Here is a 71195-nt window from a genome sequence, read left to right as displayed (position 1 = left end):
GTTTGAAGGAACTGCTTGAACTTACCAATGGATGAAGGAATATTGGGTATCCATGCTTCCCCTGCCTCCCTAGAAAAGCTTTAGGAACATGTAAGAACTTTTCTGCCAGAAATGCTTACCAGGAACATTGTCTTTTTTAATTCATGCACCGTACTCTTTCCCACAGACATACTCCTTTCTGTGCAGAGGTTCCTTCAGACCTGAGAATAATCTCAAGGGTTCCTCCAGGGAAAAAGGTTGAGAAAAACTGGGTTCAGGTCTCAGGGCAAAAGCAGAGAATCACTGCTGGCCTGCTGGAAGCAATTATTGGTACCGACCAGCCGGTTTGGGAGCCAATATTCCCCGAGAGTCTTCTTAAAGTGAAGCAGGAAGGCAGCAGTATCCGTAATAACCGGGAGAGCAAGCGAGATGGTTTAGAAGAATCAAACAAGAGAAAGAGTAGGAAGAAAATGACACAGAAGTAGAAGGACTCTTTCACATCCTTCCATCCCACCCAGATCTCATACTTCAGGGAAGAAAACCAGGAAGGCTGAATTGCTATAAAGGCAGATGTGGGCTGCCATCAACCTTTAAGACCTCTCTGGCAACACCGTATTAAATCACCTCGAGAAACAACCCTGATAACCTTCAACAAGCTGTCATGGTAGAGGATGATAGATTGAGGATTCTATCCTTGGGAAAAGAGAGGGATTCAGTGTAGATTTCAGGGAGGTCTAAGCATTCGAAGAGAAAATAGAAGAAGTTGTGGTTCCACAAAGCTTTCAAAAAGATCTAGAGAAGCTCCGCTGGGATAGGTCACGGCAAAGGTACTGCTGAGGAACGGACTGACTGGCTGCTTTAAAAGGTTGGGGATCCCTAAGGAGACTTTCAGTGCTGCGGCACAAAGTTCCAGCCCACCTTGTTGGAAGGTTTTTCACCTACGGGACTATCTGGGGTGAAAATGTCCCAGAATCTGATTTAGTCTTTCACATAACCCCTTTGTTTGTGGATGATATGCCCACAGGCACAGGCATAATGTGAAAGATGAAATCAAACTCTGAACAACATGTTAAAGAAATATGCTCAGGATCAGCTAAAGCATCAGGATGTGCAGCTTCCCTCTATTCTCTTTGCCTAGAGAGAGCTGCTGGAAGCTTCCATAGGAATTGGCCCTTCGGAGTTGCTCTCTGGAAGAAAACCCAGAGGAATCTGTGAAATGGTCTGGAGATTGATGAAATTCCAGGTCCCAAAAACCTAGCTGACCATTTTCTTTCAGAAGGAGAGAATTGACTCTTGAACAAAATTTGACAAGAATGTCCAAGAATAGATGACCTACAATTGCAGTTAAGAGTGGGGCACTCTGCATTTACATGAGGAAAAATGGTGACCTACTCTGGACTTGACGCACTCTTGGTAGATACCTCCTGAGGAAACTTCTAATGTGAAAACTGCTTTTGCCACATTTCAAGGACTGTTCTAATTCACTAATTGCTTTCAGCTATAATGGAGCAGTTGCAAACATTCGGAGATCTACCAAGTGTATTTTTGCAGGCCAGGGAAGATGCTGTGAAATGTATCTGGACCATGCCAGTTTTCGAGCACTCCTTTGGAAGACCATTGAAAGCCCCCTTTTGTCCAGGCGAGCAGAGTGGGTGGGGAAGCTGCTTTTGCCTGAGTCCATGGGAATGTGCATGGGGAAGCAGCCATCAGCCTGGGAGAAATTTGTGACTGCTTGAAGGAGGTGCAGGCACATGCTGCATTCCTGCTCCTGTGCACTCCCGTGGTCCTCTGAAGCTTCTCTTTGAATTCAGTTGCTCAGCCCCAATATCAGTCTGAAACCGGACAGCTGCCCTGTCACACCGAGCCCCAGACCATCGTCCCATATCATTTCTTGTTTCTTGCTTTGAAATAAATTGTGAAAACATAAAAGACTTTGGCAACTCTTTGGCATCCTCTGCCACAGCCTATTTTCCTTCCTGAGCCACTCACCTTCCTGAGTGGAGATGGTCCCCTTCGCACAAGGAACGCAATCGTAGCAGCACACTGGTTGTCCTCGCTGTGCCACCTTGAGGAATCCAGGATGGCATCTTTCCACACATCTGGAAGGAGGCAGGCTCTAAGCAGAAAATCAAGAGAAAAGGGGCTCATTTACCAGCACTAGCAAGAGGGCTGTTGCTGGTGGGTGGTAAAAATGAAATAGAACAATTGCTCCCAGAAATATATTTATTTCTTTAATTCAGATGATGAAAACTGCCTTATTCATGAAATATATGGCATTGGACAGTACCTCAAGTGGCCAACTGGACAGCAAAAGTGGGAAGAGATGACAAGATCTAGAGGACTTCAGAGAGTCTTACAGTAATTCTATTGAAGGAGAAAGGAAAGGAAGTGGCATGAGATGGATTTTCTTCCCCACCTGGTTGAGCCATTTGAGCCACTCCATGGCTTCTTCATCAATGTTGAATTTGGGCTCCAAGGAGCCCCGCCTTGCTATGCTCCCAAACTTCACGCTGATGACAGAATTATTAGGAAACTTCACCCAATTCACAATGTCCAAATCAGCTGCTAGTTCCCCATTCTCCTCCAAATATATTCCATCTATGGAAGTGTTGTAAAAGCGAGAGCCTTGCAAGAAAGGGTGAAGCTGGAACAGCAGGGAAGAGATCTGCATTTAGTAAGGATGGACAGCGAACCTCTGTTGACCAGTCCCACAAACCCAAAACAGGCTGAAGACAGATTTTCCATTTGGGATATGATTTCCCTGTCTAATATTATTTCATGAATATTTGTAGTTGATTATCTGGAAGACTCTAAAATGCCTTGAGTCATCTCTAGATTGCACATGGAGATTTGGAGAAATCAATAAATAAACCTCCTCCCCCTGAGAACTGACACTTTCTGAGTTTCTAAAAATTCTATATATTCCATGGGAATCCATGCAAAGGAAAAGGGAGTACCTGCCATGGCTGCAGAATCTGAAATTCTGGCCTCCCTCCACCCTCTTTCACTCTCCTCTTGGCTTGGGCTGAATGAGCTGCGTCCAAGGCCCGTGCCAGGGCCCAGACAGCGTGGTAGATGTGGGAGCTCTCTAGGGACACAGCTCTGTCTATCTGCTCTTGGGGAAGGGGGTCCCCTGCCTCTTTCTCGGTGCATCTTCTCCAGCCTTTCACGGAGGAGGCTGCCTTGGAGTATGAGCAATGAAATGCTTTGCGTACAAAACGATACAGAGAAGTAAAAAGAGGAACAAAATCATCATATTTTATCTTTTTCCTTTTCTGGATAAGGAAGGAAAAGAAACCATGCATGTTTTTAAGCAATATGTGACCGTACGTCAAGTCGAAAGTGAAGTCCCACAAAGCTGTTGTGACAATGACCTTCCCTGTGGGTGTTGTTGATGCCACAAGATAGGACTCAGAATATGCTCTCAAGGTTTCAATTAATCCTTCTATTACCATTATTCCATCAAAGAAGAAACCAGGTTCAGAAAAATAAACAAATACATTGACTTCTTTCCACCTCTCTATTGAGGCAGAATTGATCATCACATCTTCTGTATTTATCCCTGATAAGGTTTGCGAGAAAACAACACAAATCCCATTCCTGAAAAGCATTGGCACCAATGTTCCTGTGAAACGCTCCCCATTGTCAGTGTCTGGAGCAAAGAGACCTACTGATGTCCATTGGAAACGCAGGAGCAGTTTGAGGATCCCCACGTACTGGATGCCTTCTTTGGGGACCACCGTGTAGAAAAAGGGGAACTGCATTTTATCGTCCAGAACACGGGAAACAAAAGAGTAACTGACCTGGTAAAGAGAAGAAGACATTGGTGATTGGTTTGGTTTTGGAGCAAACTCCAAGATGTGTTACCATTTAATCCTGAAAGACCTGTCAAACCCGCTGCCACTTATCATCTTAAGCAATAACTAAAAAACTCTATAAAACTCTGAACATGACATTAATATTGATATTGCTGCCATTTGTCCTTATTCTAAAAACTCCCCTTCAAAGGGAAGTCCTGATTTTTTGAATAGAGACATGAAATGGAATTGAATAGAGACTTCTTCTGACTTTCTCACCTGGGGGACTTTGTAGTTGCCCACCATGGTGGAAATCTGGACGGAGATGTCTGTTTCGGCCCCTTCAAGGATAGCTAAGAGGTTATTCAGTTTTCCTCCACACTTGTAGTTTGGGACATTTCCCTGCCCAGGAGAGAGCAGATCCAGCAAAGCTTCAGACGTTGTTCTTGCATCGAAATAATTGTCATGAATGTTGTAGCCCAGGGTGAGGTTGGATAAGAGCCGGGGATCCTGGTTGATCTCCTGGACGGCAAAGATGAAGGACAGGAATTTCCAGTACTTTGTGGTTGCCTTCCTGCAAATAGGCACACAGGGATATACACATCTGTCACATAACCTTGCAGATCAGAGACGTTGTGCATTCTGTTCTTATTTCTTTGACTCTCTTAATTTCTCTAGAAAATACAAATTTTCACCGTTTATAGCATGCTAAAATTGATCTAGATTTAGAGCCATGCCAAGACCCCCAGTAAACAGTTGTTATAGTGGTGTAGTTAATTTGCCTTCTATGGCACTGAAAGCATTTTATAGCCCCTTTTTCATTTGCCCTTCTCATTCCTGGTCCTGTATGTCTTTCTGGATGTCCCCACAATCTTTTAGTGTCTCTCAGGAGAACTAAGCGTCTCAAACTGTGCAGAATTTCACTGTAAATTTGGCTGCAGGGACAGAATGAGTTGATGTGATTCCAAGATTAAAGACACACAAACACACACAAATGCACAAACACACACACACACACTGTGGCCAAAATCAGGCTCAAAGTCACAATCAATTCTCATAATGAAGTGTAACTGAGAATTTTCATGCCTGATGAAACCTCTCAGTGGAGGCACATCTGCCTCGTAGCTGTAAACGGAGAGAACGGGCAGAGCTATTAGGACATGGAGCAGGAAGAGGCTCTTAGGCATCCCTGGAGTTATCTGTGTGTGGCGTACACTGGCCGTACTCTGCGTATCAAGGAGGAGGAATTGCAGTAGGAGACACAGCAGGAGCAAGCAGGACCGAAGAGAGTCACTCCTCCAGCCAGCTGGCTGGTCCCGGTCCTCTCCTGGAAGCAAGAGAGAGCAAGCCCAAGTGGGCTTCTGTCACATATGGCATCTTCCCTGAATTCCCAGCTTATTCAACTGCTCCTCCCAGGATTGGAGGGAGATTGGGAGAAAAGGGATGGAGCACATCAAGCTCCCTTCTGATGACTTAAAGGCAAACTTCCAACTCAACCTCCTTAGCAGAATATCTTGCATTATGGAGGCTGAGAAGCTGCAGGCAGAAATGACACGGTGGGCATTGAGGGGTGCCTTCGTATTGACTCAGCCCAAGCCTCTCCCTCCAATGGCCCAGATAGCGGAGCCTGGTCAAAAGGGACAGTTCCTCCTCATCAGGGGACACCTGCAACTTTTGCAACCAGCAGTAGCCAGAGGGGGAGATGCTCTCTTACCAGGAAACTCGGTTAGTTGGTACCTTATTGAAAGCGAAGGGTACAAACACAGCTGTTGTTTCAGAATCAATTCCAGTAATGAGGTAGTCACCAGGCTTGAAATAATTCAATGGAGCTGTCTTATCCCTTTCTAAAGTTAAGGGGCATTTGGCCTTTAGCTTCCCGCAGCCTCTCGGGGGCAACAGGAACATCAGGAGAAAGAGCAGGACCATTTCCGGCATGCCTTGCAGATTCCGGTGGCTCTCAAAGAATTAGAGGAGCGGTTTGAGGAGGCAAAGCGCTCTTCTGATATCGCAAGTGATTTTGTGGCTTTCCTTCCACAGATGGAGGCTGGAGCCCGATGAGGAATTCAGCTGAAGAGGCCCAAGCCTTACAGCTTAGTCTTGGCCCTGCCCTAAGTCCATCGCAACCTCTCAGTGATCCGAAAGGCTTTTGTGTCCCTGAGCTTCGAAGCTCTGATGAAAGATCTCAGCTGTATCGCTCTTGAAAGAGATGCTTAGGTCAGGGAACTCAACAGTGAATTTTCAATTATTCCCTGGAGATGTGATTGCAGGGCAATCAAGAAATCAATGTGATTTTGATAATGATAAGGAAAAGACATTTCACCTCTATTCTGTCCCCACGTTTGTCCTGCCATTTCATGAACAAGGGAACAGGGAAGAAAAACATGTTTGTGAGAACCGTGATAGAGGCCCAGAGCTGGTTGGAAGCTGCTGAGTCCCCAGTGAAACAGCTTTGTCAGAATCTTTGGATAAATCAAGCCAGTATCTTTTTCTCCTCCTGATTGTGAGTCCACATCCAGGCAGCAAAGAGGACTTTTTTTATTGATCTATGGATTTGTTCAATTGATATGGCTGCCTAACTGACATCAACATCTCTGGCAGTGAACCAAATAAAATTATCAACATAATCATAAAAGAGCAATACATAATAAAAATAAAAAAGTGAGTGAAAGCCCTCAACAGTACTGACTATGATTGACAGTCTCAGCTGACCCTGTTCCTGGGGAAATAGCCAGATTTAGGAGACTTCTGAATGATCAGCAGGTTGGGACCAAGCTACTCTGGGGCTCATTGTTATTCCCAAGGGCAGGCCCAGCAGAGAAGGCCAGCTTCCGGGCTTCTCCAGATCACTCTCTATAAGCTATAGAACCTGTAAAATGCCCCCTCAGCCTGTCCTGATGGAGCTGCTAGAGGCAGTTGGAGAAAGGGGGTCCTCAAATATCTGACCAATCTCATGACAAGGTTTACAGGGGACAGCCAGCACCCTGAATTACACCTGGAAGCCTATTGTGCACTAGCGTAGCTCACCAAGGGAAGATATTGGAGGGGTGTACTTTGGCACATCCAGAACTGCTCACGTCACTGCTTTCTGGACCAACTACAGGTTCTAGATCTTCTTGAAGGGCAGCCCCAAATAGAGCACATTGTAGACCCCAAGCTGCACACTGGATCTGTCTGGAGTCTTGCAACCTCATCCAGACATACAGATGGAACTCACTGCATCCAGGGATCCCTAAACTCAAAGCCAATCTGTCTTTCTAGGGTTGAGCTGAAATCGGGATAGGGATCCATGGCATCACTTGGCTGACCCAGGGTGGAGGTGATGAACCGAGTGTCATCCACATACTGATAATACCTCGCTTGACCATCAGATGCCTTCACCAGTGGCTTCATGAGCATGTAAATCAGAGTGGGTAGTGGGCGGAGTACTGAGCTCTGGTGCACCTCACCGGTTCGGAGGGAAGGCTGTTCTGACCCTGAAAGAGCAGGTCTGCCCTTATCCCTTTTTGGTTAAGTATCCCCTAACATTGGGGACTCGTGCCCTGAAGATCATCTGTCTAGCCCAGCCTTCCTCAGTTCTCTGACCCTGGAGGAACCCTTGAAATATTTTTCAGGCCTTGCGGAACCACTACACATTCAGGCTCAAATATAGGCGGAAGTTACAAAATTATTCTTTGTTTCATTTAGAGGCCGGTACACTGTATATGCATTAACAGTTCTCTTCAACTGAAAATAAAAAATGAACTGTCTTTAATGTGAAGTTCCATGAATTTTAAGTAATTTTTAAAATCAGTTGTGATCTCCAAGGGAAACCCTAGTGACCTGTCGTGGAACGCTGGGTACCACAGAATCCTGGATTAGAAACCCTGGTCTAGACCGTGGTAATGCGATGCTCATGTGGGTATCTTTGAGGACAATCTGGAAGCTGCAGCTGGTTCAGACCGTAGCTTTCTTGCCCCTGCCTAGGACAATGCTTTAGCAGCATAATAACAATGCAACACTGTCTGCATCACAGTGTATCGGAAGGGTTCTGGATCACGTTCAGAGCCCTGGTGTTGACATTCAAAGCTCCATCTGGCTTAAACCCCTGCTGCACACATCTGGAGGAGGAAGAAAAAAATGGCAAGATGGCAGAGTCTCTCACCATGCTAGCCCTGCAGGAATGTGCATGTCCCCCTGCATCCACACTCTTTCCCTTTTCCAATCCTCCTGGGGGCACCACAGTCTCCGATCAAATTTCTGGTGTGTATCTTCCAACCAAAACTGGAAGTTGAGACTCCTTTTGGTCTGTTGTCTCATGCCATGGGCGTCTTGGACCACTGCCCATCCCTGCTGCTGTGAGGAGCAGCTGCAGATGGAACCACCTGGCCCCCATAAGATGAACAAAGAAACAGCCAATTTGCGTTTGTTCCCTTTGCTTTTTTAATGGTATTTTTAAAAAGAGAACCAAATAACAATATCCAGAGGTATAAGAGAAGAAAGAAAAGCAAGGCAAAGGAAGAAAACATAGTGTATATATTGACAGATACATATACACATATAAATTCTATGCCTTTTGATGAATGGTACCATATTTCCTTATAAGCATGCATAATCCTATTGAATTGAAACACAGGAGCATAACTGGCTTGAGGGCAGGAGAAAATGGCAATGATTTGTTTTGTAGGTTGAAATGAGATGTAGGTGTATTTTAAGTTTTGATTCCCAAAATACCAATAAACAAAATGAGATCTATAGTTCAATTTTTGTGGTTAGCTGCTCCTTTGTATTCAGCTCAGGCCTGAACAAAATGATGTAGCACTTGGGGACAAAGAGGCAGCTCAGCAGCCCAGCACTGGAGGCCAAGATGGAGAAGACCTGCATGGCCATCATGTATTTGCCCTTGGTGCTCAGGTAGGTGGACACGAAGGAGACCCAAACGCTGCAGAAGACCAGCATGCTGAAGGTGATCAGCTTGGCTTCGTTGAAGGCCCCAGGCAGCCTCCGTGCCAGGAAAGCCACCACCAAGCAGACGGCTGCCAGGAAGCCCATGTAGCCGAGGGCAGCGTAGAACATGGCGACTGAGCCTTCGTTGCACTGCAGGACAATCTCTTCAGGGTGGGAGTGCTTGTCTGAGTCGGGGAAGGGGGGAAAGATTCCCAGCCAGATGGAGCAAATCACTACTTGGACAGCAGAGCAAGCAAGCACAACAGCATTGGCCAGAGCCTTCCCCAGCCATCTCCTCACGCTACTGCCTGGCTTGGTGGCCAAGAAGGCCAGCACCACCATGATGGTTTTGGCCAAGAGACAAGAGACGGCCACTGAGAAAATGATGCTGAAGGCTGCTTGGTGGAGAAGGCAGGTGGCTGTCCTTGGCTGGCCAATGAAGAGGAAGCTGGTGAGAAATGACAGGAGGAGTGAGGTGAGGAGCATGTAGGAGAGATCCTGGTTGTTGGCTTTGACTATTGGAGTTTCGTGGTACCGAATGAAAATGCCTGACACAAAGGCTGTGACTGATGACAAAAATAGAGCAAAGGAAGCCAGGATGCTCCCCAGATACTCCTCAAATGACAAGAAGGTTATATATTATTAATCTCTTTAAACCTTAACTTTCTCCCAAGAATATAGTTAATCAGGGTAATAATATCCCACCAATGAAGAACTAATGAATATGATCCAATCATATATACTAGCATCCCTTCAGATTTATTGCATCTCCAGCATTAGAATGATGATAACCAAAGTTTCTTGAAGATTTGTTGAACAGTCTAATAAACCCATCTATGTATGTGTGTGTGTGTGTGTGTGTATGTGTGTGTATGTATATGTATGTGTGTGTGTGTATGTATATGTGTGTGTGTGTGTGTATGTGTATGTGTGTGTGTGTGTGTATATATATATATATATATATATATAAATAAATAAATTTCCCTTCTCACCCCTATGGGTGGTGTGGGTCTTCCTCCACCTCGGGTCCTCTCCAGAGGCCTGGGAGTTTGAGGGTCCTGCGCAGGATCTCAGCTGTTCCTAGCACTGCACTCTTCTGGACAGAGAGCTCTGATGTTGTTCCTGGGATATGTTGGAGCCCCTCTCCCAGCTTGGGGGTCACAGCCCCAAGTGCCCCTACCACCACTGGGACCACTTTGGCCTTCACTTTCCACATCTTCTCTAGTTCCTCCTTCAAGCCCTGGTACTTCTCCAGCTTCTCATGCTCCTTCTTCTCCAGCTTCTCATGCTCCTTCTGTTTCTCTCACTTGGCACCACTACATCTACCACCACCGCTGTCTTCTGGTCCTTGTCTATTACCATGATGTCCAGTTGATTGGCCAGTACCTGCCTGTCTGTCTGGATCTGGAAGCCCCACAGGATCTTAGCCCTGTCATTCTCACAACCTTCTGTGGAATCTCCCATCTGGACTTGGGAAGGTCTAGCCCATACCTTGTGCAGATGTTCCTGTACACAATGCCAGCTGCTTGGTTGTGCCGTTCAGTGTATGCTGTTCCTGCCTGCATCTTACACCCTGCCGCTATGTGTTGGACTGTCTCTGAGGCCTGTCTGCACAGTCTGCACCTTGGGTCCCATCTAGTGTGGTAGACCCCTGCTTCTATGGATTGGGTGCTTAGTGCCTGTTCTTGTGCTGCTATGATCAATGCCTCAGTGCTGTCTTTTAGTCCAGCCCTTTCCAGCCACTGGTAGGATTTCCCAATGTCAGCCACCTCAGCTATCTGTCGATGGTACATCCCATGCAGGGTCTTGTCTTGCCCTGGCACTTCCTCTGCTTGCTCTTCCTTCCATGTCTTCTGCTGCCTCAGGCATTCTCTCAGCAGCTCATCTTTAGGGGCCATCTGTCATGACCTCGTTGCAAGGCACAAAGAGCCTCACAACGTAGATCATGATCATCAAGGAATAGAGGAAGAAGATAATTAAACAGGGATTAAAACAAGCACCCAAAGCACCCACACCCATGGACCCATATACACCTGAAAAGAAGGACATCGGATGAGCAGAGATAAGCCGCACCTGGTGCCCTGGAGGACACACCAGAATCGAGAGGACAAGAGAAGACACTGGGAAAGCGCCCATGCAGCAATCAAGGATCCCATCAAGAGGGATTGGGACAATAGAGGGTGGAGGAGCCCGGGGCCATACAAGAGGGTATAAAATGGGCACCTCCACACCACACACCCCGTTCCCGTTTTTCGTTCTGTCAGCCACCATTCCAATAAACCAGAAATCCTTAATACCCATTAAGTGAGTCTGTGTCTTATTGCGAAGCGAGACTGACCCTGACACCATCTTACTGATGCACTCCTGGATGCTCTGGGTCTCATCCAGGACAGTGGCTTGAACACTCACCAGATCCCGCCCTCCCTCTTTCTGCCTGGTGTCCAGTCTCTGGGTGTTGGACTTGGGTGTGGAAGCCTCTGTACATAGTGAGTACTGTGTGGTTGCCTTCCTGCAAATAGGCACACATCTACAGTATATACATACGTGTATAATATTTCACATAATGTTGCATCTAAGGAAAATCATGCATTCAGTCCTTGTTTCGTTGACTCTAATTTCTCCAGAAAATACAAATCTTTACTTTCTAGAAGGTGCTAAAACTAATCTAGGTATAAAGCTCTTTCATAGTCAGTGAGGTGGGATAGTTGATTTCTTAACTATAGTTAAAATAGTTGATATCTTAACCACTGTATTCTATTCTGGGGATGTCTAGATCTCTTTCCGTTTGCTTTAGACTCCTCAGTCTTAACCTAAAGCTTCTGTGCCATGCTTTGCATCACTGTTCTGGAGATGTTAGATTGCAACCGAATTCTTAAGAATTTCATTGCACTTTAAAGCACTGAAGGCACATTAAAGCTCACTTTTTGTTATCCCCGCATATTCCTTGTTATTTATGTTTTCTGCTTCTTCAAAGAAAGACCCCAGACATCTGTATGTATTCCACAATGACTTAGCATCTCTCAGGACAACTAAACATTTCAAACAGTGCACAATTTTGCCGTAGATTTGGTTGCTGTGGCTGGGTGAGTTGCCCTGGTAGACTTGGGATGATGCAGTGGTTTTGGGTTAAAGATGCAGGGAGGGGCAAAGCTGGACTCAGTCTTAGATAGACACCAAAACGCTTCCTGCCTGATAAACCCCCTGAATGGAGGCATGTCTTTCTTATAGCTAGGAACGTTAAGGAAAGCAAGAGGAGATTGCTAGCTGTTCCTGGGATTCGTTTTGCATGGTGTGGACTGTGAAATCAAGGAGGAGGAATCTGCAGTTGGAGACACAGCAGGAGAAAGCAGGAGCTGAGAGAACCATCATCTGAGCCAACTGGCCAGTCCTAGTGTCCCAGGAGCAAGAGAGAACAAGTGTGATGGTTGCCCTTATTCCAATAAAACACAGACTCACTACCCAGGCTAAGGATTTCTGGTTTATTAGGAATAGAATGCATACACTGAGAAAGACAGGAATGAGCACATGGCATGCGAGGTAGCTGGTAAATACCCGTGGTGCGGACCTGATCCTTCTCCACCCCCCATTGTCCCAAAGTCCTGATCCAGAGTCTTGATGGGCGATCAGGGTGCGATTCCGGAGTCTTGATGGGCGATCAGGGGGATTAGCGCTGATCACCTCTGTCCTCTTCCTGTGTCTGGCGCAGGTGTGTCCCCCAGTGTAATGCAGAGATGTCAGGGAGATAGGATGAGGGTTTCTCAGGTCAGGGCAAAGGTATGTCTCCTTTGTCCTTTATTTGTATTTGTCTTTCAGTGCTTAAAGGATTAGCACTGATTCTTCCCTCCTTCCTTCCCTTATCCGGAAAGGCATGTTCCCCGTTGTGATGTATGTATACATTGCAATGGGGGACATGACAACAAGCCTGAGTTTCCTTCGCATATGGCATCTTCCCTGAATTCCCGGCTTATTCAACTGCTCCTCCCAGGATTGGAGAGAGATTCAGAGAAAAGGGATGGAGCACATCCAGCCCCTTTCTGATGACTTAAAGACAATTGGAAGTTCCAAGTTCTTTGGAAGTTAAAGGGTTAGCAAAATATCTTCCATTGTGGAGGCTAGAAGCTGTAGGCAGAAATGACACAGTGGGCATTGAGTGGCGCCCAATGGCCCAGATAGTGGAGACTGGTCAAAAGGGACAGTTCCTCCTCATCAGGGGACATCTGCAACTTTTGCAACCAGCAGTAGCCAGAGGGGGAGATGCTCTCTTACCAGGAAACTCTGTCAGTGGGAGCCTCACTGAACGTGAAGGGTACAAACATAGCTGTTGTTTCAGAATCAATTCCAGTAATGAGGTAGTCACCAGGCTTGAAATAATTCAATGGAGCTGTCTTATCCCTTTCTAAAGTTAAGGGGCATTTGGCCTTTAGCTTCCCGCAGCCTCTCGGGGGCAACAGGAACATCAGGAGAAAGAGCAGGACCATTTCTGACATGCCTTGCAGATTCCGGTGGCTCTCAAATAATTAGAGGAGCAGTTCGAGGAGGCAAAGTGCTCTTGCGATATCACAAGTGCTTTTGTGGCTTTCCTTCCACAGATGGAGGCTGGAGCCCGATGAGGAATTCAGCTGCAGAGGCCCAAGCCTTACAGCTTAGTCTTGGCCGTGCCCTAAGTCCATCGCAACCTCTCAGTGATCCTAAAGGCTTTTATGTCCCTGAGCTTCGAAGCTCTGAGAAAAGATCTCACCTGTATCACTCTTGGAAAAGATGCTTAGGTCAGGGAACTCAACAGTGAACTTTGAAGAATTCCCTGGCGGTGTGATTGGAAGGCAATCAAAAAATCAATGTGATTTTGATAATTATAAGGAGCAGAAACATCTGCTCTGTTATGACCTGAGGTTTTTTCTATGTTTTCATGAACAAGGGGCCAGAGAATTAAAAGACATTTGGGAGAAGCCAACCTTGTAATTGCCAACCTGGTTGCAATCCGCTGGCTCTAACTTTCCCCCCTGAAGCTGTTTTCTAAGAGCCATTATCCATCCATCCATCCATCCATCCATCAGATTTATAGCCTGCCTTTCCTCTGGGTTCTCAAGCTAATACCCAGAATGTGGGGGAGATAAACACACACACAATGTTAGTGTGTCATGAAGCAGACTTCAGGTGTAAGAGACCATTGATAAATCAAATATTGATAAATTAAGTCAACATATTTTTTTCTCCTTATCTTGCATCCATGTCAAGGCAACAGGGGATCTTTGGACAGAGCCAAGTTAGAAGGCGGGATACAAATGTAACCAACAAATCAATAGGGAGGCAAACAACTTCCAGTTCTGAGAGAAGGTCAGGTTCTCAAATTGGAGGTCCTCCTGGCTCCTGTTTGAGATGCAAATGGAAACCGTGGCAAGGAGCCCCTTTGCCTAGCTTCAGATGGTGTAAATGCAGGTCTGTTTGCATCACTGGTTACCAAAAGTCTTCTGAGTCCAATTCGAAGTGCCAGTGTTGACCTATAAAGCTGTATCTGGCACAGCTCCTGCCAGACACATCTGCAGGGGGAGGTCAAAAAAGGTAAGATGGGGGGCTTGAGGTCAATGCCCTGCCCCTTCTTTGTGTGACACTATGTCCTCCACCTTGCCTTTTTTGACTCTCGCTGTGGATGCCACTGTCTCCTGCCTACTTGCCAGCAAGTGTCTTTCTGCCCAAATGGTTTCCTGGGACCCCATTTGGTCTGTGCCATCCAAGGAAGTGGACAGGGCATTGTCTGGGTTGACTTCTGCCACCTGCTTCTTGGAGCCCTGCCCATCCTCACTATGGGGAGAAGCAAGTGCAGAAGTAACCAAAGCCCTGGAAACTTAGACAGTTGGTTGCTTTTTGGACCTCCCTTCAATGGCCAGGGAAACCTTTTACCTTACAACAGAAGGAAAGCATTCAAAAAAGAAAGAAAAGAAAAGAAAAAAAGGAATTGTAAATTATAAATGCGTTCAACGATCTCAAAAATGAATCTCTTACTACTAAAACTATAATCTAACTATTTTATAGGCTCTTTATCTCCACTATATTCTTAAAGTCCAGTTTCACTGCATCTTCCTATCTTTGTATTCTCTATCCTTAATCCAGGGTTTCTCAACCAGGGTTCCACAAGAGGTCACTGGGGGTTCCCTGGGAGCTCGTGATTAATTTAAAACATTATTTCAAATTTGGGCAACTTCGCATTAAAGAGGTAAGTTTCATTCTTTATTTTCAGTTTAAGAACACTGTTAATGCCTCTATACAGGCCCACCCATGAAACGAATATAATAATTTTGCAACTTCTGGCCTATATTTGAGCCTGAATGGGGAGGGGTTCCCCAAGGCCTGAAAAATATTTCAAGGGTTCCTCCAGGGTCAAAAGGGTGAGAAAGGCTGCTGATCTATTTGTTTATTGCTGGCTTCAATATTTCTTTGGCGTTAAAAGCTATATATCCCTATGATCACTCTCTATCAGGCTATATTCCTGTTCTTCAGATCTCATTCTGTCTTTTTTTCTTTTCCTAGTTTCTGTTTTCTATTTCTGTTCTGTCAAAGTCTTGACTTTTTCTTTGCCTTTTCTGCTGGTTTGTTCCTGGTGGGGCTTCTTGACTCTTTGCCTCTTCCGAATCTTTGATCCATCTGAGGGAAACTTTTCCCTCACTCCAGCTCTGAGGGAAGGAAATACATTTATTTATTTATTTATTTATTTATTTAATCAAATTTATCACCACCCATCTCCCAAAAGGGACTCTGGGCAGTTTACAATAAAATAATAATAAAATAAATGCCTCCCTTTCCCCAGTTTTCTCAGCTGCTGCCTCCTTTCCTGTTGCCACTTTCTCATCAGGACAGTCTATCTTGTAATTGGCCTCTTTTCTTTGACTCCTGGGCTTTAGGCTCTGTTCATTCAGTTTATTTGGCTCTTTGTTGTGAGTCCTGTGGCTGCAGGGCTCCCAAGGAGAATCATTGTAGTTTCCCTCCTTTCCCCCCCCCACCTGCTCAACTCTGCTTTTTGATTGGCAGCTGCTTTTTGATTGGCAGCTGCTGTTTGATTGGCAACTGGGTCATCCTGACAACTGGGGAGGGCTGAGAAGGGAGGGGAGGAAGGAGCAGAGGGGCTTATCTTTTGCTCAGGTAGGCAGTCCTCCCACAAGGTCATCTGGTGTTTTGGGTGCACTACCATCGGTACCCTGATGGCACCCACTGGGGAGATGCCACTGACATTCTGTCTCAGTGCTTGGAGACAATCAGGCTCTGGATGGGAGAGAACAGGCTAAAGCTGAGCTATTGTTATACAGTGGGGTTCTCTGTCCACATCAGTGTGCTCACTGAATGGTTAGGGACTACTCCTGAAAGGCAATTTGGAGGTCTTCTCTGCCAGGACTCACAGCTCCTGTTAGCACAGCAGGTGGAGGCTATGGCTGGAAGAGGTACTTCACCCAGGTTCAGCTGATGCACCAGTTGCAACCCTCCCTCGGAGGACCTGGCTACAGCGACTCACACCCTCATCACCACCCAGTTGGACTACTGCAACATGCTTCACATGGGGCTGCCCTGAAAGAACGTTTGGAAACTCCAAAGGGTCCAGAATGGTCTGCTCTTCAAGGCAAACAGATACCACAAAAAGTACAAAAATCTTTACTGTATTGATCTAGGCTATGACGACCAAATCTTGAAAGCCTGATAGCGTTTCTCTGACCCTCCCTCTTATACCAAGGAGAGTGAAGTTGGGGCAACTTTGAGTTTCTTTCTCATGTTTTTTTTAATTTCCCCAGACTCAGTTTAAATTTTCTCAAGAGCAGCAGCATATCTCCTCCAAGGCCATTTCCAGAACCCCCTTCTAGAATGCAACGGTCCACATACTTCCTAACTCCTGAGATTGGGAGCATATAATACCAATTTCGCAGGTCTCCACCGGTTACCAGTAAGTTTCCAAGTCCAATTTAAGTTACTGGTATTGACCTATAAAGCTCTTCATGGCTTGACCTCTTGGCCACCTACAAGATCACCTCCTCCCAGTTGTGATGACCTTTATGATCTTGTAGGGAGCGACTTGTGGTGGTCCCACACTTCTGGGAGGGGAGGGGAGGGGAGCCAAGGTAGGAAGTGTTGCTGTTCTGCAATGCCTCCCCTTGGAGATCAAAACTCACCCCTCTCCCTCCAGGTCTTTGGGAAGCTATTAAAGACCAAATTATTCCAGACAGTATTTTTATGATTTTATGCTTATTGAAATGGAAGGAAAGGGTAATGACCATGGTAGAGTATAAGGCTTCCACTCAGAAATGTAGCAATAAGACCAGGAAACTAAAAGTGGAAGATGAGCTAAGGCTAGCAACAGAGGCAAAATCTAGCAGGAAGCATTTCTTCAAATATGTCAACAGTATGAGGAAGACAAAGGAGGTGGTGGGCTTATTGTTTATTCCAAATGGAGAAATCTTAACAGATGACCAAGAGAAAGCAGAAGAATGCAATTCCTATTTTGCCTCTGTTTTAATATCCAGAGGAAATTGTGATATGAGTAGCATAGAGTGGGAATTAATACAACAGAGGAGGTACAGGTGAGTAAGGATGTAGTAAAGGATCTTCTAACTACAGTAGACTCTCAGTTAACCCGAACTCAAGCAACCAGCACACTCAAGCAACTGGCAGAAAAATCAAACCAGAGAAAAAATGGCACTGTCAAGCAACGGGCAAAAAGATCTGTATCTCTCTGCTGCCATCTAGTGGATATTAGGTTTTGATAATAACTCTCAAGCAGCCAGAAACTACATTTATCCTGCATCTACCAATCCCCATATGGGACGCGGTGGCGCTGCGGGTTAAACCGCTGAGCTGCCGATCGGAAGGTCGGCGGTTCGAAACCGCGCGGTGGGGTGAGCTCCCGTTGCTAGTCCCAGCTCCTGCTCACCTAGCAGTTCAAAAACATGCAAATGTGAGTAGATCAATAGGTACCGCTTCGGCGGGAAGGTAACGGCGTTCCGTGTCGTCATGCTGGCCACATGACCCCGAAGTGTCTACGGACAACGCCGGCTCTAAGGCTTAGAAACGGAGATGAGCACCGCCCCCTAGAGTTGGACACGACTGGACTTTACGTCAAGGGAAACCTTTACCTTACCAATCCCCATGGGTGCCAGTTAAATGAGAGTCTACCGTACTTCGCATGCCTTCAAGTCCCTAGGCTCTGACTAAATATACCCTAGAATACTGAAGGAGCTGGCCAAAAAGCTGCTGGAACCTGTATTAATTATCTTTAAGGTGTGCTAGAGAACTGGGGAGTTGGCAGGGGATTGAAGAAGGGCAAATGCGGTACTCCTCTTCAAGAAAGGACAACCAGTAAACCTCACATCAATATTGGGAAAGATTTTAGAGCAGACAGTAGAGCAGGGCATTTACAAGCATCCTGAAAACCATGCCATGATTGCTAAGAGTCAGCATGGCTTTATCAAACATCTGAGACAAATATCGACTACTTCTTTGACAAGAAAGATACTTTAATAGACAAGGGCACTGTTGTGATATGATCTACCCTGATTTCAGAAATGCTTTGGACAAGGTTCCACATGACATTCTCATTGATAAGCTGATAGAGCACTGATGGATGACACTACAGTAAGATGGGCCTGTAACTGTTTAATTGCACCCAGAGAGTCAGCATGAATGGATCTACATTGAATTGGAGAGTAATAATCAGTGGCGTCCAAAAGGGATCAATCTTAGGGCTGGTATTATTCAGGTATATTATTAATTACCTTGGTAAATGGCATTCATAGGCTGCTTATCAGATTTGTAGATGACATAACATTGGGAGAGCTGACCAATGTCCAGGGAGACAGAACAAGACTGTAGTATCATCTGTACAGGTTAGAAGACTTGGCTGAGTGGAACAAAATGTCCTTCAACAGGGAGAAACGTAAGGCGTTACATTTGACAACAAGCTGAAGGTGAGTGTCATGATCACCGGTGCGATGTAGGCGACATCGCAACTGCTCGCACGACAAAGCAAGGAAGCTTGCTAATGACTGGAGAGGGATGGGCGATAAGACAGGACAAAGACAGTTATGGGTCTGGGAGATCTGCAAGCTCTCATCGCCCGGTAATTGGCCATTAACACCTTTATCAAGGAGAGAATCAGGGCGAGGATCGGAAGGGCGTGTCCGGACGCTTTCGAAGAATTCTGAAGCCTAATTGCCCGGTAATGAACCTTTACGCAGCGGAACAGAAGACGGAGCAATGCCCGAGGCAATTGGGGCTGGACGACCCCTCACCTAGCAAGCATGGATGACGGGTCACCCCGTGGAACTCGTGGGGCACACCCGGGGAGTGTGGGGGTGGAGCGCTGTTTGGCGCGAGGCTATTTAACTCAACTTTTGGCACGCTTCCCTCACTCTCAGCTTTCTACTGGTGTGCATTCTACTCTGAATAAAAGTCAGAACCTAACTTTGCTTTAGCGTCTGAGTCTTTTATTTAGTTTAAGGCGCGCCTCACAGTGAGCCAGCAGACGGCTGCCTGAAGGGCGAACACAGTTCTGGACTGCATCCGAAGAAGCTTTTTATCAAAAATACAAGAAGTTATGATTCCCCTGTATACCTGGAGTACTGAGTATAGTTCTGAACACTACAATTCCAGAAGGATATTGACAGGTTAGAAAAGGTGTAGGAGAAAGTACAGGACATACCCTGTGAGTATAGGCTGGAGGAACTTGGAATGTTCAGCCTGGAGAAAAGATTGAGAGGTGACATAATGTCATGATCGTCGTTGTGATGCTTGCGACATCGTAACGGCTCGCATGACAAAGCACGGATGCGTGTCAATGGCTGGAGAGGTGCGGGCGATAAACCAGACAAAGAAGGTAATGGGGTTGGGAGATCTACTGAACAAACAAGGTCCCATCGCCCGGTAATCGGCCATTGACGCCCCTGATAAAGAAAGGATCAGGGCGAGGTTCGGAAGGGCGCGTCCGGGCTTTCGAGGAATATCGAGGTCTAATCGCCCGGTAATGGACCATTACCTCGCAGGAAGATAAACAGGACGATGCCCGGGGCGAATGGGGCTGGACGACCTCTCACCTATCAAGTCTTGATGGCCCGTCACTCAGTGGAACTCGTGGGGCACACCCGGGGAGTGTGGGGGTGGAGCGCTGTTTGGCGCGAGGCTATTTAATTCAACTTTTGGCACGCTTCCCTCACTCTCAGCTTTTTACTGGTGTGCATTCTATTCTAAATAAAAGCCAGAGCTTGAACTTGATTTAGAGTCTGAGTCTTTTATTTGGTCTTAGGCATTCCTTACACATAATAACAGTATTTGGTTTCCAAACTAGGACCAGAAGCAATGGGTACAAGTTGTAGAGAAGTAGATCTCATTTGAATGTAAGGAAAAACTTCCACACAGTAAGATTTATACAACAGAAGGGTGTACCTGTGGAGGCTGTGGATTCTCTGTCTTTGGAGGCTTCTTAGAAGAAGATGGACAGCAGATAGTGTAACAGGTTTTCCTGCACACTGCAGAGGTTGGACTAGATGATCCCTGTGGACTCTGGTGGCTGCCTTCACCCCAAGTTGACTAATAGTTCTGGGACCACCACCATTTCTGCCCATACTTTGCACCAGGGAGCAGTTTAACGTTTGGGTCAGACTAGGGCAGAGGCAACACATAGTTCAATCGAAAATTTTCCATTAAGATTCACCAGTTGCAGACAGTTTGCTGGGGAAGATTTTCTCTGTTGATTTCCAAGATGCAGAGATTTTGCAAAACAAGGTGCAGGGGTCAGCTGGAGCCAGAAGATCAGCAATCATATCTTGCATTGCCTTGCCATTGGTCATCAATTACTGGGACTATAAAAGGTGGGACCTGTCAGGTGTTCATGTCCTCTTGTGATCCCTGTTCTCACAGATGTTATGGAGTACAATGCATGATGTGAAGATTGAGCCTGTTGAGATGGGAACTAATGGTTCCCAGGTTACAGAGCACTGTTATGTAAACATACAACCATCCACCTTCAAGGCACCAAACTCTGTGCCAGGTGTCTATTAATTTCTACACAGTATAGGAAGCCCATACTGTAGCTCCAAAGCTACCCATGATCTGTAAGGACAGATTACTACAGATAGCCTCCACAAATGCACATTGCCTGCTTCTCAGCTATGGAGCCATAAGGTGCCAATCAAGTGCCCTCCCTTGGTAGCTCCCCTGAGGATTAGCACAGTCAGTAAAACAGCAGCATTTCCATATATCTGGCCAACTGTTCTTGTGGGACAACTCCACAGGACTCAGCTTTTTTCACATCCCACTCCAGCTCATAGCCAAGCGCAGCTAACTTTGTGCTCTTCTGAACTGAAATTGGAGTCTGCCTTCTGCTCCCAACATAGTCTTGCTGTTTGTCCGATGTATTGCATGATGGCCATGGTGGAGCTGATGACTTGAAAGGGGCAGAGACTTGCCCAGATCCTGTTTCAGCCAGTTTAATGTTTTAAACTCTGTTAGCCACCCAGAACCCCATTGGTGAGATGGGTGGCCCTATCAACCAGAATAAATAATAAGTAACATCAATTATTCTCCTGTTAAGGGAGCAATTAGTGAATGTTTTGCCACCAACAGGGAACAGGGAACTCCACCAATTGCCGCACCTTAGCAGTTTACTTAAATCACAGTAAACTGCTGGGATAGGACCCTTCATTCAGGAGCAAACACGGACTGACAATTTGTGACATCAACAGCACACTGAACTAGTTATCTGAATGTGCCCAAGGAAAAGCAAAGGGAACTTGAATAGAAGGCATGAGAGAGGAGACAGCAGCTTTTGATTATAATATTTATTGTGTAAATGAGTAAAAAAATACGTGTCTAAAACAGCACAAAAGGATCAACCCAACCACAAAAATTAATACACCTAGCAATAAAAAAAAGAAAAAAAGGAAACATGGGGGCAGGGTAGGGGGCAGGGGGAAAGTGACCCTGGAAATTATGTTATAAACAGATCTCTGAACGTCTAACCACATTGTTGGAAAGTTATCATCTTTGCCCCTTTGCAAAAAAAAAAGGCTAATTCATTTATTGGCAAACAATCCATTGCTTCAAAATAGGGATAGATTTCTCCTTCCAGGATTGTATCATTTTCTCCAGCTGTCCATACCCCCCACCACCACCAACAACAAAGTAACATTAGAAAGGGAAGAGCAGAAAACTGCTTCAGATGATAGCAGAAAAAAAGGAGAAAGTTATCAGCCTTACGACAATAATTCTATAAATAAGCATGGTAGATTTGTCCTAATAGACCTCAAAACAAAAAGGTTGTATTTATCACCACCTGAATCTTTGAATACATTGAAGAAACGATTCCCCTTGAAGATGTCAGGAAATGGGTTAAAAGAGGACGTCCACCTGAATCCCCTTCAGTGAATGGCATCAGGAATGGAAACAGCTGGATTGTTAAGTGAGACACAGCCCCTAACAGTTGTGGGGAGGGAGAATTGCGGAGGGGACAGTAGCATGGTTTATGGGTTTGTGTGGGAATAAATTGCAGAAATAGCTTCAGGTGAGCAGGTCTGTCAACCATCTCCTTGAAGCAGGCCTGCCCTACACCATCAACCCTGTATAAGTGTCAGATCAGCTGAAAGTATAGCTACAAAGACACAACTTAGCATCTACACTCCCTGGGATTAACACCCACCCAATCCTGAAGACAGTCAACAGTTTGCCACCTCCCTAGTGTGGAGTGTGAAGGTGGCCACACTATTAAAGTACAGGTAGTTCTTGTTTAGCGACCAAAATTGGGACCAGCAACTTCGTCATCAAGCAAAGCAGTTGCTAAGTGAAACCACAACTGTGCTTGGGATCTTCTTTCAGCTTTGCTTTGCTTTGCAGGCCTGCGAAGGTTGTAAATGTGAGGATTTTTCATTACTGTCCTAACTGCCAACAGTCGCTAATGGAGGCAGTCGCTAAATGAGGACTACCTGTATAAACAACATAGCAACTGTTGCAGCACCCAAGCCTTTGGAATATTGGTGCTGGTTTGCAGAAGAAGATGCTCCAGCTTTCTTTGGTGCTATCTGTATTTCTTATCCGTAGTTATGAACTAATTATGCAGTTACCCTGTAATTGAATAAGACTTGAGCATTCTGGCATCAGGGCTCTTGGATTTTGCTTGCGGGCAGGCCCAGTGATCACTGTATTTCTGTTAACTAATAAAAGGGAAACCGGTTGTGCGTCTCCAATCATTGGTTCCACTCCTTAAGGTGAGATTTCCATCATAATTGCAACAAGGCATACCCAGCCAACGTGGGGGAATAAGTTGGAAAGAGTATGGACATGCTCCTTCTTCGTGCCTGTTCCTACAGTCTGAGTCTTCACCATTTCACCCACGTATGATTGCATTTTAACGGTGTACTGAGCAAGGCGTTCAGCCAAGTGTCAGAATGTTTCAGGGGCATGCAATTCAAGGCACATGAAGAACAAATAATTAGGATACGTGTGGGTCATTGACAGAAGGACTGAAACAAAAGGCAGAGATTGTGACATTTATTATGTTACAAGCTGTGAATTCTTACACGAATCAGAAATGTAATGCTGGTGGTATGAAAACTGGTATTGCAACCTCTGTAATAGCAAGCTGCACGGATGGGTACTTACAGGCCAAAATCTAGGAAGGCCGAAGTACGTGAATTGTCACTCGAGTGGAGCTAAAGAAGACCAGAGGGTGGGGGGAACATATTATGCTTCAGGAAATCCTGACATGATTTCCCTGAGTGGACACAAGAGGCCCACACAAGACCAAAATTCCCAATGGCCACTACAGATCATACCTACATCCTGCTTTGTGTCATCCTCTGGATTGTCAGATGAGTCCGAGGTATTTGGCAACGCAGGACCAGGGAAACATTCTGGCTGTGTGTGCATTTTGATCAGGACATTGCCGCAATCACTGTCAGGAGCTGGAACTTCTTCCTACAGCATGGTTCATACATGAGGACCCAGTCGTCCTTGGTCTGTCCCATTATTTGTGAGAGATACCTTCATGCATGGGATTATGGTGCTTTGGATGGAGGTGGGCTGGTGCTGAGACAGCAGCAGTTTGTGGTGGGTTGCTATAGAAAAGATGATAAGGAAGCATCACAGCACCTCCATATATCCACTACTGAAGCACCAGACAGCCGCTGTGTTGTTTGGTGGTGGTACCATGTTGCCTACTGCATATAAAAACACAACTTGCCATGACCTCACTGCAGGAACTGTCAGTTTTCCCTTCCAATGTTTGACACTGCTGGTCCCTGTCCAGTGGACCTCCTTCAGGAGGGTTGGTTGGTGGCCCATCAGGCAGTTCCCTTGGGTCAATTGGTAGAGTTTTTATGCTTCTTTTGAAGTGCTATTTCAACCAGAGACTGACAAAAAAAAAGACTGAGCCTTTTAGTTGCATGCACCCAGACTATGCGTAAGCGGTAATAATGAACACTCCCTTGAATAATTGAACTAGAGTTGGAGAGCATGGGTGACAGGTGCTGCATCATGTGCTCATGTATATTGGGTGATGAGTATTTACTACTGTCAGCATGACATCCTCATGGAGAGGCATAAGCTTACATGCCATCGAAGGGGGAGTATTATTGGGATGATGCAGACTACCTAAGTTCATGGTCCTTGGCCAGCAGATGACAGAACAAGGCACCTTGTTCCCTTTGAGCCAGCTCACTTTGAGCTATGCTGCTTCCCTGACTTAGAGGAGGAAGCTGGAGCCAATGATTGAGTCAAGTCCTAGACAGTGACCTTCTGTGCCTTGGTGGGACCGATTACAAAATTATTTCTGCTGGATGTTCCCAAATGGTCAGGTATGACCAGCCTGCTCAAGCGGTATCTTGCCAGATAGGCCCCTAGCAGACCTAAAGTGGTTGCAAAGAGTCTGGTTTGCTCTTTGCTGGTGATTACGATCTTCATGTGGCATGTCTACCACAGATGACGGCAAGCGGTCTGCATGAAGGAGATTCCTCAGTCTTTCATTAAGCAGTTGAAGCGACTGGAGAACAGTCCTGGTTAGCTGGGCAAGCTTCTGGCGTTCAAGTGAACGTTCTCTTGCATTGTTCTCCATCGTTTGGAAGAAGGCATCGTTGTGCTCCCGGTCTGCTTCCAGCTCCTGAGCAAAGACTTCCTGCTCCTTCCTTGAGTCTTGAAGTATGCTATCAATCATGATCAGCACCCGATCAATTCTTCTCTTCCTTGTTCGCCTTGACGGTCTACTGGCTGATGACAAGGCATCCTCTTCCCGCATTACACGTGCATCTAAGGAAGAAGAACGGAAGAAGTGCTCAGCAATGCATGCCGTCTGATAAGACAAAGGTAAAGGGATCGCTGTAATGCCTACTCAAGCAGCAGCATGTCCAAAACCAGTGTTTACTCACAGAGTAACAATTAGGAATAGAACTCCAGGGGATTCATACCTCGATCCTTGGAAACCGAAGGTCCTACGGTGTAAGGCTGTCCTCCTAATACTGGTTCACGTGACCCTGGGGATTGGGAACAAGACGTTACACAGTGATCTCAGAAACTCTCCTGCAGAGGAGCTATGAACATTCAGGAGATTTGGTCAGCCTGGGTGGGTAGATGGTTAGCAGAGAGGGCCTGAGAGAGGACAACTGTTGCTTGGTGAATACCATACGTACTTGCACCTGAATTAGGCAGCATCTTCCATCCATGCTTCGCTTTCACTTCTTCTGCCCCTGGAGATAGCAGTAAGTGGTCCCCTTGAGTCGTACGTCTGGGAGCTGGAATCACAGAATAAAGAAAGGCGGGTCTTGTTAACTCCAATGCCTTCCCCAAGAGCTGTCCCCTTGGGACCCTCACTCACAAAAAATGGGAAGACACACTTGCTTTAATTTGAAAGAGTGTATGTGGGTTTTTTTTCCTTTCCCTTGGCACATCTGTATGTCCCTTTACCTGTGAAACTCCTCCTATCTGGAGTATTGGCTCCACTGGTTTGGCTGCGTGATTAAACATAGTCCTTGTGCTTCAGCATTAGGGCAATTTTTATAACAGCTTTTATTTTTCACCTTCTAAGAATGAGTTCTCAACCCTGACACATTCACAAACGTTTATATAGACCCTGCCCCCTCCCAATCTAGCTGGCCAGGCTTTGAGTTTCAGAAGATCTGAGGTTCGGAAACTGCCATGCACGGAACCTCTTTCTAATCGAGCAGTCAAGCGACTCCTGTTCACCTTTATTTCTGACTTGCTTGACCAGTCACTGTACTTTTCCATTTCAGTATCTTGTGACCGGCATGGCCCAGTGGAAAGGAGGGCGGAGCCAAGCAGGGGTTCTGTTAGGTGGTTGCCAGGCAACAGAGTAAACGTTCCGATGAGTGGCAGTTGGCTGCGGCCTATATAAGGGGCTGGGCTGCCTCTGCCCTCTTTGCTGGAACAGCGTCTAGCCCAGGTGGGATCTCTGCGTGGGAAGTTCGCTCTTGAACCTTAGACCCTTGGACTGGCTGCCAACCTCGAGCCGGCTCTTGAATCCTGGGCCCGCTCTAGGCTTCCCAGGCAAGCCTTTGCTTTGTTTGATGTTCCTGAACACGTTGCTAACTCTGCTACCTGAAAATAAAACTGGTGATCTTCTAAGAAACCGTGTTTGTGTGTGAGGCTGAAACCTGAAGTAGGACAGTGACTACTGAGAACCATTTTGGTATCTCATCTACTTGACATTTCCCCATCTATCTTCCCATGTAGCACTTCAATCAATCAATATTTTATTACAGTCACAGACCAGAATTCCATGTAGCACTTCTTTATTCTGTCCTCCATCTTTGTTGTGAACATGTCCGATGAAACAGAACAAAGTCTTCAGCTGTGTACTCGCCATTCATTCTTTGCCTACAAATATATGGTAACGTATTTTCCCCCTTGATACCTTTATACAATTGGTATCACATCTATTACCTACTACCTTTCCATCTGAAGAAATACCTATAGCTCTAAAGTACATCCATTTCTGCCTAGCAGTACAAGCCAAAACTACAACGAATAATATTATACAGCTAGTCCTCACTTAACAACCATTCATTTAGTGATGGTTCAGACTTACAATGGGGCTGGAAAAACAGATTTACAACTGGTCCTCACACTTACGACTGTTGCAGTGTCCCCCACAGTCATGTGATCACGATTGGGGCTCATGGCAACCTGTTTGCATTTATGACTGTTGCAGCATCCCATGGTCACATGATAGCCATTTTTAACCTTTCCAGCTGGTTTCTGGCAAGCAAAATCAATGGGGAACTGTGTGATTCACTTAATGACCACATGGCTTGGTTATCACCCACGGTGATTCGCTTAATGACCACTGCAAAAAAGGTCATAAAATAGGGTCAGATTCATTTAATGACCACTTTGCTTAGCAACTGAAATTCCAGTCTCAATTGTGGTTTTTCAGTAAGGACTACCTGTAGTTAACGTAAGCAATACAATGACAGGCCTTAAAATGGAGGGTAAAATTCATTCATTCTGTGGACTGCATCATCCAAAAAATCATTCCAATGAGGTGTCAAAGTATCCTGTTATCCTCTGATCATTAGCAGAACAGGCAAAAGGGACTTTCCTCACTACTGAATCAATGTGCTGCCAAAGCATCCTGAGACAGCAGCAAACAATAACAGCAGGAAAAAAATGCTATTTCCAGCCAGTGGTGAAAACACCAGCCAGTCCCAACCTCGCAGCAGGAATGGGATGGAGATTTGAGGCCATTCTGCTCACTCCTCTGAAAACTGCTTTATGTGCACCTCCTCCTACACCACCCTGGCCAAAGACTCAAAACCAGAAACAAAAGAGGAATCCAGTTCAGTCACTAGAGCCATTCTTGGGGAAAGCCTTTTCTTTACTTCCTTTCCTCCTGGACCTGTTGTCTGGACCCCTTCTGTTACACCTTGGGGATACCCTACTTCTCCACCTGAATGGCTGTCTCTCTCTGAGAAGAAGCACGCAGCGAACACATGTTGATTTCCAGCTCCTGTGCTATGTTCAAAAACCAATGGGTAGTGGACAGAGATGGGCCCAATCATTTCACCGCTGCATTATTTCAGCCTTGCACCAAAGGGGCATTGGACAAAAATTGCTCCTATTCTTGACTGTGGTAGAACCTCTGGAAAGAACTTCTTTTCCCAAAGAGGATGATGGAGTGTTATTTGATGGCTACAGCTAAAGTCGGTATCTTTTCTATCAGCAGGATAGGGCGACTGATTCCCTCTGCTGCACCGTGGTACAAAGAAACCATCTAGGAGAATTGGTAAAATATTCATCTCCCCAGAGATCCTGCTGGATGTGTCCTTCAGTGCTTTCTATAGCCACTCCAATATGGCTTCTGCACTTCTGGCCTGCAGTCTCCTTGCACATCTGCCCAAGTCCACCATAGCCAGCATGAAGGCTGAAGATGGCAAGGCTAGAGGCAAAGAGCCTGACCAGGGATCAAAGCCTGGTGCAGGTGCCCTCCACATCAAAAGCTGAGAAATGAGCAGGAAGAGGTCTACTACCATAGAAGAGCAGAGAAAGCAATGCAAGACTTAAACCCAGGGCTGTCATAAATCGAAGGCTGGCTTGCTTGATTCTGCAATAGCTGATTGCTGTTATTGGAGCTTCTTGCATGCAGGTTGACTATCTGCCAGGAGAGGTTTCCTGCCATGTCCTGGGTGAAGCTCAGCCACTGAAGATCCATCCGCTGCTGCTGCTAGTTATTCTGATGGTGCTTGCCCTGCTAATGCCCACATTCCTAAATCCAGAAGTGTGGCTCTTCAACCTTGTTCAAGGGGAAAGGCATTTGGTTTATGGTCTCTCCACAACTAGAGTTGGCAAGGTGAATTCTGTTTTGACTGAACGAAGAAATGATAACTGTGTTCCTCCTTCTGTCAAGTCCTTAGCAGCCACTTGCAACCAAATTTATTGAAAGGGAAAAGGGAATGAGTTAATATAAATGTTGTCAATTAGACATTTCTTTTACTACCCACTTTGTTTGGATAGAGCTTTCTTGATCCTCCTGCTAGCTATGTGTTGATGCGCTGTTGACATACTGGATACCTGTTTTCTTGATAAAGGAGGAATTTCCAGAAGTTCTGCACTTTTTCCAAGACTTGAGAAGCCCAGTACAGTTTCCCATCCCTGGTCCTCTTAGGAGGCACTATTTCATTTGGCTCTTCCATCAGTACACTGCCTTCCAAGATGGTCTTCAGGATGGGGACCTAAATATCAGAAGTTGGCAGTCGTGCTGTACCTCATCCTGGGGTCAGGGGCAGTGGAGGTTCTGATGGCTGACAACTCCCTTCCATCCTGTATAGGTGGACTGCTTGGAGGATGAATCCAATCGAAGAGAACATCTGTAGCTCAGGGTTGAACTGTTGAGTCCTTGGTGCTCTCTGAGCTTGGTTGTTTGCTTATGGACGTTTCATTACCCAACTAGGCAACATCATCAGTGTGAGGGAGTGTGGGGTTTGCTCCCTGTTTATATATGGTAGCTTGCCCTGCCAGAGTTGGTGGGGGTCTGGTTTTCTCCTTGGTAGTTCCTTGATTAGGGTACTGTTTTCTGCTTGATTGTTTCTCTGGTGTTAATCCCTGTTTATCTGGGTATTGGCTGCTGAGATGATGTGTTCTGGTCTTTTGGTTTCCTTCTTAGCTTTTTTTTTTAACTGTCTCTTTTGAACGGTGTGTAAATGTGGTTTATCTCTATGCGTCTATTGATGACTCAGTTTGCATGGAGGATGAAGTAGGAAGAAGTTGCTGGAACCCCTACCCAAATTCAAGGAACTCAAAGCTGACTTCTTCAACACTACAGAGGACAATAACAGCAGGATGTTGGGCATGAAGGCAGGAAGCAGAAGTCTAGGACTGGAGAAAGCTATCTGGTAAACTATTTTCAGGCTGGCATAACAGAAAAGCTGGAGAAAGCCATTGCCACCAGTGTCTTATGATGTAATGGTGGAAGACATTTAGGGGTTTAACTTTGGGATATTCTTATAAATAATATAGAAGCTGATTTTTCATTGCTGTTCAGGCTCATTGTATCTGCAATGAACTTCACTATTTATTCAAGGATCATCCTTGACTTCCCATGAACAGTTCTAAATACTAGGTGGGCTCTTAGATGTATTGCTGTGGCCCATAACTGCAGTGACTTAGTTTGTGGGTAGCAAGTCCAGGAACCTCACACCCAGTACAGTCCACTTCCATTTCAGCTCAGTAATCCTATGGCACATACTCCTCTGTCCCAGATAGTTGTCTTCCATTTGTAAACACTTCCCTACAAAACCTTAAACTCAAAGGAAACATGTGCGTTTGTCCTCAGAGGTTATTCTCAGCTGGTACAATGACACTCCCCCGGCATCAATTTAGCACTGGATTCACTGGGCACATGTTCACTTGTCAGTGACGCTAAGTTCACTCCTTCAAATCTGCAATTTGCAGGACACGTGTTTTTCTGCCTCTTATGGTAGCTTCTGATGTCGCTCAATGAGTAAGCTGTAGCTGCCCAGAGAGAAGATAGGGAGGAGCAGCAGCACGGACTTCTCCCAAGATAGGAACAGAGAACAGATACAGAAGAAAATCCACTGCTGGCAACACTACCATGGAGAATGGTAAGAGCAGTTATCACGTGACACATGGAGATCACTGGGCATCATCATAATCCTGGTTACTCTTGCTTTGTGAAGTAGTGAGATCTGCTCAGGTTGGGGGACTATGCCCATTTTCACTCTTAAACTTACGATCACTTCTAGGTACCATGTTCACTTATTAATTTTGCCTAATTTGGCCTGGAAGCTCCCTAATCTTTGGTGTCAGCAATGGATACTCCATCACAACTAACCTCCACTTCTTCTGGTGGAAAGGCGTCAGCTGCTACGTCCTCCCGTCCAAGGAGCTCAGCAGCAGAATCCAGATCCTCCTGGGGGTAGAACTCCTCTCTTTACTGACGTTTTATCCCGCTTACTATTTCCTGCAGCCAGCCCAACAATCTGCCATGACAAATTGCCCCATTAAAGACTGCCTTGCCAAGTCACATTCCAGAGGAAATGTGCATCCTGTGAGCATGGCCCGCACTGAACAGGCTTCTCAAGTCAGAGCAGCAACCCCTGATCATGGGAACAGCTACCTCTCCTGGTCCTACCGTTGTCTCCTCCACTTCAGCCATCAACTCTTTCATTTCATGGAAACAGTCTTATGGGCAACTCCCTCTTTATAATGTTGCTTTTCTTTTTCAACAGTAGGAACAGCCAGGAGCAGGGTGTGGACACAGAAGAAGAAAATATAAGGGCTGAAGTTGAGAAGGCAGATAAAGAGGAGAGAATTATTACCATCTCCTGTGGTGTCAGCCTGACCAGTTCAATCCCACAGGGTTGGCGCATTCCCGGTTCCTTCAATTATCAATGCCATCTATCAGGAACCCAGAAGCCTGCATTTTCTCTCAGGGTGCCTGCCCTCTGGAATGAGGTTCCCCCTGATCCAGATGACTCCCACCCTGCTGGTATCTCAGAGAGCCTTGAACATCCTGGCTCTTCACCAAGTCTTTATGCTAGGGTGGTGGGAGCTCCTTGTCTGGTGTATATCGTCTGGAACATGCCCGCTCTGCATGATCAGGTGAGGCGGGTCGAATTTCATCTGGTGGGGTCCAGGAAGCGGGCCTTCTCTGCAGTGGCCCCCACCCTTTGGAACATCTTGCCCCCGGAGGTGAGGCAGGCCCCTTCACTCCCGACCTTCTGGAAGGCCCTGAAGACCTGGTTCTGCCATCTCACTTGGGGCGGGAAGAGGGGTAGCCATTCTTGGGGGTGGCTCGCACCTTAGAGCCCCTCCTGTCAGATTGGAATCTTCATAGCCACTTGGATTCTATATTTATTTATATTGTATTTTATATTTGTAATTTGTTTTTATTTTTTATGGGATTTTAACGTTTATTGTTATAGCATTAACTTTATTGTAAACCACCCAGAGTCCCTCTTTTGGGGGAGAATGGGCGGTAACAAAATTTGAATAATAAATAAATAATTGGTTTAATAATTTTGTTGACCCGATTTACTGTCTTGTTTAATGCTGTATGTTCTATTTTTTATAGTATACTTATTTTGCGTTGATGCTGTGAGCCACTCCGAGTCAATTTGGAGTTGGGCAGTAGAGCTGGGTGATGTCTAAGTCAAATAAACAAATAAATAAATCCCTGATCCAAAAGACCAGGGAAAGTCCAGCCCAAAGTCCACTGACTTGAAAAAGTGAGAGGAAAATTTAAAGTCTGCAGTACACACCCATATCTATAGGACTTGATTTTGGTATACACATGACTTCTTTCTTTTCTGCCACGTGAAGCTTTTGCTAAAAAAAAGTTCCTGAAAATGAGTTCAGTGTCTGGAGGACTGAGATTTATTGCTATGGCAGATGTGAACTCTGACCAATGGTGGTGAACTGGGGTAGAGAGCCAGAAACAAGGGTAGCTATGAGCAGAGCATTTTCCTATGTCTATGTTTAAGCACTCTGCCTTGGCAGTTTGGATATGCATCTATGCACATGTGTTCCTATGTGAACAGTTCATCCTTCGTTGTTGGAAATACCACCACATTCTCTGTAACAGCTTTGCTTCTTATGTTGCCTTCTTAGGGAAAGATGTGTATGTGGCTATGGGTGATGGAAGTGGACACTGGGGACAGAAGTGGCCAACAACTGGTTTCATGAGCCACCCTCTCAACGGGTACGCATCATCCCCGAGTACGAGGGGCGGGATAGTGACATCTCCAAATGCCATTGTGCAGAGGTGGCAATGAGTCCCAAATTTCAAGTAAGCTGAAAGCTCTCCAGGTTTGGCTTGATCGCAGTTAGGTTGGCTGTTATGGAACTACACTGGAGATCTACCTCTACCGTCTGTCTGCTGCCACCACAAGCTGTCTGCCATTTGGGTCACCCCAGAACAGCCAATCAAGGAAACACAACAGGTAACAAGTAGCTTTGATTTGAAATAATTTATATTAACATTCAGTAGTTACAGGCAGGTTACGGGGTAGGGGGAAGACTAAGCACCCTTCTGAAACGCAGGAACAGTTTCGTGTCAGAGCGGTCAATTGGACGCCAACAGAAAATCCGCTACCGCATTCTGTACCGCCCTGCCCTCTGCCGCATGGTGCTGACTATCAGCACTACAGTCTTCTACTGGGACTGTAAAGGGTGGCACTTCACTGTCAGGTGTCCATGTCACCGGGTGACCTTTGGTCTCGCAGATGTTGTGGAGTACCACACACGAAGAAATGACTGACACCACGTTTTCCTCCGCCACTGGTAACTGCATGGTGAGACAATGCCAGCGTGCCTTGAGTCGCCCAAATGCTCTCTCTACCACATTTCGGCACCTGTGGAACACACGGTTGTATAGCACCTCCCGATGGCCCACGTGGCCAACAAATGGCTTCATGAGCCACCGTCTCAATGGGTATGCATCATCCCCGAGTACGAGGGGCGGGATAGTGACATCTCCAAATGCCATCGTTGGGTTTCCAGGAACAAACACACCAGCATCCATAGCTTTGCACAGAGAAGAATTTCTAAACATAAAGGCGTCATGGTGAGTGCCACTGTACCCCACTTCAATGTCAATAAACCGCCCAGTGTGATCTACTGTCCCCTGTAGCAACATTAAATAATAGTTCTTTCTGTTTACACACTGCTCACGTTGTCCATAAGGAGCATAGATGGGGATATGACACCTATCCACTGCTCCTACACAGTGGGGGAAGCCCATAGCACCAAAGCCATCCATGATCTGTAAGGGAAGAACAGGAAAGCTAAGTACAGTAGCCTCCCCAAAAGCACGCTGCCCCTTCCGCACTACCAAGCTCCAGGATGACAGCCACTCAGCGAACTGCTGCCAACTGCACGTGTTTTCATTCTGTGCCAAAGTGTCAGGACATGGCCGAAATAATGCAGCAGCACTTACCTTTTGATGGTCACCAAGGCAGACAGTGCATTTCAGAAGCAACTCAATTGCCAGACACACCTCCACAACAATATTGCCAACAGTGGTTCTTCCTATTCCAAACTGGTGCGCCACTTCACGGTAACTGGCTTGAGTTGCGAGCCACCAAACCGTAATGGCGACTCTCTCCTCCACCGCAATAGGAATGCGCAGAACGGTGTTCTGTCTCTGCAGCAGGGGACGAAGACGATCTGCGACTTCAAACAGGGTAGCTCTAGACATCCGGAAGTTGCCAATCCACCTCTCGTCATCCCAAACTGTTAGGACGAGTTCTCTCCACCAGCGCCTTCGTGCTGGATATACCCACCAGCGCCGCGGCAATGGTACCATCTCAGTCAGCGCCTGGATGAGCATCCGATATTGCTCAGCAGACCTTCTCCTCCATCTACCAATGATCTCCAGGAATCTCCTCCGACGTGTCCCGTTCTGCCAAAGTTGGTAGACCACTTCTTCTTCCTCGTTGGCCAGCTCGCTGAGGCGGAGCTGTATGCAGGATGCGATGCTGTGTAGGGACATGGCCACCCCTCGTAATGCTTCCAGCTGTAGATATATAGTGCTGGCAGGAGACAGAGCACAATGAACAGTGGGATCGTCTGCATGCGCATCTGAGCTGTGTAGACCATTATCTCCTTCCACCTCTTCCCCCACCGGAGGTAGCGATACGTGATCTTCTAACTGACGGGTGTGTCCAGGAGCTAGAATCACAGAATAAAGGCTGATGGGGCATGTAAAATCCAGTGCCTCTTGCTATGAGAAAACGTGTTTTATTCCAATTAGAAATCCATGCGTGCAATGATTGCCTTCCCTTGGAGTTCTCGCACGTCCTTTTACCCATCAAAATCTTGCTTCTAACTAGAGATTTTGCTTACTTGGTCCTGTAAAGAAACTTCTCAGGAAAGCTTCCCCAGCGCAGTATTCTATGATCAAAGCAGGATTTTTCTGAATAAAACCTTCCTCTCGTTCTATTCAGCATGGCTAAACCACTACCCTTTATGATTCAGTATCAGGACAAGGTTCTACATTTGGGGTGGAAAGAGAAGTCCTGAATGGAACGGCTAAGAACTCCACAGTTAGATTGGTTGGTGCTGGTCTCTCAGAAGCCACCAAGGATATAGAATTGCCCCCCAGCCCAGAGTGTAATGATTAAACCATGAAGCGCAGACATATTTTTGGTGCTGCTGGAACCATTAAGACGGCACGATGGTGGCATACACCGCTGGGGATTCACATGAGCAGAGGGCCCAAAAGGATCCCCTCCTGATGCTTAAGATGGAGTGTGAGATAGTACTTCTGGAACAGCAACCAGATTAACAATAACCAGAGCTCTGAGTCAGACTGCTACAGCAGAACACTGATACCAAAACCACATCAATTCCCCTTTCATTAATATTTACTCAATTCTGAATCTGCAAGAGGGTGAATATTCATTGGGTGTAGGTCCCACACCTCCAAAAGTTTCTGCAAGTGGAGGGCTGATGCAAAAGAAAAGGTTTATGATATTATTCAGAGGCAGACAGGGAGAGCTAAACCTGCACAGGAAGGAAGAGCCCAGGACATTTAATCCCAGTTCAATCCAGGGCTTAATCCCAGTTTTAATCCCAGTTCAATCCAGAGTTTAATTAACATTTAATCCCAATTCAATCCAGGGCTTAATCCCAGTTTTAATCCCAGTTCAATCCAGAGTTTAATTAACATTTAATCCCAGTTCAATCCAGGGCTTAATCCCAGTTTTAATCCCAGTTCAATCCAGAGTTTAATTAACATTTAATCCCAGTTCAATCCAGGGCTTAATCCCAGTTTTAATCCCAGTTCAATCCAGAGTTTAATTAACATTTAATCCCAATTCAATCCAGGGCTTAATCCCAGTTTTAATCCCAGTTCAATCCAGAGTTTAATTAACATTTAATCCCAATTCAATCCAGAATTCTCATTCGAGGCACAAATGTCCAGGTTGAAATTATCATATTTCGGATACTCTGTTCAAAGATCCAGTTCCCTTGATTGATTTGATTACGTGTTTTCAACTCCTAGCAACCACACAGACAGATTTTCTCCACGACAATCTATCCTTACCCTGTTCTTCCAGGACTCTCAACAGCGCACTCATCACCACTATAACTGAGTCAGCTCCCTTGAAAAGTCCGCAATACTCGGAAAGGTGGAAGGAACGAGAAGAAAGGATGACCAGCAGCAAGGTGGATAGATGATTAAAGTGGCGATGAATACTGTACACTGTTGGAAGATCTGAAGGACTTAAGATGGGGACTGAGTGTCCTAGATGAAATCTATTCATGTGATTGCTAAGAGCTGACACTGTCTTGATGGCACATAATCAAATCGATCTCATGACCTAGGACCAGCAGAAGGGATCGGAAAAAGCCATGAAATAAAAGAATTTGAAAATGATACTTAGAAGTGCTTACAGCACAGGGAGCTCAAGTGGTCAAGCTATCCCACCATTCTGACTGGCCAGTCTTTACATACGTTGGCTGTTCACTGCTTCCACCACCCAACATGCCAAATATTGTATTACGCAATATGCCCATGTTTGGCAAAGAACCATCTGAATGCAGCCACAGCAGGACTGCCAGAAGTTCACAACAGAAGCTGCTTCTGCCGAAATAAAAAAATGCAGTAATACGAGCCTGGAGTGCAGTGAGGGAGTGATGGGGGAGATGCGTGGGGGGAAAAGGGAAAAGAGCAAAACCCCGATGGGGTCTCTGGAATTGCACCCGAGAGCCAACTGATTAAGAAGATGGGCGTGTTCTGGTGCTCCCATCCACATCTGATGGGCTGCAGGCAGAGATGTCCCTGCTGCAACCTGTCACATGCGTCGAAAAGATAGCAATGTCTCCTTTAAGTTGAGGCTGACGCCTGCTGACCAGATGGAAACATCCGTGTAGTTTTCTTGGCAAGAGTGCTGCAGAGGTTAGATCAACTCATGAGCAGCCCACTGGGGGGAGGGACTTCCAGTGAAAGTACAAGGTATTCAAGCTCCCACTGATGCCTTCTTGGAATTTCTTCCACATTTTGGTGTCATAGCATCAAAGGGTTACTGATGACAGGAACTAGTTCTACTATTTCAGAAAGATCCTCCATGCTTCAGGAGCGCATTGTGACCTTTTATGGGCCAGCTCTTTGGGGAGGGGATGGCAGGATGGTGGCCAAAGACCAGAGCGGAAGGAGCATGCCAGCAGCGGCCTAAAACACACCTCCAGACGTGCTGGCTAATGGTCACCTGACTTTATCTCCAAAGTAACAGATTTTACGCACAGCAGGGAGCACCAGAATGAGGAGGAAAATGCTACAGCTAAAGATGACTTACGGTCATCTCCCTCATGGACTGAGGTTGATATAAAGGCAAGTTGGTAAGAACAAGGCAGAAAATTGGAGCCATCAAGGCGTGACTGTTGTCCTGTCAAGGTACAAGCAGGGATAGGGACAAAGATACCCTGATCTAAAGATTATTTGATGTCACACCTGGAAGTGAAAGCAAACAAAATGGAGCAAACAGTTTAGCAAAATAGGACAAGTCTGAAAGTCTGACTGGCCACCAAAAGTGGTCATCCACCACTCCATTTTTCTGAATAGTTTTGGCAGGGGTTTATAGGTAGTCCTCAACTTATGACCATTCATTTAGCGACCAAAGTTACAACGGTGCTAAAAAAAGTGACTTGCAACCAGCCCTCACATTTACAACCGTCACAGCATACCTGCAGTTGTGTGATCAAAATTCAGGCACTTGGCAACAGGCAGGTATTTACAAGGGCTACAGTGTCCCAGGGTCATGTGATTGCCATTTTACGACCTTCCCAGCCAGCTTCTGACAAGCAAAGTCAATGGAAGCCAGATTCATTTAACAACCACAGTGATTCACTTAACAACCACAGCAAAAAGGTTGTAAATTCAGGCATGAGTCACTTAACAACTGCCTCACTTAGCGACAGAAGTTCAGGTCCCAGTTGTGGTCATACGCCGAGGACTACCTGTAATTAGGTAGGGAGTGGCCAGTTGGAAGATGAAGTGTGGCAATATCCATGGGTCTTACTGGGTAAACCAGGCAAGCAAGCTGTGTAACTTCACTGATATGAGAATAGCACAAATGTGCCATTTGGTTGCACATTTTCAATGGAGTTCTATTTATTGCACATGGAAGATTAATGTGTTCCAACTCATGCTGAGATTTTGGGAACTTTCTTCCAGTGTCATAATGTAACACAGAAGGATCACCAACAACAGAAAAAAGCAGCTCCCGGGACTTCTGAAAGATTGTTCTCCACACCTCAAGAGTGCTTTGCAACATTTCACATCACAAGCTGTGTCCAACTATTTCCAGAAGGAATTGTTGAATCATGCCAAAAGCGCTGGCTGGGCACCAAAGGGGAGGGAACACAGTGCCCAGGCTGAGAAGCCCAACACATAACTCCGGTCAGCTTTGTTAGCAGTCACTGGATCTTTCCTCCAAGCAAATGGAAAAGGAGAGCAGGTTTTTACATACCTTGAAGCCATACCGGTGTCAGAGTACGGGAGAAAATACTAGTTTTACACTGGTATACCTAATGATGCCTTAAGGTTGTTTAATTCACGGACTGGGATAAGCACAATGTCATATGACCAAGGGAGAAAACTGGAGTTACGAGGCAGGACTGTATGTAGGAAACTGTGAGAGCTGGGCTGTAATGTGTTAGTAATTCAGGAAGGGCAGAAAGGAACAGAGAGACAGACAGGGCAAAGATACCCACATTTAACAGGTTCTCTCAAGCTGTGCCTGTAAATGGACGGATCTCCCTCGTGTAGTGTTTTTTCAAACTTGGCAACTTTAAGACGTGTCGACTTCAGCTCCCAGAGTTCCCCAGCCAGCATGGGGAATAAAGCTTCGGGAGGGTTTCATTAAGAACAAGTAGCCAATAGAAGGTGGGAACGTGATTGTAAACCACCCAGAGTCCCCTTTTCAGGAGAGATGGGCGGTGACAGAAATTTGAAATATAAATAAATAAATAAAAATAAACATGGTAGTGTCAATGTGTCCTCGGCAAGCAATGTGAGATGCTCAGATTTAGTATATCTCTACAAAAAGTTCTACGAACTCTACCACCACAGAGTAGTGGAAGTATGTCGTGTTCTACGCTCTGCCTGAAGTTCCAATTGCAGCACAAGACAAGGATGAATCATGCGCAAGAGGTCCCACCGATGGGTTTCAAACTGCCCTCCAGCTATATTCACACAGTATAGAAAGCCTGATGTGTTGCAGAAACAATGTGGCTTATATTTCACTTCACAGCACTTTCCACATACAGCCCACCTCCTTTCTGCAGTGGATCAGGTTTCACACACTGGGATGCTCCCAGGTCTTTAAGGAGAAAATGGCTAACCAATAGCAGAAGAGGCTGACCAGCAACCAGAGCAGAGGGGACATACCCACAGCACGCCCAAACATCCAAGGTATCTCTGAACACATCCACAACTGGTCACCTGAGCATAGCAGCAAGGTAATGGGTGGCAAAGGGCTCCAGTGTCAGAATAAAGGAGAACGTCTATTGAGATACTGCTAAACTTGATGACGTTAAGGCTGTTTCATTTGTGGGCTAGAGGTAAAATGGGGACATTACTGTCCAATCAAAGGGGGAAATTGACGTTGTCAGGGATGATGGCTATTTTGTTGTTTATTCGTTCAGTCGCTTCCAACTCTTCGTGACTTCATGGACCAGCCCACGCCAGAGCTTCCTGTCGGTCATCAGCACCCCCAGCTCCCCCAAGGACAAGTCCATCACCTCTGGAATATCATCCATCCACCTTGCCCTTGGTCGGCCCCTCTTCCTTTTGCCTTCCACTCTCCCTAGCATCAGCATCATTTCCAGGGTGTCCTGTCTTCTCATTATGTGGCCAAAGTATGATGATGGCTATAGTAAACTGCAAGTGGGGACAGGCAAGTCACTTACAGAGGACTAATATCATTCTTTTGTCTTGGACAGTGTGGAAGCAAGGGACCCACAAGAGCCAGGAGCAAAAACCTGCTTACATATTGGGGTCCCTCTTTTACTAAAATTACAATCAAAGTTCGTAACCTGGTTATCACCCATGTCAGCCATTGCTTTCCTGCATTATGCAAAGTGTATGGTTCTTAGGCAGATGCAAATAGCCTTTTCAACCACCAAGATACCCCCTTAACCAAATGAACCATGTAGTTTTCAGTTGGCCAATCCAATGTCTAGGCAGGAAACATGACCCATCCTAAAACATTTTCACTTCAGGGTGGATCAGCAGAGCCCTTCAATGCCCAGGTGCCCTAATGACCCCCATTCTTCTGGGAACCTCATCTCTTGAACCTATACTCCCATAATATTGAATTGACCAGCTGAAATTCATTTGGGAAATCAGAAATCTCTGTGGGGTTCATATTTAATGAACTCAAAGTTCATATTCATACTCAAAGTCAAATAGCAGCCTTTGTTTTACCTCATCCTGAGAATGCTGCATATTTTTGTGTTTTGGCTCAACTCTATCATCATTCTTGAGAAAAGGATTTTGGACCTTCAGCAGTATCAAGAGATTTGGGAAGGAGCCTTACCCAGAGAGGATACCATCAAATAATTCTCCTCCATGATTTCTCTATACAAAGCTTTTTGGGAAGGATCCAAAAGAGCCCATTCCTCTTCTGAAAAATCCACAGCCACCTCTTGGAAGGATACTGTACCCTGAAGGAAGAAGACATGTTATCTTCATGAATTAAAAAGCCACCAAAACAAGACAGGAACAGCCTTGAAGGACAGGAGAAAGAGCCACTAAAGACAAAGATCAGATAAGAGGGTCTTGAGCCCAATCCAAGAAAATAACTTGAGAAAACGTCTCCGACAAGCCCCTCCCTTGTTCACAGGAAGATAAAGTGAGGAAGGGGGATGCACATTCAGACCTACAAGATCTTGATCTTGCAAGATCAAGATCAACAAGGTAGGCCAGACTAACAAACCAATGCCATATAGGTCAGGACTACTTTTATTGTAACAGCTATAGTAACAGAACCTTGCAAGTCTGAATGTGCTTCCCCCCTCCCTCACTTTATCTTCATGTGAACAAGGGAGGGGCCTGTCTGAAACATTTTCTCAAGTTATTTTCTTAGCCCAGGCTCAAGCCCCTCTTATCTGACCTTTTCCTTGGTACCATCAATTCCTCCTGTCCTTCAAGGCCATTCCCTTTTCCATCTACAGATCCCAAGCTTCCAGATCTGACAGCCTTCCCAATAGGACCCCACCAAGAGAAACAAGGGAATGAAGGAAAGAAGTGCATAAGGGAGAGAACACTCCAGGTGTCCCTGGATCAACTGTCTAATTACTTTTCTCCTACCAGATCAAGGTGGATAGCAACCGTTTCAACTGCTCCAGTAGTAGGCATAGAATGGAATTCCAGACGGGCTTTGCTACCTAGGATGGAGATAAATAGGACATTGTTTTTGCTAAGTGTTGGTATTTCTGGATTGGAACAAATCTACGTGCATTTGGGGAGAGAAATCACACTGCTGGATTCTTTCTGGACCCGATTTACAGCATTGCCAGAATGAGAGGATAAAGCCAATAGAAGTTGCAGCTCCTTGCTGGGTGCTTGGAAAATGCAAGTGGACAAAGAGCGAGAGTGGAAAAAATAGCTGCCAGGGGACTTTCTGGATTAAGAATGGGCCACCAGATTAGGTATAGCTTTTGAAAATTACCCTGCAATATTGGGACCTGATCCAGAGAGGCTCAGGAGAAACAAAAGCAGTGCACAGATTTTATCATTTCTATTATTTATTTATTATATAATTTAATGCCTCCTGACTCCAAATGCCTCTGGGTTTTAAAAGCAAGAAATAAAAATTAAGAAACAGATCATAGACATCTAGAAGAGAAAGCCATAGGTAGCACACCAAAGAACAACCTACAGGGCTCAGCAGCCATCCTATCTCATGGCTTGAGAGAACAGTCCAGTTTTCCAAGGCTTTAAGACCATAATTAGTGGGGGAGCTATATGCATCTTTGGGAGGGAAAGCTGTTCCATAGAGTAGATTATGTGGTGCCATCAAAGGAAAAGGTAGACTTTAGAAACGTAAAAGTTCAAGAGGCTTACAATGTAAAACAGATCCATGTAAAAGGGAGGACCAGAGTTTGGGGAAAGAAGAAAATGTGTTTACACATAGGGCAGCCTATTCTAGATGACCTCCTGGAAAACATCTATTTTAAGAAAAAGCGTAGAGATTTAGCAGCATGGAGATATGCTAAGAAGCAGTTCCAGACATCCCCTCAATCCGCGATGTTGGGATTTGGGGATTAGAGCAAGTTGGGATGTACTCTAGGACTCCTTACCCAATGAGGCGGCTTCTCCACCTTCCTCCCGCACAATTCCTCTCCACAACGGCTTTTCCATGACATCCAACGGAGCTTTGTCTGCTTTGGGAAGCTCAGTGGGTGCTTTGGCTAACATCCATTGCATCTGGAATCAGAGAGAGGAACTCAGGCATGGAAAGGGAGAGAGAGATTATGCAAAGGCATAAAACTCAGATGTCCAGCAGCCCAAGTGCAGCTATGGCTGGTAGCCACTCAAGGATCTGGAGACACCTGGTCTTCTTCAGCACTGGGCTGAGGAGATGAGAAGTGGCACAGCTCAGTGATGAACAGGTGACTTGCTTGCCAAAGCCCTCCCCTGTAAGAGCACAGGATTTGCAAGGACATGTTCCAACCTAGTGTAAGTTAAGACGCTGGACTAGGACCCATCTTCAAGTCCATCAAGGGTCACGGAAATTCACAATCCTGCTCTCTATCTCATCCCACAGAATTAGGGGAAAAACTGGAGGAGGAACCACTAGGTAGACCCTTGAGCTCCTGGAGAAAAGGCAGGATAGAAATCCAAGAAATAAGTAATATAAGGAAGGTAAAGCTGCAAAGGTCCCCTGTCTGAAATTCTGGAGAAAACTCTGTAGCAGCATTGACGTGCTGTAACAGAACATCCCTGGCAGGATAATAGATGTTAGGATCCCACCTAAAATTGGCCAGCCAGAAGAGCAAAAAGAAGAAGCTGGGGCTGTAACGATACGTGAGAAAGACCTTGAGAAACGGGGCAAAGAGATGCTGCCCAGGGACCAGTCAGATAAGAGAGGGCAGAGCCTGCAGCTGCATAACGGGTGGAGAAAGAGGCTCAGAATGGACTTCTCAGATCGTAAAGGAGACAGCGGGAGATCCGTACTTTCAGACTTGGTTCTGTTAGCGTAGCCTTACACTAAAGTAGAATTAGCTCATCTGGTCATGAGTCCTGCCTGGCCTACCTGGGAAGGCTGACAGAGGCAAATTAGGAACTGCTCTACGATCCCTCCAATTTCTGTTCCCATGGACCGAATTACCACCCTGGGATGCTGGCAGGGAGGCAAGACCAGCAGTCCCCTTTCCCTGGAGCTTTAAGTGTCACTGTCTTTCCCCAGGTTGGTCTCCCCCATCCCCTTCAAACTCCCAGTCTCAACAGTTAGGCAGTACTTAATTTCTGAGCCGCCACTGGAGGCTTTGGGATGATCATCCACACAACCTCAGCTCCTGAGAGTTAACAGGGATGTAAGGATCTCACCTGTTTCTTGTCTTCAGCCTGGCTCAAGAGGAAACCTTCTGCCAGAGCCACTGCCTGGGAAGTGGTCTCTGCTCCACATTCCTTGATCCAGGTCCCAATCTCGGGGGGCAGGATGGCAAGAAACTGCTTCAGGATCATGAGGTCCAGCATCTGAGCTTTGGTGTTTTTTTCTGGCTTCAGCCACTGTCGATAAAACTGGTGAAGGTGACTGCAGATCTCCCGAGGTCCTTCACCCTCCCAGTAGCAAAAGTCTTTGAAGCACTGGCACTTGATGTCTAACCAGTTGTCCTTTCCCAGGAATTTGGGAACAGTTCTTTCCCAGAACTCCCCTTTGCTCCCCGCCTGAGGGACTCTGGGTCTCTTTCCTGTCTCAGGATTTACAGAGTTGGGCTCCTCTTCCATCTCCACTCAGCTGACTTTCCAAAGAAGTTGTGAAATAATCCCTGCCTGGCGGCCAGTTCTGTTCTTGATGGGGAGGCGACTTAAATCTGCAACAGAAATATCCCATCATGTCATTAGCAGTAATTTTAGTCGCCATGCACACTGCAAATGTGGGATAAATCATCACTTAGTACCATAACATACAGTACTTCAATCAATTAGAGCAGTGTTTCTCAACCTCAGCAACTTTAAGATGTGTGGACTTCAACTCCCAGCATTCCCCAGCCAGAATGCTGGCTAGGGAATGCTGGGAGTTGAAGTCCACACATCTTAAAGTTGCTGAGGTTGAGAAACACTGAATCAGAGCATCGCAGTATGAAATAAGGAGCGTCTCAATTAAAAAGGCCATGACATAGCTTGATATCCACGTTTATTTATTTATTTAATTAATTAATTTTTATCCCGCCTTTATTTCATTACATACGTCCGAATTAACACCTATGTATTCCGTATACATCTGTGCATTCAAATTAGCAGGTAAGACTTTTCAAAGGAACTTCAGAGGGGCCTAAGAAAAAGAAGACTCTGCTCATGATTTTCATAAACTTCAAGAGATCTGACTCCAAGCGTATTTCTGGTGGGAGTTGATTCCAAAGAACTGGACCTCAGGAAGGAAAACCGCTCAACAGTGACACGGCTGTATAATATCTAAGGAAGAGAGATACCCACATCTCCATGATACACAACATGGTGGGAGTTCTGGGGAGGGGTGGGGGGAGGACATAGGTTCAAATTGCCACCTGGCTCACTAGCTAGAAAGATGATGGGATCACTTTAACCCTGGAGGAGGATTAGCTCCCACTGGGCTACTCAGGCTAGCAATGGCTGTGGCTGTTAGAGAGATAAGCAAGGCTCAGAGAGATAAGCAACACACACTTCAAGCTGCCTGAGAGTCCCCTTTTCACTGCCTTCAATCTTCCACTGCCCAGGACAGCCAAAAGCATCAAAGTAGTTTACCACAAGAAACGGCCACAAACGAAGTCCTAAAATGGGTATATCGCACCATGAGCCCCCAAAATGCAGCACTGCTCACCTAGGTGAGAGTCCCCCTTTTCGGGGGAGGGGATGGGCAGTGATAGAAATTGGGATAGATAGATAGATAGATAGATAGATAGATAGATAGATAGATAGATAGATAGATAGATAGATAGATAGATGTGAGCCCAGCTCACTTTGCCACCCCCAGTCTCCCTCCCATATTAAGTGTGGCTCTTTCAATTGCCCGCTTCTCCTTTAGGGAGTCCTCTGACAGGGTGGCCCCATGATTCCTCTTGCCCCACAGGCTGGGGAAGATGGGAACTGGGTTCCAACAGATCTGAAGGGGGCCAGATGAGGGAAAGCTGCTTTAGGATGAATTAGTCCAAGTTGCTTCACCGTCTCCTTCCCTGCCCCCTGCCCCGCAAAAATTCACCTTCCCAATCAGAGGCTACAATCTCCCAGCTTAGGAAGAAGGAGTTTCTCCCTTATTCTCAACACAGCCCAAGAACAGCCTCAAGGTGGGTAAAATCTGCTAGGCTTTGTCACCCACGGGGGGGGGGGTCAGCTGACTGCAGGGACACGGGCAGGAGGGGATCGGCAATGGGGTCAAGCAATTTCGTACTGCCGACATAGTTTTCTGCTGACTCAAGGCTGGGTGGAAAGCATCAACTCCGCCGTAGGGCAAGGCGGTCCTTTGTCCCCGCTCGGAGCCTTCCCCTCCACTTACACTTGCCGTGCACCAGATCCCTTCGGGGGACAGGCTGAGGAAAAGTTGCAGATCCCCGCCACCCCCGTGCGCGCCGCGCGTGGGAAAATCGAAGACGGAGCGGGCAGGGCGCGACTTCTCAGTTTCTCCGCCGATCCCTCTCCAGGCCAGCGGAGAGCGGTCCTTAACGCGGGATGCACCCACCGGACACAAGCAGCAAAAGGGGGACCTACTGCTGCGAGACCACGGGATCTGGACGGATCCTTTCCTCCAGGGGATCAGGACGGATCCTTCCGGAGATTTGCTCCGCATCAACAGCGGCTGCGACACTGCCGCGCTTAACCTTCCCTCCCGCCGCCCAGAACACCGACCTCCTTCCCCGCAGCCGCAACTCCAGGGCGCCTCCCAGGCTCGCCTGGGAACCGGAAGTGGAGCCTGCGTGTGCGTTCATCCACTCGCTCCCCCTTCCTAGCTCTAGGCTTCTCTGGGAGCGGACGTGGGAATCGGCTTCCTTGGGAGTTTCCCAACGCGAGAAGGCGCTGCTGCACGCAGGGCAGAAGTCTGGGATAGCCAGTTTGGGCGCGGAGCGGGAAGGAAAGTTTGGAGGCGAAGAGAAACGCGCCTTCCCTCCAGCTACACAGAGCCAGAAATGAGGGAGGGGGGCGGAGTAAAATTTAAAAGAGAAATCTCTTCCCCTAAAGGATGGGACAGGGGACACATTTCCACCCTAAATGCACATTTCTGAGTAGAAAGACATAGGAGGATCCTGAGAAAGGAATGCCGTAAATCGTATCTCACAAACGCGCTCCGACACAGACGTTTTGCTCAGAGTCGGGAGAACTTGCAAGGAGGGCACCCAGTCTCAGGGAAGGGTGACGGAAACTGTTGTAGAATTCACTAATATAACTGCCTCCCCCCTTGGACATTTCTGTCTTTTGGAAGGACAGTTGGAACTGCCTCGGGGAAGGGAATCATTTCTTTGGGAGGACCACAGAGGTTTTTCAGAAGTGGTTTGCCATTGCCTCCTGTCTAGGGCTGAGAGAATGACTGGCCTAAGGTCACCAAGCTCCCTTTGTGCCTCAGGCAGGACTAGAACTCAAAGTCTCCTGGTTTCTAGCCTGGGGCCTTAAATCAGCAAAAACAAAATTAAATGTAAATATTTGTTTATGCGAAACCTCAAAAAATGGCAAAGAATTCCAAAACGGGAGAGTTGATTCTCATGGACTGCAGAATTTTCTTAATAACAGATTGTCACAGGATTTGATTTCTCTTCAATTCTTCTTTATCCCATCGCACAGGTTTCTTCAAGGCTTTAACAAGACTCTTTTGTAGATCCAATCAGAAAATATTTTCCAGGTCACTCTCTTGGTTTATTATTTATATTTCCCTTTTAATTTTTAAAACTTCAAACAGTGTCTTTTGTATATCCAGCAAAGCTTCCTTTTCCAAATCATTCTCTTGGCCTGTCATTTATGGTTCCATTTTTGGTACGTTCTCTGTCTTGTCAGACAAAATTTGTTCCACGTCTGTCATTCATTAACATCTTTTAGACATAGTCTATCCGTAGAAGTCGACATCATTACTGACAGTGTTGATATTGTAGTTATTAACTTCTGGCTCCATTCTTCTTCTCCTTTAATATCGCTGTTGTTATAACATTTTGTATCATTCTGTAAGTTCCAGCATTAATTGACCTTAAGGCTTGTATTTTTGTTTCTTCTGCTTAAAATCTCTAGTCCCCTCTAGTGTCCAGTTTCTAAAATCATCACTTATCTTTTATTATGACTTGCAATTGCCAGGCTAACCAAAAATAAGTCGGTTTCCCACAAGGTTGTTTATTTTTTTATAGTTAATTCCAAAATCTTATAGTAAAAGTCAATATTCCAAATTTATCTGGACCCTTAATCTGTTTATAACTTTCTTAGATCAAAATCTTATTTAGCTTTTTGGTGTTTATTTCAAATTCGTTAAGTTCTTAAGCTTGTAATTAATTTTTCTTTTGTTCAGACTTGAAGATAAACTCACCTGATGAAGACTTTTCAAACCTGTTCAGAAGGTCTCTTAATAGTTTTTGAATAGTTAATAGGCAATTTCCTAAAGTGATTAGAAAGTAAGGTTTGCAAACTTAGTGTCCTTTAAAAGGCTCAGCTGCAGTTAGGAGCAAATGTCTAATCCCTTCATCTCCTAATGCTCAAACCCACAGGAGACTGCTGTTCTGCTGTCTCCTCCTGAGGAGCAGCCATCTGGAGCACATGTGGGCAATCTCCCATCTTCCCTTATCCAGAAAGGTTCCAAGAAACAGTCTACTCACCGGTTCCTTGGTCTTTCACAGAGCCATCTTCAGTTTGCCATATCTCCTCTGGAAGCCCCAGTAACACGCAAATCCTTGAGCTACAAATTTATTAGTAAGAGAGTAAAGGCTGTCAGCCTTGCAAGATAGACCAGAAAGGAAACACGGCCAGATGAGCTAATTCTGCTTTATTGTAAGGTTACATTGGTTGAGAAAGTGGTGGCATTACAGCTCCAGAGGGTTCTGGAGGAAACGGATTATCTAGACCCCTTTCAGTCAGGTTTCAGGCCCAGATATGGGATAGAAACGGCATTGGTCGCACTTATAGATTATCTCTGGTGGGAGCGGGATGGGGTAGTGCATCCATCCTTGATCTTCTTGACCTCTCAGCGGCTTTCGATACTATCGACCATGGTATCCTTTTGGGTCAGCTCAGGGAGTTGGGGGTGGGCGGCATGGTTCTGCGCTGGTTCACCTCCTTCCTCCAGGGCCGGTCCCAATCGGTGGTGATAGGGAGAGATCCGACTCTTGACCCCTCCGTTGTGGGGTGCCGCAGGGTTCAGTTCTCTCTCCTCTCCTATTCAACATCTACATGAAACCGCTGGATGAGATCATCCATCACCACGGGATGAGGTATCATCAATATGCTGACGATACTCAATTGTATATCTCCATCCCAGGTGAAGTAAGTGATGCTGTGACTGCCCTCTCTCGGTGCCTGGGGGCTGTAGGGGTCTGGATGGGGAACAACAGGCTTCAGCTCCAGTAAGATGGAGTGGCTGTGGGTTAAGGGCTCTTCCGTATCCGGGACTTTGTCATCTTTGGTTCTGGACGGGGTTGCACTGCCCCAGACAGACCCAGTGGGTAACTTGGGGGTCCTCGTGGACTCACGGCTCCTGCTCGAAGAACAGGTGGCAGCCGTGGCCAGAAGGGCCTTTGCACAGCTTCATGTTGTGCACCAGTTATGCCATTTCCTGGATTGGGAGGCCCTTTGAACAGTCACTCATGCCCTTGTTATCTCTCATATAGACTATTGCAATGCGCTCTACATGGGGCTACCCTTGAAGAGTATCCGGAAGCTTCAGCTGGTCCAGAATGCGGCCGCATGGGCTATTTTTGGCGCCCCTAGAAGGGCGCACATAACACCTTTGCTACGCGAGCTGCACTGGGTGCCAGTCTGCTTCCGGGTCCAATTCAAGGTGTTGGTTATCACCTTTAAAGCCCTACATGGCATGGGTCCAGGTTACCTGAGGGACCGCCTCTTCCCCGCATCATCAGCCCATCCCACCTGATCATGCAGAGAGGGCATGCTACAGACCGCATCAATAAGAGAATTCCATCTGGCAAGGTCCAGGAGGCAGGCCTTCTCGGCAGTAGCACCCGCCCTTTGGAACATCTTGCCCCCGGAGGTGAGATTAGCCCCATCGCTCCTAGCCTTCCGGAGGAATTTGAAGACCTGGCTCTGCCATCGGGCCTGGGGCAGGGAGGAGAATAGTCATACTTGGGGTTGGCTAGTGCCTAGAAGTGCCCCTCCTACGCAAGGACTGAATGAGACCACAGCCATCTGGATCTTATTAGATTTGGTAGCTCTGTGAAATTGTTTTATAGTGTGTTTTATATTGAAATTTTATTATATATTTATTGTTTTATATTGTAAACCACCCAGCGTCCCTCCGGTCAGAGGAGATGGGCGGTGACAAATTTGATTGATAAATAAATACATAAATAAATACATTAACAGAAACTTACAAGTCTGAAAGTACATCTCTCCCCCCTCTCTTCTGAGCCTCTTGTCCCGCCCACATTCCTGCTGTGGACAAAGTTGCCTTTTATCTGACAGCTCCCTTGGCTGCATCTCTTTGCCCTGTCTCCCAAGGTCATTGCCACATACCATTTTTTTCATAATTTCTTTTTTTATTTGTGTGCCTAAGGAAAGAAAAAATACTATGCGTATATTTTCTGAAAGGTGGAACAGTATATGACAATGGCAAGGTAAGGTCCCAGAAAGCTGTTGTGATCCAAATTTTCCCCACTACAGATTCCCCCCAGACTGTGGTGCTCCTATTCATCTGTGTGAGAAGGTTGGAATATCAGTGTAGTAAAGAAAGAAGTTGACTTGGCTCCATTTGCTGAAAAGACCAAAATGGTTGTCCTTATGTTTAGTATACATTGCAATGCTTTGTGAGAAAACAACACAAATACCATTCTGGTCAAGTATGGGTGTGAAGAGCCTCATGAATTTCTCTCCATTTTTATTTGTTTGTTATTTAGGCAAAAAGCAGATTCCAACATCAGGAGGCATGCAAGCCAACCAGATTTATTTTTCAAATTGTCATATTATTATTACCATCGCAAACCATTTCCATATGTTTATGTCAGTTCATATGAGACATACAAGTCCTGCTCTGGAACTTCAGAGATGTTCAGGTATGATTTTTTAATGCGATGGGTTCAAAGCCTCACCCATTCATATCTGAAGAGGAAAAAGACCTACAGAGAGCCCCCCTTCAGGTTATCAGGCTCCTGCCTCCACTGAAGTGACTGGAGACTTACAAATGAGGCTGGGGAGATTCATTTGGGCCTTAGCTCTTATCTCCCCCCCTCCAGCAGCAAACCGGTGGCAGGTGGTCCCACTCATACAGGACTTCTCAGAATCAGTAAGACATAATTCACAAGAGTAATTAAAATCAGGTGGGAAAAGAAACCATTTTGGACTGCTCTAGAAATGTTTCTATCCACAGTCTAATTACAACAGCTAAAAATCTCACAAAACTGAGGGCTTGGTTTCTGCAGAACTATCTGTCTTACTTACTTACTTACTTACTTATTTAAATTTTAAAAATCTTTCTTTTCCTTTGTAAAAGAGTGATGGTCCCATTCTACCGCACCTTGAAAAGAACATTTTTTTAAGAAATTGGGTGTGATTTAGAATGGAAGTATAAAAGAGGTAGCTTAAGTTTCCCCAAGAAATTACCACCTTTCATGTAAACATTTGTCTTAGGGAACAGAGATAAGCAAATGGGTCCCTGGTGCTTACTAAATGGTGCAGGTTTAAAATGACATTTCTGTTCTGCTTTTCAGAATGAGCTGCTCCTTTGTATTCAAATCAGGTCGAAAAAGAATAACGTAGCACTTGGGGACAAAGAGGCAGCTCAGCAGCCCAGCACTGGAGGCCAAGATGGAGAAGACCTGCACGGCTACCATGTATTTGCCCTTGGTGCTCAGGTAGGTGGGCACGAAGGAGACCCAAACGCTGCAGAAGACCAGCATGCTGAAGGTGATCAGCTTGGCTTCGTTGAAGGCCCCAGGCAGCCGCCGTGCCAGGAAAGCCACCGCCAAGCAGACGGCTGCCAGGAAGCCCATGTAGCCGAGGGCAGTGTAGAACATGGCGACTGAGCCTTCGTTGCACTGCAGGACAATCTCCCCAGCCTGGGAATGCATATCCAAGTCAGGGAACGGGGGAGCGGTGCCCAACCAGAGAGCACAGATCGTAACTTGCACAGCAGAGCAAGAAAGGACAATGGAGTTGCCCAAAGGCTTCCCCAGCCATCTCCTCACGCTATTGCCTGGCTTGGTGGCTAGAAAGGCCAACACCACTGTGATGGTTTTGGCCAAGAGAGAAGAGACGGCCACGGAGAAAATGATGCTGAAGGCTGCTTGTCGTAGAAGGCAGGTGGCTCTCCTTGGCTGGCCAATGAAGAGGAAGGAAGACAAGAAGGAAAGCAGGAGGGAAATGAGGAGCACGTAGGACAGGTCCCGGTTGTTGGCCTTGACTACTGGAGTTTCCAGGTGCTTAACAAAGATGCTTAAAACAAAGCCAGTGCTTGAAGACAAAAGTAGAGCGAAGGAAGTAAGGACGATCCCCAGATCTTCTTTGTAGGATAGGCAGGTTATCACTTTAGGAACACACTGATCTTGGTCCTTGTTGGGCTGCTGGTCCTCGGGGCATTTGGAACAGTGGTCAGCGTCTGCAAAGAACAAATGCAACACCCACCTTCCTCAGTGGTGTGGAAATCTCTCAATGTTCTCTTCTAGGATTTCTGTTCACAACACTACTAGTAAGTACACCATTTTTGGAAGTAATTTTCCCTAATGGAATACTTTTAGCCAATATATGCAGTTGTGTGCAAATGCTCCCCTAACTACCCTTTTAATAATACTAGAAAACTCTTGCACGATTAGGAGAAGAGTAAATTTAGAAGAGAATCTAAGTGGATTTTTTCCCGGTCTCTACCCCAGACCACAAGGCAATTTTAATAGCCTAGCCAGAATAACAGTGTTGTTCAGAATAACACAACTTTGACAAATATCAGATAGCAAAATGTGATGTTCAAATATCACTGAGGTGCCAGCTAAGTGAAGCCCAGCTCTCTTTCAGTGGTAAAGAAACGCTTCTGTGTTGCCTTTGGAAACTACAGTTCTGCATTCCAGGTGCTGTAGTTTGCACACATCCATCCTTTTGGAGTTTGAAAAAGATCCTGCACAGTAGAAGAAAACAGTGGTTTCTGCAAAGGGGTGGGAGGAGAGGAGTCCAAAAAGTCAAGATGGTGGTCATAAACATCTTACATTTTTTGATCCCCCTGAGGTTACCACTGCAAGAAAAAGTGACTGTCCTGTGTAAAAGTAGCTCAGATTGTATTAAAATCCTATTGATTTCTCCACCAGTCATATATTCTACACCTCAAAACCCACCAACAGTGGATTTTCTGCAGATCATTTCCTATTTGAAAAGAAAATTGTTTGAAATCTATGCCTCTAGAGATTTTAAGAAGTTACTAATTTTTAATTGTAATGATTTTTCAAATAATTTTATTAAAAGTTTTAATAAAGCAATAAAAATAATATGGACCAAAAGCAAAAAGAGAAGAAATGTGAAAAAATATAAATGTATAAAAAAAGAGGAAAAAAGGGGAAAAACTCCGCCCCACAAAAGTGACTCCCTACCTTCATCATGACAAGTATAAACAATTCCCTAATCAATACACCTCCTCTTAGTTAACAAATATAAAACTCTTTGTCCCATAACTCATTCTTAACAATAGGCAAATCAAATAAGTAACATCTTCAATCCATTTACCAGCAAAAGATCCAAACAAAGCTCTGGAATTTTAACATTGATTTACATATATAAAACTCAACATTCCACATCTCACCTCTTAGCTATAACAAATTCCATTTAAAAGTCATAGAATGGTCCCAATAGCCTAATATAAACAAAATAAAAGGAAAAAATACCCCAAGTTTAACAATGACAAATAAAAACTGTTTCTCTTTTACAAAAGACAAGCCCCAATACACAACATTCCAAATGACAACTTATCCCATTGAAGTACACATTCTATATCTCTACTCTAAACTATAGGCATATCCACATTTCACAAGTATAAAGTAATCCCAGTATCCTAATATAGACAAATAACTCAAGTTTAACATAAGAGAGAGAAATAAGTTCTCCTTCAAAAAAACAAATTCTCCCAACTTCCTTACTTTGAATAAAGAGAAATAGTTACACGTATAGCCAGTTTAAATACTACAGTAGACTCTCAGTTAACTGGAACTCAAGCAACCGGCACAAAAATCGAACCGGAAAAAAACCAGCACTTTCAAGCAACCAGAAAAAAAACGGCACTCTCAAGCAACCAGCTAAAAAATCAAAAATCTGTATCTCTCTGCTGCCATCTAGTGGGTATTAGGGTTTAATAGTAACTCTCAAGCAACCAGAAACTACATTTATCAGGCATCTACCAATCCCCATGGGTGCCGGTTAACTGGAAGTCTACTGTATAAAGTTAGGATTACATAAAGTAACTACAAGGGAAAAAACTTTTACATCATATTCCAAGTAAGGAAATCTAGTACACCACATTATCTAATTAAGATATCATTAAGTCCAGAAAACACCACCCAGAATAACAACATATCCCATTTTATCCCTGACCAAATAAACCAACTTTATAGTCTTTTTTTTTCTGTACAGTGCAGTCTTCCTCTGTAATCCATTCAGATGATTGTTGATCCTTGTTCCAAATTTGTTTAGCTCTTTAAACAATCTCTTTTGTAAATCCAACAAAAGGAAATTATTCCAACTGTTCTCTGGGATAATCATTTTTATTTCCTTCTTGATTTTTAGAACCTCATTCAGTTTTCTCTCTATGTCTGGTAACAAATTTTTCAAAGTCTCATTCATATTTTCCTCAAGTAAATTTTGCTGCATATCTCATTCAGTAATATCTTCATTTGGGAACAAAATGTTCTCAGGAAGACAAAACATAGCTGACATTTCCTGATGCAGTTCTTTGAAGATGTCTCTAAACACCATTATAAATTGCTTGTCTTATAACTCCAATCTCAAAAACTTTTTTTCCACAAGCATATATCTATTTTTTTAAAAATTAATTTCAAAGTCTTAATATTCAAAGTCCAAAACTCTGCTGTTTTCTGAGGCCTTAAGGCTTTCTGTAGCCAAAACCTGCTTTTTGCTATTTATTTTATTTAAGATTATAAAAGTAAATCTTCATATTCTTATATTGAGGATTGAAAGCACTCCACTAACCCTCTCAAACTTGTCACTCCAAAGGTGTCTAATTTCTCTGAATCCATTAATAGGCAATTTCCAAAAATAGTTAGCGGGAGAAGTGCATGAACCTATTGTCCTTTGAAAGGCTGTGTTTGAGCTGGAGCAAATATGGTAAATTTTCCCGTCTCCCGGTTCCCCCCACTGCCCATCGAGACTGCTGTCTTGTGGTCTCTTCATGAGGAACAGGAACAACCGGAAAGAGAAACAGCTTGGGCAATTTCACGTCTCTCTCTTTAATCCAGAGAGGATCAAAGCGAACTGGTCTGCTTTGGCTCCCTTGTCTTATGCGGCCAACGTCAGCTCCGCTTGTCAGCAGAGCTGTCTTCAGTCTGCCATCTTCCCTCGGAAGCCAATTGTAATGGTTTTTGTTGGTTTTGTTTTTATACTTTTAATTGAATTGGGCTACTGATTTGTGATTGTGGAAAAAAAACAATAGAAACGTGGGATAGAGATAAAACCAGTTAAAATGGTAGAATTAATAGCTGATACTAAAAACTAATAAGACATGGACAGCTTTTCTGTCTGGAGTCACCCACCTTCCTGAATGGAGATGGTCCCTTCCGCACAAGGAATACAACTGTAGCAACAAACTGGCTTCTCTTTGTCAACCAGCTTGACAAATCCAGGCAAGCAACTTTCCACACACTGAGAATGTGGCAGGGGCTAAACATAAAGAAAATGAACATCAGATGAAATATAGGGAGCTGATGTCCATATGAAATGAGACCTAAGATGGGAAGCCCCAATGAAACTGCTGGCCCAGGTTTTAACTTGCTGAATCTAGACCAGAAGAATTGAAACAGCTTCAGGTAAAGATGGTCAAAAGATTGTGTTTAACATCAGTGACTCTCTTGCAGGCATCTGACAGGGGTGGAGTGAAATAGCTACCAAGTGTCACAGAATGCTTGCCAAACCATGTTTTTTTTTTGTCCTGATTTGCCCTCTAACTTCCAGTGACCTCCAAAAAGTGATCTGGAATGAGATAGTGAGAGAGATCCTGGAGAGGCTGGGGAAAGATTGGAAGCAGAGATGAAGAATCCAAAGACAGGAAGGGAGCTTATTTCAGACACGTCCATTCAGCTCAGCGGGTTAGAAACTTGGGAAGAAGTGTGGTCCAAATCCCTTGGCCACAATGAACTTACTAGTTTTGCTTTTCATTGAAAATGGCTTCCATCTTCAACAAAAGATGGGGGGTTATTTTGCCTCCCTGTTTTACTCCTGCTGCTACTTCCCTGTCCTTGCTCTCTCATTTTCTCTGTATCCAAGTGTCACTGACCTCCTTGACTCCAGCAAGTGGTAACCTGGTGACCTGAAGAGGGGAATAGCATAAAGAGAACTAGAGGGTTACATCTCCTTTCTCTCAGGAAAAGGCAATAGCAATAAAATAAAAAATAAAAAATAAAAAGGCAATAGCAAGCCATTTCCATCCTGTTGCTAAGGAAGTTCTTCAGCAAAGGATCGTTACCTTGTGGTGGTGCTGGAGCTTGAGCACCTCAGTGATGCCATGAGCTAAACCGTGAAGGGCCACCCAAGACGGGAAGGTCATGACAGAGAGGTCAGACCAAATGCGATCCCTGGCGAAGGTAATGGCAACCCACCCCAGTATTCTTGCCGTGAAAACTAAATGGATCAGTACAACCAGAGATATGTCGGTATACCATCGGAAGATGAGACCCCCAGGTCGGAAGATGGTCAAAATGCTACTGGGGAGGAACAGAGGATGAGTTCAACTAGCCCCAGACGTGATGACGCAGCTAGCTCAAAGCCGAAAGGACGGCTAGCGGCCGACGGTGCTGGTGGTGAACGGCGAATCCGATGTTCTAAGGATCAACACACCATTGGAACCTGGAATGTAAGATCTATGAGCCAGGGCAAATTGGATGTGGTTATTGGGGAGATGTCAAGATTAAAGATAGACATTCTGGGCATCAGTGAACTGAAATGGACTGGAATGGGCCACATCAAATGACCACCAGATCTACTACTGCGGACAAGAGGACCACAGAAGAAATGGAGTAGCCTTCATAATTAATAGTAAAGTGGCGAAAGCAGTGCTTGGATACAATCCAAAAAACGACAGAATGATCTCAATTTGAATTCAGGGCAAGCCATCTAACATCACAGTGATCCAAATATACGCCCCAACCACAGATGCTGAAGAAGCTGAAGTAGAGCAGTTCTGTGAGATCTGCAGCACCTACTGGATGACACACCTAAAAGAGATGTTATTTTCATCACAGGAGACTGGAATGCTAAGGTGGGCAGTCAAATGACTCCTGGAATTACAGGTAAGTATGGCCTGGGAGAACAAAACGAAGCAGGACACAGGCTGATAGAATTTTGCCAAGACAACTCACTCTGCATAACAAACACTCTCTTCCAACAACCTAAGAGACGGCTTTATATATGGACTTCACCAGATGGACAACACCGAAATCAGATTGACCACATCCTTTGCAGCCAAAGGTGGCGGACATCTGTACAGTCGGTAAAAACAAGACCTGGAGCTGACTGTAGTTCCGATCACGAACTTCTTCTTGCACAATTTAGGATCAGACTAAAGAGATTAGGGAAGACCCACAGATCAGCTAGATATGAGCTCACTAATATTCCTAAGGAATATGCAGTGGAGGTGAAGAATCGATTTAAGGGACTGGACTTAGTAGATAGGGTCCCGGAAGGACTATGGACAGAAGTTCGCAGCATTGTTCAGGAGGCGGCAACAAAATACATCCCAAAGAAAGAGAAAACCAAGAAGGCAAAATGGCTGTCTGCTGAGACACTAGAAGTAGCCCAAGAAAGAAGGAAAGCAAAAGGCAACAGTGATAGGGGAAGATATGCCCAATTAAATGCAAAATTCCAGAGGTTAGCCAGAAGAGATAAGGAATTATTTTTAAACAAGCAATGCGCAGAAGTGGAAGAAGACAATAGAATAGGAAGGACAAGAGACCTCTTCCAGAAAATTAGAAACATTGGAGGTAAATTCCAGGCCAAAATGGGTATGATCAAAAACAAAGATGGCAAGGACCTAACAGAAGAAGAAGAGATCAAGAAAAGGTGGCAAGAATATACAGAAGACCTGTATAGGAAGGATAACAATATCGGGGATAGCTTTGATGGTGTGGTCAGTGAGCTAGAGCCAGACATCCTGAAGAGTGAGGTTGAATGGGCCTTAAGAAGCATTGCTAATAACAAGGCAACAGGAGACGACGGCATCCCAGCTGAACTGTTCAAAATCTTGCAAGATGATGCTGTCAAGGTAATGCGTGCTATATGCCAGCAAATTTGGAAAACACAAGAATGGCCATCAGACTGGAAAAAATCAACGTATATCCCCATACTAAAAAAGGGGAACACTAAAGAATGTTCAAACTATCGAACAGTGGCACTCATTTCACATGCCAGTAAGGTAATGCTCAAGATCCTGCAAGGTAGACTTCAGCAGTTCATGGAGCGAGAATTGCCAGATGTACAAGCTGGGTTTAGAAAAGGCAGAGGAACTAGGGACCAAATTGCCAATATCCGCTGGATAATGGAAAAAACCAGGGAGTTTCAGAAAAACATCTATTTCTGTTTTATTGACTATTCTAAAGCCTTTGACTGTGTGGACCAGAACAAATTGTGGCAAGTTCTTAGTGGTATGGGGATACCAAGTCATCTTGTCTGCCTCCTGAAGAATCTGTATAACGACCAAGTAGCGACAGTAAGAACAGACCACAGAACGACGGACTGGTTTAAGATTGGGAAAGGAGTACGGCAGGGCTGTATACTCTCACCCTACCTATTCAACTTGTACGCAGAACACATCATGCGACATGCTGGGCTTGAGGAATCCAAGGCTGGAGTTAAAATCTCTGGAAGAAACATTAACAATCTCAGATATGCAGATGATACCACTTTGATGGCTGAAAGTGAAGAGGAACTGAGGAGCCTTATGATGAAGGTGAAAGAAGAAAGTGCAAAAGCTGGCTTGCAGCTAAACCTCAAAAAAACCAAGATTATGGCAACCAGCTTGATTGATAACTGGCAAATAGAGGGAGAAAACATAGAGGCAGTGAAAGACTTTATATTTCTAGGTGCGAAGATTACTGCAGATGCTGACTGCAGTCAGGAAATCAGAAGACGCTTAATCCTTGGGAGAAGAGCAATGACAAATTCTGAGAGTGCCTTGGACTGCAAGAAGATCCAACCAGTCCATCCTCCAGGAAATAAAGCCAGACTGCTCACTTGAGGGAATGATATTAAAGGCAAAACTGAAATACTTTGGCCACGTAATGAGAAGACGGGACACCCTGGAGAAGGTGCTGATGCTAGGGAGAGTGGAGGGCAAAAGGAAGAGGGGCCGACCAAGGGCAAGATGGATGGATGATATTCTAGAGGTGACGGACTCGTCCCTGGGGGAGCTGGGGGTGGCGACGACCGACAGGAAGCCCTGGCGTGGGCTGGTCCATGAAGTCACGAAGAGTCGGAAGCGACTAAACGAATAAACAACAACAAGCTAAGGAAGCTGCATGGATGTGTCCTTTTTGTCCCTAGAAGTTAAGTGTGACTCAAGGGCTTTTTTCTCTGTATTAACCTTCCATGCCCTACACACCTTAAGGACTGGTGATCTGAGCAACTGTATTTCCCATTAGCAACCTATTCAATTTTAAGATCACAGAAGTGGCCCTTCTAAAGATCCTCTTGCTCTTACAGGACCACCTTCCAAACCCTAGGTGAGGCCTTTCTTCCTAAAACTAGGAATTGTCTTTGCCTCTCTTCCTCCAGTCCCTCTCTCTTTCAGCCTTGGGAAATCTGTAAAGACATATCCCTTCTGCTAACCCTTTAACGGCTCCTGAATTTCTTACTTCTGTTTTAACTTTCTGTTTTTTCATCTTTTACGGATGGTACTTTGTATTTTTCTCTGCACAGACACAATGTTTTAAACTGGAAGCCGCCATGAGAATTCTATTCAAATCAGGCCAGTCGTTTGATTTAAATAAATCAATAAATCGCTGAGATGGGCGGCTATAGAAATCAAATAAATAAAATAAAATAAAATAAATAGTGATACTCTATGTGCAGGGTTCTTTTATGGAAACTGCACCTTGCTTCATGAGAGCTTTATTTCCTTTCCTGCGGTTTCTTTTTCTCCTCTGAGCATACCTTTGACTCCTTCATGCAAGGGACCAGAGGCCTCCCTGGCTGGCTTCCTGCTTCTAACATATTTGAAGAATCTCTCACTACCTGTCTTCACAGTTTTGGCAATATGTTCCTCAATGTTCTTTTTTGCTTCCCTCGCTGTCTCTTTGCATTTTTGCTGCGAGAGTTTACGCTCCTTTTGGTTTTCTTCATTGGGGCAGTTCTTCCACTTTTTGAAGGATACTTTCTTAGCCCTAATATCTTCCTTTACAATGCTAGTCAACCACCCAGGCCTCTCCTTACATTTTGGGGCCATTTTCCTCATTTTAGGAATGCATTTTGCCTGAGCTTATAGTGTTGTGGTTTTAAATCACAGCCAAGCTTCCTGGAGCAAGCTTGCCTTTTCAGCTGTTTCCTGGAATTTTAAGCTTCTTTATTAGCTTTTTAATAAAGGTGATATTAGCATTTTAGCACGGGTTTCCCTTTAAGTTTCCTTTTCACTATTGTTTTTTCTTTCTTTTTTTTTCAATTTTGAGAAGTTTTCTTTTTTGAAGTCCAATGTGACCGTGTGCTCCTGTGTAGCTTATTTTTCTCTCAGTGTCATGATCGCCGTTGCGATGTTTGCGACATCGTAATGGCTCGCATGACAAAGCGCGGATGCGTGTCAATGACTGGAGAGGTGCGGGCGATAAACCGGACAAAGAAGATAATGGGGTTGGGAGATCTACTGAACAAACAAGGTCTCATCGCCCGGTAATCGACCATTGACACCATTGTCAAGGAAATGATCAGGGCGAGGTTCGGAAGGGCACGTCCGGGCTTTTGAGGAATATCGAAGTCTAATTGCCCGGTAATGGACCATTACCTCGCAGGAAGATAAACAGGGCGATGCCCAGGGCGAATGGGGCTGGACGACCTCTCACCTATCAAGTCTTGATGGCCCGTCACTCCGTGGAACTCGTGGGGCACACCCGGGGAGTGTGGGGGTGGAGCGCTGTTTGGCGCGAGGCTATTTAATTCAACTTTTGGCACGCTTCCCTCACTCTCAGCTTTTTACTGGTGTGCATTCTATTCTAAATAAAAGCCAGAGCTTGAACTTGATTTAGAGTCTGAGTCTTTTATTTAGTCTTAGGCATTCCTTACACTCAGCAAGTCTGGAGCACTGCTTCAGAATAAGTCTAGTATTTCCCTCTTCTTCATCGGTTCACAACCAGCTGCCCACAGTCACTATCATATGGAAAAAGTTTACCCTTCAGTCATGGTTTGAATACACACATTTGCCCAGATAACGTGAGGTGACTGAAAACTTCCAGAGTTACAAGACGGAGCAGGTTTTAATGGTTTTACGTTTGAATTTTAGCCCCTCCTCCCGCTCAAGGGCTCTGACTCCGCCTCCTGGTTGCCAAGGAACGGGAAGCCCAGCTGCTGGCCAAAGCTAGAAGAAGATTGTAATGATATATGTTGAAATTGAATAAAGTTCATAATAATAACAATAATAAAAGGAACCTCAGCAAACACACTTCGACATTTCCCCCAAAACCTCATGCTTAACCCCTTCACTTCCCCTCTCCTGTTCATGACCAACTTCCACCCAGGCTTCCCTGCTTAGCCCTGAGCAGTGCCAAACAGCCACAGGCTCTCGGAAAAAAACATGGGCATGTGTGTGGAATCATCTGCGGTCAAGAAGACTTTATTTTTCTCTTCTTGAGAGGACTCTTGGCCCTGATAACAGACCCCAGTGAAGACTGGTCCAGGCTTTTAAGATCAAGAGCTTTTCACTGAGCCCTCCACGTCCTGCCCCATGGCACACGATAAACTCTTTGGGGCAGGAATGTCTAAGTATTCTGCAAAGAGCCATGCAGAATGTCTCTGGTTCCACCATTGCTATAACAGACATAAGCAGAAAAACAACCCTCAGTTCTGTGGTGGAAGGCGCCCTTCTGACACACAGTTGGGAGGCTCAGGTGGGAAAAAGCCTCACATTTCAGACAGAGCTTACAAAATGCGGGAAATGAAAGAAATTATCTTCCCTACCTTGTTGACCTGCATGGCCCTCATGATTGCATCCTGGTCCATTGTGAGCCTGAATTTGGCTTCTGAGCATCCCTCCCTTTCCAGACTCCCAATGTTCACTTTGATAACAGACTGATTGGGAAACTTCACCCAGTACATGATGTCAGAGTCAGCTGCCAGGTCACCTTTCTCATCCACATATACTCCCTCTATGGAATTATTGTTATACTGGGAGATGCACAGGAAAGGGTGAAGCTGGAATAGCATAGAGAACAAATAAAGATGAAGAAAATGGGAAGTTGACATTGATATCTAAATTCTTCAAATTCTACATCTGACCTTCCTGTAATTCAGGGCCTGGCTGAGGGGCTAAGGGCCATTCCCTGGTGCTGAGCTGAAATGCTCTCCATCCATCCTCAAATGGGTACAAAACAGGTAGTTGGGAGCAATATTAAAATAATAGCTGGATTCAACGTATCAAACACGCTTCAGATTTCCAAATTATCCATCCAGATATCTGGCAATGGGTTCAATCATACACTGCAGTGACAGAAGGGTTATATGAACCCCTGGGCTGCATCTTCTGAGTCAGGGTAGGGAAAGAATGATTCAAGAGGGAATTTACTAAAGGAAATGATTGCACCTCAGCATTTCAGCTGACATTTTCTCAGAGATTAAATAAATTATTATATTCATTCATTTATATGTTGTAGGAGCGGCTCCAGTTGAAAGCTACATTGAGCAGAATACAGTACAATTCTCTATCTTTATAAAGTCAGACAAAAACAAAATTAAACATAACAATTTGTTTATGTGAAACCTCAATAAAAGGCTAAAAATTCTGGTATGGGAGAGTGGATTCTCATGGATTGCAGAAATCTTTGATGCAAAGGGAAGTACCTGCCAAGGCTGCACTCTTTGAACTCCCATCCTGTTTCCATTCTTTGTTGCCCTTTTCTGGGACCGGAAAGTATAGGCTGCATGTAAAGCATGCGCTACAGTCCAGATGGTGTGGTAAATGTGGTAGCCGTCCAGGGACAGAATCCTTTCCCGTAGCTCTTGAGACACATTCTGCCATTTTTCTCTTTCTTTGCACCTTATCCAGGCTTTCACAGACAGGGCATGCTTCAAATAGGAACAAGAAAATACCAGACCTGCCAATTTCTCAGTAAAAGTGTTAAGTTGGAGGAAATAATCATATTTTATCTTTTGATTTGTCTGGCTAAGGAAAGAAAAAATACTATGGGTGTTTTTGAAAGATAAAGCACTATATGACAATGACAAGGTGAGGTCCCAGAAAGCTGTTGTGATCCAAACTTTCCCCACAGGAGGTTTCCTCACTTTGTTCAGAATGGTTTGGGCATGTAATATTCCATGTAAGAAGGTTGAGGCCTCGGCAAAGTAAAGAAAGACGTTAACTTGGCTCCATTTGTGGAAAAGACCAGGATGGTAGTCCTTATGCTTAAGATTCACTGAAATGGTTTCTGAGAAAACAACACAAATACCATTCTGGGTAAGTATAGGAGTGAAGAGTCTCATGAATTTCTCTCCATTTTCAGTATCTGCAGCAAGGAGTCCAATCAACGTCCACCTGAAATGCTGGAGTATTTTGACAATCCCTGGGTACTCGTGTGTTTCTTTGGGGAAGGTTGAGTAAAAAAAAGGGAATCGTTTTCTATCACTCAAAACCTGGGAGGGAAAAGTGTAACTGACCTGAAAAAGAAGGGGAAATGTTAATATTTTCTCTTACATCAAAAGCAAAGAATTGGTTGCTCAAAATTCTGAATAAAGATCGTGGTCCTTATTATCTGTGGCCATTTTGAGAGATATGCTGTTCCAAAGAAGGCAGGCAGGATACTCCCTTACTCAGGCCCTGCAACTCTTCCCACCAGCCATAATACTTTTCTTCTGCAAAGGGTCCCTCCTTTGGGGAGAGATGGGTAGTGATCAATTTGATAAAATAAATAAATAAATAGCCAGTAAGGATCCGACAATCTGGACAAAGACTTTGGAACAAGAAGCTCCTCTGAGCCATATCGAGTTCAGATTCTTGAATCTTCTCCCACAACTCTTGATGCCCATTATGGCCATGCGGAACTTATCCCCTTTCAAATGGCCAAGCAATCACGCCTGCACAGATCTACCTGTGGGATCTTGTAGGTGTTCAGCATGGTTGCAATCTGGATGGACATGCCTGAATCTGCTGCTTCAAGGACTGTCAGTGTGTTTCTCTGCTTTCCGCAGCTATAATTTGGAACATTTGCCTCTCCCTTTGAAAGCAGGTCCAGCAAAATCTCTGAAGTCACTTTTGTGTTGAAATAGTTGTCATGAATATTATAGCCCAGGGTGACGTTGGGTAAGAGGTGGGGATTCTGGTTAATCTCCTCAATGGCAAAAAGGAAGGACAGGACTTTCCAGTACATTGTGGAGCCTTTTCTGCAAATATAGGTGGATCACATTTGCATCCTGCATTCAATCAGAACAATGTATTTAATGAGTGTTCCTTTGATTCTAATACTAATAAGAAATACTTATCAAAACCTCCAGGTCTAATTTCTAAACTTCTGCTTGGGCTCATTTAGAGCCCAAATCAGAAGCCATGCAGACACCAGAATGACATTTTGTCTCCCTGCAAATATATCCAATTGTTTCCAGGCCTTTAACTGCATCTGTCCAGATGATGGAAACAAACAGTATTCTGTCATTAACCAATCATTCAAAATTGTTATCAAGAGTCACATCCACTGCATAAGATGGAAGAAGTGAATTTTTACGCACAAAGTTTTATAATTATATACTGTTGTGGGTGAGGAAAAGAAGATGAGGGGGAAAGTTGTTAAATATGGACAAATTTGGAGAATCATCATAAATAAAGCAACAATATGTCTCTTTGTCAGTCCAATGTCACAGAACTGACAAAGAATTTTGTGCCCTCGAAACACCTACATTTCTCTTTTTGCCTATTTGATTTAGTGTCCAATGAAAATTCATACGCATAGCTGTGTTTATGTCCTGGCTGCAGCAGAAAGGGGGGAAAATTGGAGTGGAAAATTACTAAACATGAAACAGTCACGATGTTTGACATGGAATTTTAGCACCAAATGACTCATGAACAATTTTAATCTGCCAGGAAACCTTGGCCCACGTTTGGACCCCAAGAAATGGCATTCAATCTTCTGATGAACTTTAGTCTATTAAAAAAAAATTAACTGGCTCTAGTAGTTCTTTCTTTCAAGTATGGACACTTGGAATTGGAGGTCAGAGATAAAATATCTGAGGTTGTTAGAATATTCCCCCGTTTCTGATATCCCAGTGTATTAGAAAATTCTCCCTGTTTTTGATTTCAGTTCTTTATCTATTATTTTCTGTTTAAATTCTTATGGCAGAGGTGGGGTGGGGAAATAGCTGACTTGCAACATCATATATCACATTGGAAGATTAATGCATAGAGGTTGACCTGGTGCTGCAGGTGAAGTTACTGGATGCAGTAGTAATGTTAACCAAGTTGACATTTGGGTATGCAGTATAGATTTAAATATGCAACCACATTTTTTCTGCATGTGTGTGTGTGAGAGAGAAAGAGAGAGAATGACAAAGAGAAAGAAAGACATATTGATATTGTCAAGATTTAACTTGAACTTCTATGTCTTATTTCAAATGCCCCCTTCATCCTGCTGGAAATTTCTGTCCTGTCTGGTTGACTTGAAGCTTCATGGTAATAACCGTGGGTTAACATCCCAGACCAGTTTGCTTCAGCTTCTGTGAACATAGCCCAATCTTGCTGGATTGCTTGTAAAACCAAAAACACTTCGATTGCATCAATGATCTTGCCATAAACTATATTGTTTTATTTTGTTTTAACTGTTGTTACCTTGCTGCATTCTGACCAGAGACCATACGAAGGTTGACACTAATACTATTTCAGAGTTTTGTAAGCTAACCTCCCTGCTCCAGCTTCATCCTAGAATTTATTTTCGTTTCTATGGATTTAAGTTGCTTAGTGATTTTGAGCTCCTGGGTACTGAGATTGACTTCACAGCCCATATATAAGTCTTAACATTTATGGGTGGTTTTTTTTAAATCAATTTACTAACCACCCAACTCCAATGGACTCAGATATTGCACTTAAGGTACTGAGAGCATTATATACTTCTTTAGGATGGTCTATATATTGCTCTTCATTAAAAGCAGTTTATCTTAAGGCTATTGAAATCATACAATGAAAACTATATAGGGAGCAAAAGCAACAAATCAAATGACAAATAAACATTTAAGGTCACTGATGGAAAGAACACAGGGGCATCAAAGGGAGGCCAGGGCAGACACCTGGGAAATTTCAAAAAAGTTTCTTCCACATACTGAAAAGCACAGCTAGATTATCATGGCGGTTTAGGAGATGAGCAGTAGGACATCTTCTCCAGGGGGGAAGAACCAGTAGACCTACATGGGAGCAGTCAGTGCTTCAGGTAATCTGGTCCTAAGCTGTTTGGGATCTGGTAAATCAAGAACCATGAATCTCAATAGCATTACCCACACATTACCCAGCAGTTGATTTGTTAAAAGCCAAGGAAGAGTCGCAACAGCCCAGCTACATGTAAGTCGCTTAAATCCATCCACTACTCCCTTCTCTATCCCGGACTTTAGTTGTGTTTTCTTTCAGGGCTTAGGAGAATTTGATTCAGTGCTGAATATTACAATAGCATTGGTTCTAATTCGTCTCTGAATAGCTGCAACTTACTGTTTTGGCTAGAATAGCAAATAAGGGCAGGACAAAAATAAAACATTCATTTAGTTCAATCCCAGCCTCAGTACAGGATCTACATGCAATATGATAAAATTTTGGATGGCACACAGTCTAAAGTGCCTATGTTTGTTCCAACCATGAGGAAATAATCCCTACATTTATCTAAAATCTACTTTTGACTTCTGGAGTGACAGAGAAAAAGCCATCTCTGGCTATGGAAGATTTGAAATCTACTTCCCCATCTTTCTTTGGTCCTTGCTTCTCCAGCCTGACCAAATATTTATTGTAGGTGAGATCAAGTATCCTTGGAGTCAAGCATGACTTTTGGTGGTTTCATGGATAGAGCCATATCCATTTTAGCAGCAACATGCAAGAAGGTTGTCACTGCCTTCTCCCAGGATGGCGCTTGGACTTCCAAGGCTAGCCTATAGCCCTGGGATTCTGATAGTCTCCCATCAGAGTACTGATTAAGCCCAACCCTGCCTAGCTTCTAAGCAGAGACAAGATCAGCAAGATTCTGCCAGCAGCTGAGATTCATCCCACTGAGTGGTCCTCAACTGTTGTTTTGACTGTTCATATAAGTTAATATCCAGGTTGATACTTATTAATAGGCACCTATGAAGATAGGAGGAGGAAAGAGACCGGGAGAGAGAGCCACCCTCCACCCCCGTTTAGCCTCAGCTTATGACAGTTCAGATGACATGAAGAAACATGGAAGTTTGTGCTACACTTGAAATGGACCCTGGTCAGCTTCTGCAAAAGAAAGAGCAGTCTGTGCCCTGGGTGGTGGTCTCTCTGCCCTGAGGCATCTTTTCCTTTGAACTGGAATTTACTTGAGGCATCTGGTAAAGGGGGCAGACTCCCCAAATAAGGGATATCTTTACCCTTTGAAATTAGGAAAAATTAGGAAAAAGATGTCATCCCCAAGATCAAGGAAGCAAGGATTACACAGGCTTCAGTAGAGTGTATTTAATACTAGCATTAGGACTAAATACAGAATCCGTGAAACTGCAGGAGGGATTTCCAAACCTCATTTAACTATGAGTTCATTAAAGCTGAGACTCATGGAAGATTTTGCATACTTTCTTTCCAAGTTTCTTACCACCTGGGCTGAGTTGCCATTGATGAGATGAGCTACCAATTGAGTCCCCTCCTGTCCTAACAGTCAGGAATCACGCTGAGACGAGGAGTAGGTCTCTAGTGTTTATTACTGCTACATAAGACAGAATCCTAACAAACTGACGAAGCGTGGGAAAACCCAGACAGATAAACCCCCAAAGTCAAGGCGGGTCTGATCTGTGTCTCTTTGAATGGCTGCTTAATTCCTCAGTACTACGCATGCATTTTCCCCCCTGGATAGGGGCCCCCTCCTGCTCGCCATCAGTACTCATGACACCTCCTATGTCCTGGTTGTTTGTGTCTGACATTCCTTCCATGACAATCTCACAGCACAATCTCTCTCACAAAAGAAATGGGGTGGCTTGTACGTTTCTCTCACTCAGGGTGACTTACTCGTAAAGTTTAGCAGAGGGAACCATGTTGAAGTTGTATAACAGAAACCGAGCAGTTGTAGCAGAAGTGATCCCGGCGATGAGGTGGTCTCCTGGTCTGTAGTGATTCAGTGGCTTTACTTCATCTGGTTCCAGATTCAAAGGGCATTTAGCCTTCAGCACCCCACAGGTTGGGTGGGACAAGAGCAGAAGAAGAATCAGCAGGACCATAGTTGGTACGTTGGGTAGAGTCACTTGTTCTTCTCAAATGTGTCTAAGAATAATGAAGGACTGAAGCTTCTGTGGCTTCCCTTATTCAAGAGCACTCAGCCAAGATTTTATATTTAAAGGGAAAGAAAAGAAATTCCCTGGTCTCACTCCACACCTTCTCCTGAGCAATAAGTGGCAAAGAAGGCATTTAAACACCCAGATTTTATGGCAGAAGTTATCAAATCATGTTGTTCTTCAGTCTGTTGTTTACACTGAAGGCAATCATTGGGGGAATGGTCTGGAGAATCAGCAAGAAGACAACCAAGACATGACTAATTATAAGGGGAAGCATCACCTGTGCAATGTCTAGAACTCTGGGTGATCTCAGGGGCTACGACACAGCTGGAGAAGTTGCTGATGCAATTCTTACAACCATCAACTTTTTAAGTGATCCATCTTAATAAGAATCAGGATCCAGAGAATCTTTTAAGTTTTACAACAATAGGATGACATTTCTTTTACCAGTGGGTTGTCGGAGGCCTTCTAGAGACACAGCAGGATGGATTGAAAGATGGAGGATGTCATCCCCAACCCACCAACCACAGACTTCCCTCTTTCATCATGAAGAAAAAGGGCCACAACACCCTTTGCCTTTGACTTTCCCAACAAATGTGAGATTCCTCCCTCATTTACTATATTTGTAAATGTAAAATATCTGTCAGGATCCACAATCAAACAAACATAGTACATCTGATTGTGTTCCCCTGCCTTAAGAGTCAATGCGTGTCAAGACCTGCATGTCAAGCTTGGCTGTGAACTGGATGGCAGGGGGAGCATTCCAGAGAGGCACTTAGCGTTTGTTTGGGGAAAGCAAGAAGCCAAGGTCGGACTGCTGGAGACATCTGAGCGAGCTGAATTGAGATGGCAGGGAGGGGGGAAAGGCTGCATGGGCAGTGAAATATTTTAATGAAGGAAAAAGACACGAATTGGCATTTGCAGCTTTGCATCAGAGCTACAGTATATACCTCTTTCCAATAAATCCTTTTATGCATCTGTGCTGGAGTGCTTGAAAGTTACTAATATTGGAAATTGAGTACTGCAGGCCCTGACAATAACTCAGTGTCAGGGCAGTCACGCTCTAAATAAGACGCAGACTCACTTAGTGTCATGCACTGCCTACCGCTGAGTAAGAAACAGACGCTGATTCATAGGAGAGCAGGTTCTGGTTTATTCATACGTAGAGTCAGTTGCGAAAAAAGCTGAGAGTGAGGGGAGCGTGCCTGTGCGGGGTTTAAATACCCCGCGCCGGTCAGCGCCCCCTCACCCTGGGTTACGTCATCCCCCCTTTGTCCTGTATACTGTCGTGCCGGTAGGTGAAGGGTTGCGGGGCCCCAGCTGTTGCCCCGGGATCGCCCATCATCGGTTTCCTCCCTCAGCCGGTGATTGCTGTCAGCTGGGCGATCTCCGTTGAGCTTTTGCTAACAGCTTGGGTGTGCCTCGTGATCCGCCTTGTCTTTGTCTTTCCTTCTTTCTCTTTTGTGTCCTGATGGCTGAATCATCCGCCCAGGGTCTGTGTCTGTTGTTGTGCGTGCTATGCTTATCTTGTGTCCCTTCCTCTGCTTCCTTGTTATTGTCATGTGTGCCGTTGTGCTGATGTCTTCAGCTCAACGGCACTCATGACATACTGCCCCCTGTCCGAATAGTGCCCCCCCCGGCCTTCCGGGTTTTCTCCAGGAGAGCTGTCAAAAATTTTTTTTTTTTTTAAATTTCCCGCCGGAGTGTTTTCGCCCCTCCCTTTGTTCCGCCTTCTACCTCGTGTCCATCTAGGGTGTGTTCCCAGTGCGCATGCCCAGACCACACCCTGGGCGTGCGCATGCCCCTGCCACATCCTGCTTGTTTGGCTCAGTTCGTCGAGGAAAGAGGCGTGGCTGGTCGGGTGCTTTTCAGCTCCAGGTAGGGCCCTTATCTTTTTGTGATTGCGTCGTTGTTGTTATGTGTGCATCCTGGGCGTTGCCCCCAGGCATGCACTGGTGACCAATTGTCACTCCCTCGTGGGCCCGGGGCGGGGGGAGGGTGAGTCCCGGGGGGGGGAGGTCTACCCAAGTCGCGGGCTTGGGGGGCCCTTTCCCCTGGGGGCGCGGCGGGTGGGGGGGGCCCGCGGGGAAAAGGGTGTTCAGGTGCCGGTTCGGCTTGTCGCCCCTTTGGCTTGTCGGGGTACGTCCGGTGGAATGCCCGGGTCAGGTCTGGCGCCTTGACGTGTTGCGCTGCCACCCATTCTGGGTGGGGGAAGTGTTTCCACCTTACTAAGTAGTGTAATGTTCCCCGTTGACGGCGAGAGTCGAGTATTTCTCTTACGTCAAAATGTTGTTGGCCGTCGATCATCACTGGGGAGGGCAGTGGCGTGCTCGGGTGCCATCGAGAGGTGGTTGCAGGTTTCAGGAGGCTGGTGTGAAATACCGGGTGGAGTCTCCGTAGATTGTGCGGCAGGTCCAGGCGTATTGCCACGGGGTTCACTATCTGCGTTACTCGAAGCGGCCCGATATACTTAGGCCCCAGTTTTTTCGAGGGTTGAGGTGACTTCAGGAATTTGGTGGATAGGTAGACCATATCCCCTGCCTGGAACGTCGGTTGCTGGCGCCGGTGCTTGTTGGCCTGCTCTTTGTAGGCCGCCTGTGCTTCCTTCAGCGCTGCCGTGATTATTGGCCACAATTCCGCTATCTTCCGTCCCCAGTCACTAGCGTCCACTTGGGGTCCCAGGGGTTGCGGTAGCTCCGGTATGGGTACGAAGTCGCGCCCCGAGACTACTTCGAACGGGGTTTTCCCCGTGCTCGTGTGGACGGCGTTATTATATGCGACTTCTGCAAATGGGAGCAGTTCGACCCAGTCGTCTTGGTGGTAGTTGGTGTATGAGCGTATGAATTGTTCTAGGGTGGCATTGAGGACCTCTGTGGCTCCGTCCGTCTGGGGGTGCCAGGCCGTGGATAGGGCTTGTTGGGTCCCCGTCAGCTTTAGGAAGGCCCGCCAGAATTTCGAAGTGAATTGTGTGCCCCTGTCGGTCACCACGCGTGCGGGACATCCGTGTAACCTGTACACGTGTATCAGGAAGAGTTTGGCTTGTTGTTGGGCGGACGGGACCGATGAGCAGGGGATGAAGTGGGCCTGTTTCGAAAAGTAGTCTTTCACCACCCAAATGGCCATTTTCTTCTGGCTGGGTGGGAGATCTACTATGAAATCCATGGAGATTTCCTCCCATGGGCGGGAGGGCTCCGCCACCTTTTGTAAAAGTCCCGGGGGCTTACCTGGTGCCCGTTTAGCCCTGGCGCATGTCGGGCAGGACGCTACATAGGCTTTCACGTCCCGTCTTAGCGTGGGCCACC

General features: G+C 45.4%; 2 protein-coding genes across 4 annotated transcripts; both read right to left on the bottom strand.

Moving 5' to 3' along the window:
* Nucleotides 1-23248: 23248 nt before the first annotated feature.
* Nucleotides 23249-45817, bottom strand: LOC134492072 (zinc finger protein with KRAB and SCAN domains 5-like). 3 transcript variants are annotated; one of them, XM_063296201.1, is made up of 8 exons: nucleotides 45745-45817; nucleotides 43249-43736; nucleotides 42000-42126; nucleotides 41008-41084; nucleotides 40235-40361; nucleotides 25346-25447; nucleotides 25124-25189; nucleotides 23249-24965 (listed from the first exon to the last, which is right to left on the bottom strand). In XM_063296201.1, the coding sequence occupies exons 2-8, from the start codon at nucleotides 43648-43650 to the stop codon at nucleotides 24514-24516; spliced, it is 1353 nt and encodes a 450-aa protein (XP_063152271.1). In that variant the 5' UTR covers nucleotides 43651-43736; nucleotides 45745-45817; the 3' UTR covers nucleotides 23249-24513. The 3 variants fall into 3 exon arrangements, with proteins under 3 accessions (XP_063152271.1, XP_063152269.1, XP_063152270.1); XM_063296199.1 differs by lacking the exons at nucleotides 23249-24965; nucleotides 25124-25189; nucleotides 25346-25447 and adding exons at nucleotides 32645-33453; nucleotides 33628-34361 and having other exon boundaries at nucleotides 45745-45813; XM_063296200.1 differs by lacking the exons at nucleotides 23249-24965; nucleotides 25124-25189; nucleotides 25346-25447; nucleotides 45745-45817 and adding exons at nucleotides 32645-33453; nucleotides 33628-34361; nucleotides 45578-45727.
* Nucleotides 45818-50657: 4840 nt separating this feature from the next.
* Nucleotides 50658-63797, bottom strand: LOC134489866 (vomeronasal type-2 receptor 26-like). The gene is made up of 5 exons (XM_063292738.1): nucleotides 63519-63797; nucleotides 62275-62499; nucleotides 61396-61629; nucleotides 54777-54903; nucleotides 50658-51631 (listed from the first exon to the last, which is right to left on the bottom strand). Exons 1-5 carry the CDS (start codon nucleotides 63795-63797, stop codon nucleotides 50715-50717), a joined length of 1782 nt encoding a protein of 593 aa, XP_063148808.1. The 3' UTR covers nucleotides 50658-50714.
* Between the last annotated feature and the right edge of the window lie 7398 nt (nucleotides 63798-71195).

This window comes from Candoia aspera, chromosome 2 (genome assembly GCF_035149785.1).
Source record: "Candoia aspera isolate rCanAsp1 chromosome 2, rCanAsp1.hap2, whole genome shotgun sequence".
NCBI lineage: Eukaryota > Metazoa > Chordata > Lepidosauria > Squamata > Boidae > Candoia > Candoia aspera.
Note: the sequence above shows the minus strand (reverse complement) of the source record. Positions and strands in the feature narration are given on the sequence as shown.

Bases quoted from the DNA above. Each gene is read 5' to 3' on its own strand.
- LOC134489866 (XM_063292738.1), bottom strand. From the start codon at position 63,797: ATGTACTGGAAAGTCCTGTCCTTCCTTTTTGCCATTGAGGAGATTAAC. The intron at 62,500-63,518 runs GTAGATCTGTGC...TCCTATTTGAAG, and splicing joins ACACCTACAAGATCCCACAG to CATGCCCTGTCTGTGAAAGC. The intron at 51,632-54,776 runs GTGGGTGACTCC...TGTTCTTTGCAG, and splicing joins GACCATCTCCATTCAGGAAG to ACGCTGACCACTGTTCCAAA.
- LOC134492072 (XM_063296199.1), bottom strand. From the start codon at position 43,650: ATGGAAGAGGAGCCCAACTCTGTAAATCCTGAGACAGGAAAGAGACCC. The intron at 42,127-43,248 runs GTGAGATCCTTA...CTCTGATTCCAG, and splicing joins AGGCTGAAGACAAGAAACAG to ATGCAATGGATGTTAGCCAA. The intron at 40,362-41,007 runs GTAGGAGAAAAG...TTCTTCCTTCAG, and splicing joins TTGCTATCCACCTTGATCTG to GGTACAGTATCCTTCCAAGA.